Source organism: Papaver somniferum, chromosome 11 (assembly GCF_003573695.1).
Source record: "Papaver somniferum cultivar HN1 chromosome 11, ASM357369v1, whole genome shotgun sequence".
NCBI lineage: Eukaryota > Viridiplantae > Streptophyta > Magnoliopsida > Ranunculales > Papaveraceae > Papaver > Papaver somniferum.
Genome location: NC_039368.1, coordinates 15,430,076 through 15,502,164, shown reverse-complemented (window position 1 = coordinate 15,502,164; position 72,089 = coordinate 15,430,076). Strand labels below are relative to the sequence as shown.

The 72,089-nt window shown below is 38.0% G+C and overlaps 3 protein-coding genes and 1 long non-coding RNA gene across 6 annotated transcripts; 1 reads left to right on the top strand and 3 right to left on the bottom strand.

The window, feature by feature from the left end:
- Positions 1–26,896: 26,896 nt before the first annotated feature.
- LOC113322501 (uroporphyrinogen decarboxylase) lies at positions 26,897–31,786 on the bottom strand. Of its 2 annotated transcripts, none has more exons than XM_026570596.1 (6): positions 31,545–31,786; positions 30,429–30,538; positions 30,141–30,251; positions 29,687–29,875; positions 28,925–29,050; positions 26,897–27,584 (listed from the first exon to the last, which is right to left on the bottom strand). In XM_026570596.1, exons 1-6 carry the CDS (start codon positions 31,651–31,653, stop codon positions 27,069–27,071), a joined length of 1,161 nt encoding a protein of 386 aa, XP_026426381.1. In that variant the 5' UTR covers positions 31,654–31,786; the 3' UTR covers positions 26,897–27,068. The 2 variants fall into 2 exon arrangements, with proteins under 2 accessions (XP_026426381.1, XP_026426380.1); XM_026570595.1 differs by having other exon boundaries at positions 30,429–30,550; positions 31,545–31,785.
- Positions 31,787–45,263: 13,477 nt separating this feature from the next.
- Positions 45,264–48,338, bottom strand: LOC113322882 (proactivator polypeptide-like 1). Of its 2 annotated transcripts, none has more exons than XM_026571064.1 (6): positions 48,193–48,338; positions 47,655–47,756; positions 47,074–47,222; positions 46,148–46,324; positions 45,919–45,978; positions 45,264–45,724 (listed from the first exon to the last, which is right to left on the bottom strand). In XM_026571064.1, the coding sequence occupies exons 2-6, from the start codon at positions 47,749–47,751 to the stop codon at positions 45,536–45,538; spliced, it is 672 nt and encodes a 223-aa protein (XP_026426849.1). In that variant the 5' UTR covers positions 47,752–47,756; positions 48,193–48,338; the 3' UTR covers positions 45,264–45,535. The 2 variants fall into 2 exon arrangements, with proteins under 2 accessions (XP_026426849.1, XP_026426850.1); XM_026571065.1 differs by having other exon boundaries at positions 48,084–48,276.
- Positions 48,339–48,924: 586 nt separating this feature from the next.
- Positions 48,925–52,196, bottom strand: LOC113320905 (WEB family protein At2g38370-like). The gene is made up of 3 exons (XM_026568805.1): positions 51,677–52,196; positions 49,427–50,922; positions 48,925–49,121 (listed from the first exon to the last, which is right to left on the bottom strand). Exons 1-3 carry the CDS (start codon positions 51,971–51,973, stop codon positions 49,094–49,096), a joined length of 1,821 nt encoding a protein of 606 aa, XP_026424590.1. The 5' UTR covers positions 51,974–52,196; the 3' UTR covers positions 48,925–49,093.
- An 11,857-nt stretch (positions 52,197–64,053) lies between these two features.
- LOC113320208 lies at positions 64,054–65,050 on the top strand. The gene is made up of 2 exons (XR_003345957.1): positions 64,054–64,309; positions 64,466–65,050. It is a non-coding gene; the product is annotated as an uncharacterized LOC113320208 (long non-coding RNA).
- The last annotated feature ends 7,039 nt before the right edge of the window (positions 65,051–72,089 follow it).

The window sequence follows — 72,089 nt, the reverse complement described above, 5'->3', positions numbered from 1 at the left end:
GTGTCTTGGAGGTAAGTCTTCGTACATATCTCTTCGTGACAATTGAATCCTTCGGTTTAATAATGTTTGCCGTTTTGATGTGTAGATGATGAGGAGTGAGCATTGTAACCATGTGTTGTATCAATTCTTTAAGGCGAAATCTTTGAAGCTGGAGGCTAAGCTCCGTCAGAGAAAAGGCATTATCTGCGGCTGAGGTGGAAATAGAAGAACTGAAGAAAAGCCTTAAAGAGAAAGAAAGGCTGGGTGAAGCGGAGGCTGGTATTCGTTCAGAGCTTGCCGCCGTTCGCGCTGAGTTAGAGCAAACTCGCGGCCAAGTTTCAGCTTTCACAGGTTTGGTTCTTTTTTTATTTTTTACCCTCGTAATTCCTTGTAATTCTTCTATACTACTTAGTTGTTCCGTCTGAGTCTCCCCACCCTATCTCCAGTGGGTGGCGTCCCTGAGATGATATGGCTTCGAAACGAAAGGGCACGACAAAAATCTCGTATCAAAGAGTTGGTCGAGAAAATTAAGAGCGAAGCCAAAAATTGGGACGCTCGAGCCGAGGGATGGCGTGCAAGGCATGTTCAGATAGTTAATATGCAGAATCTGTATAACTATGACCGTACTTTGTTTAATGGTACGCTGCTGTGGACACGTGAGAATCTGCGGGAATCCCATGAGCGTACCTCGTTGTTGGAGTCTAGAATATGTCTTCTGGAAGAGGAATTACAAAAGGCTCGCTCCCTTCCATTTCCGGGAATTAAGGAGAGTATGTTGTGTCTTACTAGAGAAAGGGACGATGCCAGAGCCGAAGTTGGGGCTCTCAGCAAAGCCCTTGCTGCGTCTCGCGCTGAAATAGCCCGCCAGGCTGAGTCTGAGAGGAATCTCGAAGTATGTATGTACAGACTTAGCAAAGGGGTAACAAAGATAAATAACGAAGTCAACCACCTTCGTCACATGGATTCGATGAAGCAGGTAGAATTAGATGCCAGTCAATTTACTCTCACCAACCTTCAACTAGATTATAATAAACTATCCGAGGAATATGACTATCTTGATGAAGCGCGAGATGCGGTTGTTAATGAGTATGAAGAGGCTTCGGCTTGTGTCGAAGGTATAACCTTATTTCGTCGAGTGTGATTGTGTATTTTCTGTGCTAACTCCCTTGTGTTGTCTTTTTCAGAGCTCGAGGGACAACTCCGCACTACAAATGAAAAATTTGAAAAGTCTCAATCTTCCTTAGCACAGCAGGAAGAACAGACTAATCATTTTAAGCGTTTGGCGGCATCCCGCGAGGAGGACGTTGGTGCTTCTTCTAAATAAGTGAATCGTCTATCGTCGTTGTTATCTAAAGCCCACCAGCGGACGACAGTTATTATGCATAAGGCTCGGTGTCAATTGGCTGAGGAGACAAACAAGATGCTGGAGAAGATTGAGCTTGGCCTCAAGACCGAGCATGGCCTCGTCAAGAGCTATCCGCGTCGTCCTGTACCTGCCTCCTTGCCTGGCTCCTCGGGACCCTCATCTGGTGGGAGCGTCCCTTCAACTCTTAATAACAACCCTGTTGATGGGGCGGCATCATCTAAGTAGATACCGCGGCATTAGCCTTCCGTTAGATTTTGCTAGTATTTTGTAAAAAGAATATTTTTGATGTGTTTTCCTTGAATTGGCCTTGCCGCTTTTTGTAACCAACCTTTATGAAATGGATGATTCTTTTGATATACCTGCAATATCAGTTTGTTGTTTATTTTAAGCATTGTGAGGAAAGACACTAAAAACAAAAGAAGAGTGTTTTAAGTGTTTGGGTGCGATACCGAAGGGAGGTACCTTCGTGATCGTCTTGAGACCTGTCACCCCGCTGGAGAACCCTTGGCCAGAGGATTCTCAGACGGTGGGGGCCGAGGCAAAGTTCTAGGATATGGGTTAAAATATTTACATACACCCATTCCGTCGACCCGTTGCCTTAAGATTGGTTGGGTATCTCTTTCTGCTGGGTGCCTTCCCCCCGGTCTTACACTTATGGACACTGATGGAGGAGCCCTGAGAGATTGTAGATTAACTACTTTCCCCAATATTGTTGATAAGTTCTGTTTACTTGAATTTCAGAAAGCTTGTTTGATTGATAGGTTGAGGCCTGCTACTCCTCGTCCAGAGATAGAAACATGTAGAGCGGTTACGCTGCCTTCTTCTTCTGGTAGTCTTCACGCAGATGCAAAGCTGCGTTGCTCCTATGGGTAGTACGGTTTGAGCCACTTAGCATTCCAAGGATGCCGGAGAACCTCGCCTTTCAGATTGCGAAGATAGTAGGAACCGTTTCCCGCAATGTCGTGTATTATAAAAGATCCTCCCCATGTGGGTGCTAGCTTTCCCCATTTCTTCTCTCGTTTATACTGTGGGATTGTTCTTAGCACATACTACCCCTCTACAAAATTCCGAAGTTTTACCTTTTTTTTGTACTCCCTTGCTAGCCTTCGTTGATAATTTTCCATCTTCTGCAATGCTGCTTCCCTTCTTCCTTCCAGGTCGTCCAATCTCTCTAACATCATGTCCGTTGTGAGATTTTTCTCCCATGCTTCGGTCTTTGTGGTTGGCATGAGGATCTCTGTTGGGATGACTGCTTCGGCTCCATAAGTGAGGAGAAACGGGGATTCCCCAGTGGCAGATCTTCGTGTAGTCTTGTATGCCCATAGCACATTGTGCAACTGTTCACACCATCGCCCCTTATGTTCGTCTAATTGCTTTTTGAGGATAAGGGAGAGGGTCTTGTTAGTGGCTTCCGCTTGTCCGTTGCTTTGAGGGTATATGGGGGCGGATTTGTTCTTCCTTATTTTGAAAGTATCAAAGAGCATGTCTATATTTTTCCCCTGTAACTGCTTACTATTATCGGACACGATTTCTGCTGGTATGCCAAATCTGCAAATGATGTTTTGGAATATGAAGGTAAACACATCCACGTCTCTGATCCTGGCTAAGGCTTTAGCTTCCACCCATTTACTGAAGTAGTCCGTGGCTACTATCAAAAATCGTCTTTTCCCTGATCCTTCGACGAAGGGCCCGACGATATCTATGCCCCATTTTGAAAATGGCCACGGGCTATCTACTGAATTTAACATTGTTGCTGGCGCGTGTATCTTTTTGGCGAAACGCTGACATTCTTCACATCGTCGGGACATTCTTGCGGCATCCTGCATCATTGTGGGCCAGTAATATCCTTGTATTTTTGCTTTGTCGGCTAGTGATATCATGCCACTATGATTCCCTGCGTCACCATAATGGATGTCGTTTAGAATTCGATGCCCCTCTTTTCTGGACAAGCAGCGTAGCAACGGTCCGAGGAAGGATTTCTTGTACAGGATTCCATCCCGAAGGTCATATCTTCCTACTTTGGAGAGTATTTTCCTGGCTTGTTTATGGTCCGCGGGTAAGGTTCCTTCTTTAAGAAACGCATGGATCACCATTCTCCAATCATCTTCGTTGCTGAAATCTTCGTCTTGATTTGCTCTTGACAGGATATCTTCTTCGTCAAAATCGTTATGGATGTCTTCTCCTACCTGATCTTCGATATTTTCTTCCACTGTATCTTGATTGGTAGCGAAGGAGAATTGTGATGCAATCGAAGGATCGTATACCCTTGTTATTTTAATAGCTTCGACGCTTTTGTCCTTCAGCATGGAGGATATATATCCTAGGGCATCCGCGTGCCTAAGATCCCTTCTGCATAAGTGTCGGAACTTGATGTTCGGAATTTGTGATGCCAATGTTTGGACTAAGGCCATGTAAGCTGAGAGTGTGTCGTCGTACACATTGTACTCGAGCCCTATTTGTCGTATGACAATCTGCGAATCACTTGTCAGTCTTACATCGGTTACCCCCATCTCTATTATTAAACGGAGGGCATGTACGACTGCCTCGTATTCGACGATGTTGTTAGTATGCTCTTTGAATTCTAACCTGAGTGCCTGTACGATCCTTTTTCCGGTTGGGGTGGTGATGACGATGCCTATTCCTGCTCCTTCCTTATTCTTGGAACCATCGACGAAGACTTCCCATTGTCTTTGACTCGCGGGTTCGAGGATATCCATTGGATCCTTACTTTCTTCCTCGGCTTCTGGCATTCCCATAATCTCTTCAAAAAATCGTTGTCCAGGGGGAGGTCTGCTAAGAAATCCGCCAAAACTTGGGATTTTCGGGAATGTTGAATTTCATGAATGATGTTGAATTGGTCCAGGTGGGTGTTCCACTTGGCTATTCTGCCCACTTTTCCTGCGCTTTTAAGGACTGCTTCCAGTGGTGCTTTGCATGGGACCCGGATGACGTGAGTTAGGAAGTAGGTTCTCAGCTTTTGAGTAGCCCATACCAATGCTAGGATAAGTTGTTCGATCTTCGTGTAGTTCCTTTCCGCAGAATTTAGGGTCTTACTGACATAATAAATAAGCTGTTCTACCTTCGTATTGGTTTTGACCAACACCGCGCTAACTGCGTCTTCCGTCGTTGCTATGTATAATGCCAAAACCTCAGCAGGATCAGGCTTCTGCAGGATTGGAATTGAAGCCAGGTGTTCTTTGATTTTCTGGAAGGCTTCTTCGTATTCTGCGGTCCATTCAAACTTACTCCCTTTTTTTAGAGTATTGAGAAAATGTTTGCATTTGTCCGAGGATCGGGCAATAAATCTGCCCAAGGCTGCTATGGACCCATTGAGCTTCTGCACCTCTTTTAAATTCTTCGGGGATGCATTTCTACTATGGCTTGGATCTTCGCTGGGTCTACCTCAGTGCCCCTTTTTGTTACCAGATATTCGAGGAATTTCCCTGGGTTTACTTTCATGTGATGCTTCCTCATTGCTTCGAAGATATCTCTCAGATCTTGATGGTGATATTTGCGCAGCTTACTTTTGACGAGCATGTCATCAACGTAGACTTCTAAGGTACTACCGATCCATGGCCTGAAAATAGCATCGACCATTCTTTGGTATGTTTCCCCTGCGTTTCGAAGTCCAAAGGGCATTCTGGTGTAGCAATAAAGGCCATGTGGGGTGTAGAATGCTGTGTGTAGTTGATCTTCTTCTGCCAGGGCTACTTGGTTGTAACCAGAATATCCATCCATGAAAGACATCTCTTCGTATCCTTCTACCGCTTCAACCAGCTGATCTATGCTTGGTAGGGGATAGCTGTCCTTTGGACATGCCTTGTTGAGGTTAGTAAAATCGATGCATATCCTGACCCCTCCATTTTTCTTAGGAACGACGACCATGTTGGAGATCCATGTAGGGAACCTGACTTCTTTGATGAACCCCGCTTCTAGTAGTTTCCGAAGTTCTTGTTCCACTGCCTTGTGGTATTCCGGTGCAACTTTTCTTATTTTCTTCCTGAAAGGTGGCGTGCATGGTTTGATGCGCAGCTCGTGTTGTATTATTTTCGGGTCAATCCCCGGCATATCTCCTAGCTTCCAGGAGAATACATCCGCGTATTCTTTAAGTATTTTGGTTAAGGAATCCTCTCCTTTTTCGTCCATTACGGTCCCTACTTTGATCATCTTAGGGTTTTCTTCCGTTCCTATGTTGATTTCTTTCACGGGCTCTACTGGTGTGAACACCGGCTTCGGATCCCCGAGGACTGGGACGTTCTTTGATTGCTATTTGGTATGGTTCTGTCCTTCGTTGGCTGCTGAAGTACCTGTTTCTGTGTTTAGGACTTTATCACCCTTTGTCAATCCCCTTCCTGTAGTTTCCTTGAGGAACAGGTCTATGGCCTTTTCTTTCGCGGCTTCTTTATTTTTACTTCTTCGGGTTTTTCGCTGCTCTTCTTGTTCGTTGTTGATACGATCCTGAGTGGCTTGGCACTCTCTTGCAGAGACTCGGTCTCCCTTGATTTCCATCACTCCCTCAGGTGTAGGGAATCTGAGATATTGGTAGTAAGTTTCCTCCACTCCTTTGAGTTTATGTAACCACTTTCGTCCAATAATGGCGTTGTAGGGGGATGGGGCGTCAACCACGCTGAATCGTGTTTCTACTTTCATGGGTCCGGCGTTAACCTGTAACACGATGTCTCCCAATGGCTTCGTGGGTGTTCCATTGAATCCGTAGATGGTGTAATAAGAGGTCATTAGTTGTTCTTCATGGAGCTTCATTCGTTTGAATGCGTCGTAGAATAGAACGTTTACCGAGCTTCCCCCGTCTATGAGGATATTTTTGAGGTTACATCCAGCCACTGGTAGTGTTAGGACCAGGGGGTCGTTATGGTCTTCCATATCTTCTTCGATATCTTCAGCATCGAAGATAATAGGCGAGTCCATCCACTCTTCATGCTCATCCACCTCTACAACATCAATCTTATACAATTCACAGCGGTCCTCGAACTGCTTCCGTAGCCTCTTTCCTATCTGCGTTGTAAGTGAGGGCCCTGCGGCTTCAGAACACGAGATGGTTTTGATTGTGCGGTTCCCCTCTGGAAGTTGGACTGGCTTGGTCGTTTGGATCTATCTTCCGCGACATCCTTTCGTATGTAATGGTGGAGTTCGCCAGCATCAATCAGTTTTTGGATCATTATTTTGAGGTTTTTACATTTCTCGGTCTGGTGTCCGTTGAAGCAGTGATATTCACAGTAATCTTTAGACTTCTCGGTTCTTGGGGGCTGTTTTCCCTTAGACCATGGCCACTCCAAATTTCCCTTCCTTTGATCTCTCGCAGGATCCGAGCATAGCTAGCATTGAGTTTCGTGTAAACTTGATCTTCGAATTTTCGATCGTCTTTTCGTCGTTCACCCCTTCGTTCCTTCCTATCTTCGTGAGGCCGTTCCACTGAGCTATTCCTTTTGTCCCCATTGGTTTGTTCTGCGGAATTGGTACGGTGAGACCTCTGCGGATACGCCCTCGGGTTTTCACGCTGGATTTCTTCAAGACGAGCGTGCTTTTCAATAATTATTCGAAGATCTCCCTCTGTCTTAGGCACGCGTCCATGAATCTCAACAAATAGTGGACTCATTCGGTCTAATCTCCACTTGTAGCAGTTGATACTTACCACTGGGTCCACACTTCCTATGGCTTGGCAGATCTTGTGCCATCTGTTAGTGTATTCCCTCGTGGTTTCCTTGTAGCCAATTGCTAGCGAAAAGAGCTTATCCATTCCGGTGTTAACGGCTTTGTTGTACATGTAAGTTCTTAAGAACTTTTCTGCGAGTTGGTCGTAGGAGTGGATGGAGTCCGGCGGCAAATTATCAAACCAAGACAATGCCGATCCCTTCAGGCTTGATGGGAAGTATCTACAGAGTACGGCGTCGTTCTGACTCCATCTGGCTAAAACACGGTTATAATACCGAATATGTGTAGCGGGATCACTGGATCCGTCATAGCATTCGAAGGTCGGGACAGGGCACTTCATCGGAATAAGGGTGTTGGCCAGGCGATGAGTTAGGGGCGTGGAATTAGCCTCTCTCATGACCTCTTCTAATCTTCCCTCGCCTTGTATACTCTTTAACTTCCTGATCTCGGCCATCATTTCATCACGCAGCTCTTCCATCGCGCGGTGGTTCCCTACGCTCTTCTGCTCGTGATAGTCTGACTCTCTGTCATTATAATCCGGGTCAGATGCGCTACTTCCCCTAGTCGCGTCTCCATTAGCTGCTACGATGACTCTTCGGTCTCGATTTGGTTCTGGTGCCTTTGAATTTGCTTCATCAAGTTGCTGGCTGGTCTTCGTGCTTAGGGCAATCCGGTCTTTTAAATCTTGGTTTTCTCTGGACAGCAGAGCTACAGCATCTGCGTAAACCTGCTGGCTCTTCTTCAATTCTTCAATCTCAGCCATCAATCGATGTGATTGGTTTGACCCCTGATTGGGAGTCCCAGCTCGTGCTACTACGGCCATGGTGTCGCCTTCTTCTATGGTTTGCACTAAAGGTGGTGGAGGTTCAGCTTCGATTGTTGGCATTTCCAAATCGGGCGGAGTGCCCATCTGCGGTGTTAGAGCCGCCGGCACAGTTTGATTCTGATCGTTTGTTGATGGCATTCCGAAGGTTTGCGGATGCGCGGGTTGATGTGTTATGGATTCATCCACCCTTTCTTTTGGTTGGTGAAATCGATTCGTAACAAGAGTTTTGCTGGCTTCCGCAGCCTTTGGGGCTGCTGCTGCCGTACTGTACTTTGTCGCCGCTGCTCTGAGAGCCGCGGCTGCAACGGAGTTAGCGTTCATAGGCGAAGTGATTTCCGAAGTATCCTGCCTCTGACTAGTCATTTTGGCTTTGTCTCCTTTCTGCTTGCTCCGAGTGATGACCGGGGTTGTCCTTGGTGCTTCCTTCGACGAGGCTTTGGATTTTCCTGCTTCTTGCATCTTTTCCATCGTGGGTCCTTTTGTCGTTTTCTTTCTGCACAAGGGAATTTCAAACAGCGAGAAACAGAAATGTCCGTGCCGATCGGGTCAGTTTTGCGAAATACCTTACTCCAAGGCAGGGAAAAACTCATTTGATTAAAACGTATGAGTGAAAATACATGGGTTAAAGTCTTATTAAAAGTGCGGGTCCAGTGAAAGTACGTGGAAACGCGAAAATATCCCTTTGAAAATGCACGTGGATCTTTTGAAAATTTTCGAAAACCCACCGGAAAGAAAGGTCCGTACGAGATCTAAAAAAAATACAAATCCATGGACCTAAGCGATAAATCTTTTAACCAGTTTAAATTGCTTCGACAGATACTGCCAGGGATATCGAAGATAACGGGTGCGTTTTTGAATATGGTAAAGTTAACAAGAGGTAAATACTGCTAGATCTAATGAAGCAGAGCAATCATATGCTAATTTAAGATGAAATCACATGATAAGATAAATCTTTTACCGGGACGCAGTCCCTGTTTCTAGCGCCAAATTGTGAAGACGTAAATCACGAAGGCATCTATATGTTCACAAATAATGTTCGCACTCTAGGTACATACTCGCACTGATGATACAATTGCATTGATTCCTTGGCTCAAAACCTTCGGGTTTATCATAGCCTCATCTAATAATATCGCAAGAGGCGTTTACGCAGGGGAAGATAAAGAAAACGAAGTATAAAAGTAAAACTCATGGAGCGTTAGACGAATATAAAGTGCTGAAATGTAAATAAGACTGGGATTTACGTGGTTCAGCACTAAGGCCTACATCCACGGGGTTGTTGTTTCACTATGTACTTGATGATTACAGAGATAGTCGAGTGACTTTGGAGTTTACATAGGTCTGTGTATTTTAAAGGACAAACTTACACTCACAATCCTTCTCTCTATCCTTCTCTCCATGGTTTTTCTGATCCCCTCACTCTTGGTGGAGAGGGGGTATTTACAGGGTTAGAGTGTGGGACCCATTTCTGAGGGTCGTTGGAACCTTATCTTCTTGTGTTTTGTGTCCATCATGCGGAGATCTTCGCTCATTACTTTATCACGCAGAGTCATCCTCGTTCGTTCCACGGGTTGATCGACACGTATACTGCTCAGAGTGTTTAATGGGGGTAGTTGAGACGCATGCTCGTGTCAGACAAGTGTCTTCTGCCCCTGTCACATCCATGTCAGTTAACCTTCTCTTCACCATTGATCTTAGCTTCTTTTGGGGATGAGATAAAGTAACTCTTCGGGAGTTATTTGGTGCTCCGCGGTACATCGTGTTTTCGATACATCTTTTAACTTCTGCCCTTAGATTTGTTCGGGCAAAGATCCGACGTAGACGGGATGGGCTTCTTGGCTGTGGGCGTGTGTCATCATGTTTTGATGACTTTGTCCGCATGCTCTCCACGTGTCTTCCTGTATACACGTGTTTGATGATGAAATATATACACACAAAAACGTTGAAGCAGGAGTTGAAGTTTGGTTTTGTCCCTAACATTTCCACCGTTTGAAGGCAAAGATCAACCGAAACTTTTGAAGAACCTCATCAAAAAAGGTAAGTGAAGACTGGACCACCTATATCTCAAGTTATATTCATTTTTCTATCATTTGAGATGATGTCGCATAACTAATTAGACTATTATGCATAGACAAGAATTTCGAGTGAAGTTTATCTTGATAACTAGTTTTCAAAATATAATGACTAAGCTTAATGAACATTTGTTCATACTTGATGAATTTCGATTAAGGACAATTTATTGTTTGGAATCACAATCGTGATTCAAGTTTTATCATTCAAAAATAGCCTGGAACAATGATATGTGTCATTGATGTTATTCGTGAATGTTTCGAATCGATTTAGAGAAAAATGTAGAACTACTATAGATTCAGATACAAGACAGTGTTATCAGTCTTACAAACTGGGAAAATTTTTATATGTCCGAACCCATATTACATGTACTCGTACCCATAGCGGAGTAGCTATATATCGACTTACATATTTGTGGTACGCATATTCTTATGCACATCATATGAAAATATGCTTAACTCGTGAACCGGATCGGTATGCATACTCGTATGCAAACCATTTTTGAATTGTGGCTTCGGAACCGAGATTAGTTTCCAAACCGGTAGGAAAACTAAAACAGTTCTATATTCCCGAACTCGGCAGTGTATCCAAACCGTTACGCAAACCGACTTAGTTCTGCAAACTCTGGAGGTGACAGTCTTAAGGTTTCCAAACCGGTACGCAAACCTAAAAAGTTCTGTTAAACTCGGAAGTTGGTTTGGTTAAATGTTTACAAACCGGTACACGTATTGTGACTGAACCGACTCACGAACAACAATGTATTTGTACCTTGTACACCTACTAACCATGTCTATTATGTTTTCAAGTGCGATTAAATTATTTCTACGAGATAATTTGCATTTGATTAATTCTGTAAAAAACACTAGACTTATTTTATCACAATTTGTGACTCAGGTTAATGCCTTATGTGTTCATGAAAATGAAGATAAAGCTTTTAAGTTCGAACCAGCTAGTTTCGGCTAACTATGTTAAACATAGTTTGTGTACACGGTTCGGTTATGGTTTCACCTAACCAGAGTGTATATCTTGTTTATGTAAATCAGACTCAAAGATTCATCTAACGATGGATATTGTTTGCTTGGTTTCGAAGATATCTTAGCTTAAACCTAAAGCAACCTATGCTTTGAATGTCTATAAAATGGGAACTTCAAGCAACTGGGATCTTTGATTTCCGACAGTAATTTTTGGTGTGTCCTAGTGTTGATGGTGTTTTTTAGTTCAGGGCTAAAACTATAGTACTCCATATTTGCGTGCCTGCATTTTGTAAGGAAGTAGAGCCACTAAAAGCGGATGAGTTTGTATACCTATCTGCCTACATATGTATCGTGTAATTCAATATCTACATGTATGAAATTTATTAGAATTACATTGGTGCATGTTGCAATAATCCCAGATATTCTATGAATTTTATTTAAGCTCCTAGCTGCATTATTCACTAATGTGTAGCATGCTATACAATAAGCTCCTAGCTGCAATATTCACTAATGCGGAGCCTGCTGCATAATAAGCTCCTACATGCATTATTCACTGATGCGGAGCCTGCTGCATAATAAGCTCCTAGCTGCATTATTCACTAATGCGGAGCCTGCTGCATAATAAGCTCCTAGCTGCATTATTCACTGATGCGGAGCCTACTGCATAATAATCTCCTAGCTGCACTATTCACTGATGCGGAGCCTGCTGCATAATAATCTCCTAGCTGCATTATTCACTGATGCGGAGCCTGTTGAGTATCTATTATGTGTTGTGTTCTTAGTTGAACTCTCAATTCTGACATGACATGACGATTAGTGCTCATTCTTAGCTGAGTAACATTAATCTCCCAAAGTGTCTAAATTGAGATATGCATGAAGGATCCTGATCAAAAGCGCAAGCTGTGCTAATAAGAACAAAGTTGTGCTACTCGTAAGAGTTAAAATTTGTAATTTTGTATTAACATACAAAATTCACCTAAATCGATTAATTTTGTGTCAATTCACAAAATTCAATTTTAACCTAATTTTGTGTCAATTCACAAAATATTAGGTTTGTTGTCCAAAAATGGAGCCTGCACGATATCTTGATCCCTATTGGTCGAGACTAAACCCAGGAAAACTAGGAGATTGTCCTATCATGGATCTAGAAGGAATCAAATCTTAATAGAAGTAGGAAGAATAAACAAAAGGGAAGTCCTGACTGATTAGATCAGTCACGGATGGGACATGACCGCGCCACTTGGCTGGCCGGTTTGCCTAAACAGCGTCTCCCATGTCCGACCGGACTTGCTCCATGTTTTCCCCCACTCACTTTTATTTCCTATCGGCCAATCACATTGCTTCTAAGCTGCAATCTCCGCTTTAAATTATTAGTGGAAGTAGGATGGTCGAAGCGCTTATATTTCTTATGAGATAGATCTTGGCCGCCCACGACTTGGCCGGTCGATTTAACAAGCTTGGCCCTCTCATGTCATGACCAAGCAAGCTCCATAATAGCTACATACTTTCTATTATTTCATCCAGTCAGATCTCTCCTAGTCTACCTGCTCCGTCCCAAATCATTGAAAGGTTACCTAAGGTTGGCCGAACAGCTGGGAGCAACTCGTAAAGAATCTGGACGTCATCTATATATCAAAAGTTTCGTATGAATGTATAGTATAACATACTAAAAACTCACATCAATCGGATTAACGAGCTAAAATATACAACTTAAAAAGCGAGCAAGGTCATGGCTAAAAGCTGACAGAATTCCTGAATTCTTCCTGAGTTTTTATTGTTGGTCCGTTTTCACCACCTAAAAAAGCTCAAAACCTAACTATTACCTCTACGGAAGATAAGAAATTCTTTTCTGATAAGAATGGTGGGGTAAAACATCAAATCTAAGTTCGTATGAAGATTCTACAGCTGTTTTAGTGAAGGGTCTTACATCTGAATTTTCTGACTACAAAATTTCACGAATTCCTTCATGTATTAACATAAATTTCTCATTCACTCTTTTATTCCAGAGGCGGATTAATGTGATTATGAGACCATATGTGATGCTACATATCCGTGACTATTTCCATACTCGTATATCTTTTTCTCCACCCTTTTATGACTACCCATCACCTCTCATTGATGTCATGAAAATATGACCACCTACTGCCTAGCTTGCACGTGATTGGTCGAAATATTTCTCTACTTATAGATTTTAGTACAAGGCTCACGACATATGTTACTTGATGAATAATCATGTACTCATTCTCCCATTATTCATGACCACTTCTCACATGTCGTAGTGGTGGGCCAACTTAACAAATACCACACCTCTTATTATTAGTCGTAAAACGACTTGCTCCATATCATATGGATTAACAGGCCTTAGTCATGCAAATCACGACTAAGAGCCACTTTATACCAAAAATACTCGAGACATCAAACATGTCGTAAACTAGGGGATGTTCACCAGGGTATGGGTCTGGCGGTTTACAACATGCGGCGTGCAACACACCAATTATGAGAAAGTGCCAAGAAAGGCGGACATTTGACAAAAAGTGAAGGAGTAGTTGCAATCAATCCACTACAATTGATATACAGAAACAGCTCTTGGTACTAGGTTAAGAAAGAACAAGATGAGGAAATAAAAAAATTAAAGATGAGAATAGAAAGTTAGGGTTTGAGGAGGGAATAGAGACGAGACAAAGAAAGAGATTGATAATTCATTAACTGGTTGGTTCTCAAACAACAACCACAAGAAAAATATAAGGACGACATTCGCTAGGCTAGGTGTGTGACTCACACTCTAACAACTAAGGCAAAAGACTGAGTTAACTAAGGGCACCAGCTAAGAAGGTTAGCCCATAACAGACATGACCAAAGGGACATGACAAATACCATCTACTCTAAAATATCCTTGTCCTCAAGGATCAGCTTTGGAAACAATGCTTTCATTAGTTGTGTGTCCTCCCAAGTTGCTTCAGTAGCAATCATGCCTTTCCATTTCACCAACACCTGAGCTATTGCTTGCTGGTTCTTCATAATATATCTGGTAGCCATAACCTTTTCAGGAATCATTTGTAGATGTCCTTTGCCATAAGTTGTAGGTAGAACAGTCTGAGCCACTATCTCAGCACCTAATTTTCGCTTCAGTTATGAAACATGGAAGGTAGGATGGATTTTGGAGCCAACTGGTAGATTCATCTGATAAGCCACATCACCTACCTTAGCAGTAACCTGATAAGGGCCAAAACAATTGGCAGCTAGTTTCAAATTTCTTCTCAGCTACACTGTTGACTGTCTATAGGGTTGCAGACTTAAGTAAGACCAATCTCCTACATTGAATCTTGCTGCTTAATTCTGTGTTGATCAGATTTCATGCCTCCTTGAGAACTTGACTTATTTCTTGTCTCTGATGCAAATAGTCTTCAACTGCAGCATGAATTCATGCTTGAGAAGAAAGGATGGCAAACTGTGGAGGAGCATAGCCATATAGGGATTCAAATGGAGTTAACTTCAAGCTTGTGTGATAATTAGTATTAAACCACCATTCAGCTAAAGGTAGCCATGAGACCCATTTGATAGGTGTAGAGCTAGTCATGCACCTCAAATAAGACTCCAAACAAGCATTTATTATCTCTGTCTGTCCATTTGTTTGGGGATGATAAGCAGTACTAAGATGTAGTGAAGTTCCTACCTTAGCAAACAGTACCTGCCAAAAATTGCTGATGAAAATATTATCTCTGTCAAACATTATGGATTTGGGCATGCCTTGTAATTTGAAGATAGTATATATGAATCTTGTATCCACTGAAGCAGCTGCGTAAGGGTGGCTGAGTGCAATGAAATGACTATATTTGGTGAATCTGTCTACCACCACTAGTATGACTTCTCTTCCCTCGGATTTGGGCAGACATGTGATGAAGTCCATACAAATGTGCTCCCGAGCTTGATTTGGAATGGGTAAGGGTTGAAGCAGACTAGCTGGTGAAGTGTTGAAACCTTTATGCTGTTGGAAAACATCACACTCTTTGACATATGTAAGGATATGTTGTTTCATACCTGCCCAATAAAAATAGAGTTTGGCCTTCTGATAAGTTGCTTGCCCCCCATGAATGTCCTCCAATAGATGAAGAATGTAGGGCATCTAATACTATCTTCCTAAAGCCCCCAGTCTGTCCAATATATATGCTCTTTTTATACCTCAATATCCCTTGCTTATAAGTAAAATCACCTGCTTCTTGGTCTTTAGTTGATAATTCAGGTATCCACTTATGAGCAATGATATCATTAGTTTAACTATCTTGGACTTCTTGTATCCATGATGGTTGTACTTGAGTCGGTGCCTGACAAGAACTACCCCCTCCAAACTTAACTCTAGATAATGCGTCAGCTACTAAGTTATCAGCACCCTTCCTGTATTTCAGTTCATAAGTATAATCCAAGAGCTTTGAGAGCCATTTCTGCTGTGACACTGAGTGGATTCTCTGGTCCATAAAGTATTTATTACTTTGGTGGTATGTGTATATGGTGAACTTGTTACCCAGTCAATAAGTTCTCTACTTTGAGATAACTAACACTATGGCCATCATTTCTTTTTCATAAGTAGACATACACAAGAATCTATTTCCCATACCTTTGCTGAAAAAGGCTATTGGTATCCTCTCCTGCATTAATGCAGATCCAACCCCAACATCACAAGCATCTGTTGTCACCTCAAATGGTTTGGTGAAGTCTGGAAAGGCCAACACAGGAGTGGTGGTGACTGCTTCCTTCAATTGTTGAAAGGCTGACTCAGCTGAATCACTCTACTGAAATTTGTTCTTCTTGAGTAACTCAGTCAAAGTCTTATAGATGAGGCTATAATCCTTAACAAATTTCCTGTAAGACCTAAAAATCTTCTGAGATCTCTTAGACTAGTAGGAACTTGACCATGCATGCAATCTTCTCAGGATTAGCTGTAACACCCTCTCCATATATGATGTGTCCTATATAATCAATCTGTGGTTGTCCAAAGGAACATTTGTTGAGATTGACAAAGAGGGAATGCTTCTTAAGTAACTCCAAGGTGATAGTTAAGTGTTTGATGTGGGTTTCCATGTCAGGACTATAGATGAGTATGTCATCAAAGAACACTAAAACGAATTTCCTCAAATAAAGATGGAATATATCATTCATTAAAGTCTGAAAACTTGCTAGAGCATTTGTAAGCCCAAATGGCATTACCAAAAATTCATAATGTCCTTGGTGTGTCTTAAAAGATTTTTTGTGAATGTCAGCAGGAGAAACTCTTATTTGATGATACCCAACTCTTAAATCTATCTTGGAAAATACCTTGGCACCCTTCAGTTCATCAAGTAGCTCATCAATGACAGGTATAATCTAGACAAAACCTCTAGCTTCCATCCTTCTTCTTAACTAATAGTATTGGAGATGAAAACGTACTATGGCTTGGCCTGATAACACCAGAAGCTAACATTTCTTGAACCAATTTCTCCAGTACATATTTTTGAATGTAAAGAATTCTTTAAGGCATTTGGTTTGGTGGGACTGAAAGTGGTTGTAGTGGTATATGGTGGTCATGGCTTCTGGTGGGGGGGAAGGTAAGTTGGCTCTTGAAAAATGGATTTAAAAGAATCTAATAGAGGTTGGAGATAGGGGGAGTTAAGGTTTGCTTTACTTCATCATTAATAGAGAATAAGTGTCCCATTAATCCATGCATGTGTTTCCTCCTGTATCTATCGTACTCCTTGCCTGTCATGAGTGAAATGCTGGCAGACTCAGTAATGCCTTGCAACACTACATTCTTTCCCTTTCTGCTGAAGGAGATAGTTAACTCCTTGAAGTCAAACATCACAGGGATGATTCTCCTCATCCAATCAACACCCAACACCATGTCACATCCTCCTAGAGGTATGATTCTCATGTCAAACCTTATTGCTTTGCATTTCCTACTGGAAACTTGAACATTTGGAAGAGCTCACTAATTTGTTTCCATCTGCCACAACTACTTGGAATTTAGCAGTTGGCTCTACATGACAGCCACTTAACCTTGCAATTTCAGGGTCTAAGAAGCTGTGTGCACTCCCATTATCTATCTACCAAAATAGTAATAGGATGCTTATTTAGAATCATGCCACGAATCTTGATGGTGCTTAGAGATGTGTTACCTGACAGGGCATGAACTGATATTTCCACTTATTCTTATATCGCTTCTTGTATTAAGGGACAATTAGAAGGTGAATATTCTTCAGACATAGATGGCTCCTCTTCATTAGCTACCAGCATAAAAAATTGCTGTCTGAGGCACTTATGACCAAACTTGAATTCTTCATCACAAGTGTAGCATAATCCTTTATCCTTCCGAGCCTTCATCTCAGCATAAGTGAGTCTTCTTATTGGAGGTAATTTTGGACTGGTAGGAATTGTGCCCATAGGTGATGGAGTTGTAGATTTTGGGCTCGTTACCATACTTCTGTGGCTCTGGGGAATGAATAATGGTGGTGGCATGTTAGTCTTAGCCTTCTTGATGGTGTTGTCAATGAGTACTTCCTGCAACCTTGCTAAGTAAATTGCCTTCTCTAAGGTAGCTGGGGAAAACATTTGTACATCAATTCTTAATTCTTCATTTAGCCCACTGATAAAGCTTGGTGTGAAGTAATCTTCAGTAAGGTGCTTGTTCTTAGCCAACATCAATGCTTTTAGTTATTCAAATATTTCTTGATACTCCAAAATAGTACCCACTTGACTTAATTTGTTAAACTCTCCCACTATGTCATCATGACCCAACTCCTGGAAATGAGAAAAAAATATCCTTCATAAACATATCACATCTGATAACCTCCCTCCCAACTTGATAATCCTGAAACCATACATCTGCCTTCCCTTCTAAATACATGTACCTTTTGTTACTCATTCATTTGATGCAACTGAAAATATTTGGTACACTTCCTGACCCATGACCTAGGATTCACTCTATCAAATCTAGGAAAATCAACCTTAAGTTTATGTGTATGAGCAAAACTAGACGTCTCACCAGAGATTATTTCACCACCAGATCGATCATGTGTATTATGGATAATTGGATTGTTAAGTATTCTGCCACTAGGTCTAGATGTTTTTTCTTTAAATTCCTCCAACAACTTCCTGGATCCGTTTTAAACATGTCCATCATAGTTGAGAGCATCAGCGGAGACGGCGAATCTAAGCTTTAATTTCTAATACTTCCTTTGCCAAATTCTCATTAGACCGAAGAACTGATGTTAACTGCTTTGTGAGATCTTCAAACTCATCTTTACTCACCATGGTGAAAGGTCACTCAGAATCGAGTGCTCTGATACCACTTGTAGTGAATACACTACAATTGATATATAAAAACATCTCTTGGTATTAGGTTAAGAAAGAATAAGATGAGGAAATAGAAGAATTAAAGATGAGAAGAGAAAGTTAGGATTTGAGGAGGGAGTATAGACGAGACAGAGAAAGAAATTGATAATTCATTAACTGGTTGGTTCTCAAACAACATCCACAAGAAAAATATAAGGACGACACTCGCCAGGCTAGTGTGTGACTCACACACTAACAGATAAGGAAAAGACTGAGTTTACTAAGGGAACCAACTAAGAAGGTTAGCCCATAACAGACATGACCAAAGGGACATGACATTAGTGTATGTAAAACCGACCAGTCTTCCTTTCACAATAGGGACACGATTCTCACCATTTTTACACGATCTCCTCTTTACTACTCAACTACTTCCACTTCCTATGAGATCAAGATGTTCGATCATGACTTGATAGAAATAGATTTTCAATCTATTCAATCAACTAAGGCAAGTATCCAGAGAATACAAAGAACAAGCATCTTACATTTTACAAGCAAGCTCTACATTCTGATACAATTCATAAACAATCACGCCTTATAGAACCTGTCTCTCTGATCTCAACACCTTCTCTGCTTCCCTCACTAAGATCAACCCCTCTCCTTCATTTTGTGATCGAATAAAGACTGAAACGTCCATTTCTTGGTTTAGACCAGAATTGTACAGATTGATCTCTCGAATCTAAAGTACTCATGTGCAGTACATTTGGTTAGGGTCTAGACTCGTTTCTCATTAACCTACCTCATTTTACCATTTTTGGAAGAATCAGTTTTTACCTACTACACATAATTGTATCTAGGGTCGTCCTCTTCCTAACCCTTTTTAGGGTTTAACGACTACAAAGTCTTCATAGGGATTTGTGAATCCAGGTCCAGTTATCTTTCCTTGATAACTCATGTATCCTGATCTTGATTGATTGTTGAGCTACTCACTTGATCAAGATAGATAGAAATCATCAAAGTTCTCTTCGTCTCAAACTTTGTTGATTCCACAGGTTTTATACTAGTGAGGTGAATAATAATCTAGGCTACACTTTGGGTTGCATAAGTTTGGATTTTGAGGTTAGCTAGACTATGTATATTGCTATCGATTTCTACACCTTTGATCAAACTATTTTATTATAAAAGGAAATCATATATAGGCTTAATATGTGGGAGGAAGATTTGGTTTAAAGTCTTCAATTGAGTTTAAGCAACTCTTAGTTGGTGTGACGTCGGCTAAGGGAATCAACTGCGTGGAGTCCTGCTGGGATTTAAGAGGCGTAAGGAGCGCGGTTGTACCTTAATCAGCGGGATACCTTTTAGGGATCAACTACATTTCAGTCCGAAGTTAATTTGTGGTAGGCTAGTGTCTGTAGAGGCTTAATACAGTTTGGTGTTCAATCTGGACTAGGTCCCGGAGTTTTTCTGCATTTTCGATTTCCTCGTTAACAAAACTTCTGCTATCTGTGTTACTTTTTTTTCCGCATTATATTGTTTATCTTTGTTATGTACCCGAAAATTACACCTAGCTCGCCTGGGCGCGCAGGCCGTAACTTTCCCGATGCACCATGATGATGTTATAATATGGAACTTAAATCTAGGAAAATGCACGTCCATTTTCCCTTGCAAGTATCCTCGTGGAGCATGATGCAGGTAACTTAGCTTCTACACAATTCCAACTTACCCTTGTTCTCCAAAAGGTTTAAAGCCTTGAAGGCTATGGCCGATGCACATTACAGGCATCACTGGCTTCCGAGTATTATCCAGGCATAAGACATGCCTTGAACTTATGCATAGGCCATTACAGACCTAATACCCTCTCTTCACTTAGCTTAGTCATTGTTGAAAGCATGCACTTATCTTGCTCGTGCCAAGGGTGCATAAATCAGGATCATTCCGTACTTTCCTTAGGCTTATGCAGGCTCTGCTAACTTGCATATCAATGTAGCTTACTTTCGAGGCCATGCCCCATGCGCCATTGGCACATGCCTAAGTCGAACGCCTTGATAGGAAGCATGAGTATTCAAGAATGGAATGCAACTTTCCTCATCAAGTTTGGCCACAATCACCTCTTGCGTCTAACTGCCGAGCCAGATAATATGAGATACTAGTATGCCGTAATATATCATCTCTGAATTAGATGATATGAGCGAAAAATGCTGGACCGAAAATGCTGCAACTCATTGCGGATGCCTACGTACCCTTCCCTACTGTAAAGGGATCAAGCACTGACCGTAGTTCATCCTGGAAGGGACAGAAACTTAAGCCAACTCGTTTGCAAGGCCGTGGCCAAGCAATAATGGTAATGGCCTAGTGGTGTGCCAATGGAAAACACACAGAAACTTGCAAGTATACAAGGCCAAGTTTATAGAATAGAAGGAAAGCAGGGGAAAGTCCACAGGGAGTGGGAGCACTATAAGAGAAACCTAAGCTAACAATGGAGACAGTGAGCAAGACAAAGCAATATGGCATACAAAGTGGCAGAAGTAAAGAACCAAAGCAGCAAGGAAAACAGCTAAGAACCAAGGCTTGGAAGCCAAGGGCAGAGGTGAGTTTGTGCACTGACTTCAGTGCACAATAGGCTTCAAAATGCTAGAACTAAGCAAAACAGTAAAGGAATGTAACTAAGCAGTGAATAAAAGCAGAGCAGGAATTGTAAATGACTGAAGAAAGGAATTGTGGCTAAGCTAAGGCTTAGATTCCACCTTGTGTCCTAATCAAATAGCATATTCCTAGGTTGAGTTGAGTCCTATGCATACAATAGAAAGGAAAGAAAAACAGCTTGCTAACAGAAATACCCCTAGTATTGACTGTCTTTTGACAGCACAATCAATCACAAGCAATCATAGCACTGCTTTCTTCCCAATGCACAAGAAAAACAAGCATATGGCATCCTATCCTAGCAATTTACCATTTGACAGTGCACCAAGGCTTCATCAAAGCCTCAGCTTGTTGCTAATTAGCTCATACTACACATGATAATAACAATAACATTCATAATATATGATAAATTAAACACAATAATCAACATTCAAAATAAATCAAAACAAGCACAACTTTCACTGTTAACTTCATAGATGAACTGAAATTTGGAATTGCATGAATTTTGTTTCAATTTTCTACTGGCTAGTCCAGAGATCATCCCCCTCTACCCCTCTACATCACCCCCTATTTATATCACCAAATACCCAATTTTTCCGAAACCCTAGAATTGAAATTAGGGTTTTCAATTTCCGAAATTTACTCACCAAAACTTTGAATTGACGTCGCCCCATGTCTTCTCTGCCTCTCTCGGTTCTTCTCCTGCTCCCAATTGCTACAATTGCTCCCTAATTTGAGGTGTTTTATCAACCCTCACCTAGGTCAGTTGGTGAGAGAGGTTAAAGCGCTTCGAATTAGGGGGATGGGTCGTGTCGGGTAATGATGGAGATGGTGGAGGTGATGGTGGTGACAGGAGCGATGGATGATGGAAGTAGCAGGTGGAGGTGATGGTGGTGGAATGGGTGTTTCTGTTGCAGAGAGGGGGAGAGGAAAAAGAAGGTGGAGCTCGATATGGGTTAGGGTAGGGAGCTGTTTTGCTAGGTCATAGGGTTCGAGTATTAGTGTGTTAGGCGGGTGTATCAAGATGTGTGTACCACGAGCTGAAGCCGCTGGATATGGAGATGGTAGGTGGATCGGACGGCTAAGAAAGAAGCATCTTGTAGCGATCGTAGGATGTAAAATACAACGAAGTCTACGGTGCGAGATTAGGTTAGGTGTTGTAGTGTTTAGCGGAATCATCGGGATTTGATGCACAGGCATAGGAGCGACCGTAGGATGCTGAAATGCTTCGATCTGACGGCTGAAATCCGAGACGGGCCTGGATATAGAAAATGGGTTTGGGTGAGGGTTTTGGGCCTTGGGTATGCCAAGCCCATATCTTCTTTAAGGACAATTCTTCTTCTTCAAGACCATTCCTAGCCTCTTGGTTTTGTGCACAACGTTCTTCGCGGCTTCTTTGCGTAACTCCTCCCGGCTTTTCACTACTTTTCTGCTCTATTCCGCTCCGCAATTCATCCAAACTTTATTTATTACCTAAAAATATAAAATTAAGTAAGAAAAATATTTATTCTTGAAAACAATGAAAATACAGAATATGGGATAAAATGTAGAATTGATGCACAAAGGATGAGTTAAATGCCAAGAAAAATATATATAAATATGCACTTTTTAGCACTCATCACCTAGTCTGTATAGGTCGTTCTCAAAATGCTTACAAGTTATGCATATTTGGTCCGCGACATGGCATAGTGATTCACATGCTTAATATGCTCCATTGGCAAGGATACACAACTATAAATGAGGTCTAGGCATCATTTATACTCTTTCGGCTAAGCTATGAATCTTAGTTGGTGCATGTTCCGCATATGCACCTTCAACCAACTACCCCTCCCTTTATATGTTTTAAAGACATTTGTACAACTTGGATTAGGGAAGGAAAATTACTTCACCAAGTCCCAAGGCCGTGATGGCTGCACATTACTACCCTGGACAACTGCAATGTACGACCATGATGGTTGTACATCCAGTTCTGGCTCACAGGCTAGCTCCAACGTCCGGTCATGATGGTTGATGATTTCATGAGCCAGGTCTAGTAAAGGGCTGTGATGGATGTATTTACGGATTTGGCACGTAGGCCACTCCAATGTCCAGCCGTGATGGATGTACATTGTCAAGGACAACGTGCTCTGGCTTGTTGAGGCTAATGACCTGTGTAATTCTCCATTGTGGCGCTACTTTTTTCTAGTTTAGCCACCCAACTGGCCTGAAGCACCTTTGGTGCGAGATTGGCTCTTGGACAATACAACTTACAACTTGTATCCTCTTAGTGTGATATTGTCCCTTGGCCAATGTATCTTCACAATGCGCCATTACTTGGCGCCATATTGGCTCTAGGCCAATGTTCCTCTTAACATGCAACGAAGCTTGAGATTAAGCTTCATCTCATGCCATGACACATCTTTGAGCATGCCATGCTAAAAACACGAAGTGTTACAATCTTTATAATTGAAATATCACAGGTTGTGCGTTGATCAATCATAATAGATACATCTGACCTAGTTTGTTGGATACGACTTGATTGATTATTGGACATTGGTCTTTGGTACCTTCCAAGTTATCTCTTTGTGATTAGGTTCACTGATTTATTTCTGTAAACGTTCTAATCACGAGAGAGAGAGAGAGATAACTCTAGATACTATTCCTTGATTTAGTTTAACTCTCGGAGTTGTATTAAGTTTGTCCATACAGATTTCCTAAGAAAAAAATGGTGGTGTATTTTGGTACCCCCGCGTTTTCAATTGGTATCAGATCAGGAAAACATCCTAAGACCTAATAAGTTCGTGTTTGAAGCAGTCTGATTATATGTTAGGAGTGTAATCTCGATAAACGTACCGCCAGCATTTGATGACTGAAATTACTTATGGTGGAAAATTGCTATGCATTCCTTTTTATAAGCCCGTGGCTTTGAGACATGGAAACTTGTAGTTATTTGATATGAGGCGCCAACAGTTATTAGAGACGGAAATAATGTTGCCAAGACGTTAATAGCTTATAGTGAATCCTAGATAAGTGCTGAAAAGCATAATCCGAACGGGTTAAACGCTATTATCCACGCCATAAGCCCAGATCTTCAACACCATGTGACATCATGCACTAAGTCTAAAGATGCTTGGGATATCTTAGAAACCATATTTGAAAGAGATACCTCATAGAAAGAAGCTAGGCTTCAAAGCCTAAATTCCGACTGGAAAAATATTCATATGTCTAATGTAGATTCATTTGATGAATTTAATCAAAAGGTGTCTGGAATTATTAATGCATGTTATGCGTTAGGGAAGACCATTCCCCAAAAGGACATTGTGTTGAAAATTCTACGATCTTTACCAGCGAGATACGAGTCTAAGAAACATGTCATCATGGAAGGGAATAACTTTGAAACTCTTTCCAGAAACAGTTTCGTTGGAAAGTTAAAGATCTTCGATCACGAGCATAGTGTGGCTAAAGATAGATCTTCTGCACTTAAAGCCACAATCAATACAAGTATGACTTCTTCGAAAGAAAACTTGTCTTGGGCTTATGAGTGTTGTGTTGATCACGATGAAGAAAACATATCTATGATCACACAACAAGTCAATGATGTCCTGGGGAAGTACAGACAATCTGGAAAGCGACACTCGCGGACCAAGTTTCAAGATGATTCAATCATTCAAGACGGAAGTTCTCTTCAAAGAAATAATGCTCTCATTATTTCACTTGATAACTCTAATGAGCTTATTTCTGAACATCTGACAGAAAATTCCGCCCCATGTGCAAAAATATCTGTTGATTGTGATTCAACTTCTGATACTGAGTCATAAAAGGAGATTTTGGAGTTCTTGAATAAAAGTGAAGAAATTCATCGAGAAAACCTATGTTTGAAGAAAAATGTGGAAAAACTCAAATCATCTCTCAAGGTGAAAAATTTTCATACGTAATGTACCGTGAGTAATCCTCTTAACATATAACATAAGCTTAGGATGAAGTTTCACCTCAAGCCAATGACGAATTTTAAACATGCGCCATACAAAAAGTGCAGGTTACAAGATACCCATTTACTTGAAATGTACCAAACTCATATGAGACAAAGTCCTACATCTTTGGAATGACACACCTCCAATCAAACTAATACCCCTAGAAAGGTTATTGATAAATCTTTTATACCTTTTTTAGGAAACTACGGTACTATTGATTTTTTGTAGCTTGCAAATAAATGTTAGCCAACTCTCGACGATGAATTTTATTCCCTATAGCCTCGTTGGTCATGTCTAGTATAGCAGACAAAGTCTGCGTCCATTTGGTACCGTTGTCTAGTATTCAGACGAAGTTTGCTTCCATTTGGTACCGTTCTCGCGGCCTGCAAAGGTCTGCACCGAAACAGTTAATGACTCGTTAGTAGTAATTAATTATTATGCTTCCAAGAAAAAAAGTGAACCATTAGCAACTAGACAGTCTTTTAAGAGACCCCAAGGTGTCTGTCTGCATCTATTGTGAAGGGTGAGCCACTTAAACGGAAAAGAACAAAGCAAGAATAATATTCAAACCATGATGATTACCCCTGAATAGAAAATACTTTCTCAGGAGAAAAAGAGAACCGTTCAAAATTTAAAAATATCGAGTGTCTGGAAGTTGAGATTAAATAGCATGTGTTATCTTAGCTAAATATGTGGAATTAACATGCACCATGCACATCAGTTTAGTAGTGCGGCTGTCTTGTCAGTCGACTAGTATACTTAACTACTAATGAGATCAAAATCTCAACAGGATATCAGATGATTCAGATCCACTCTAAATGAGATTAGGATGAGCATTAGGATTAATTTGACATTTTGTTGCTGGATCCATCGAATGTAAGGGTAGTTAACTTTGTGAAAATCACATGTTTCAAACATGATAAAAGTTGCTAATTACGTTAGATATCTGCTTAGTAAGATTACAAGATAAGTAGTTTCGTGGTTATCTCTTTGTGTGGCTTTCACACCTTTAAAGTCTTTTTCATGAACTTTTTTTTCTTCCATGCAACTTTGGTAGCAATTGGTTTTGTTTACTTAGGATGACAATCTTATCGTATAAATTATCAAGAATGAGATATTTCAATTATTATATACTCCCAACGGTTTTTCTTAATAGGCCAGTTTTGTTTTTAGCGAAATTTAAGGAAATTAAGAAAACATTGAAAATGGTTCTCATGACACTTGTCAATAAAAGAAGTGAAGTGAAATGGTTCGCATGACACTTGTTAGTAAAAGAAGTAAAGTGAAGTGGTCCACACGACACTTGTCATCAAAAGAAGTTAAGAGAAAAGTGGTCCCAAAAAATTAAAATAACATTTGACTTTCCCAATTAAGAAATTGACCTATTTTTTTGAAATTTTTATTTATACAAACTGGCCTATTAAAAAAAAACGGAGGGAATAGCACGTACAACCTATATTTCAATTGGTGTTCATCCGTTCTGATATGATGTCAACCGGAAAGACATGCGAGTGCACTTGTTTTTGTCCGAAATTAGTAGAGGAACCAAGTGCAATGTTGCACATGTTTTATATGTATAGTGTTAGTTTATATGTAATTCTCTGAGCTTAGTTAGTCTCCATAGTTAACTTGACTTGAATGAACTACTATCAAACAAAACGAAACCAGTGGGTGTGGGTGTGGGTGTGGGTGAATATAATTAGGACCCATAGTTAGCTCCTTGACAGACCAAAGGTCAAAATACAGAACTACTGATTTATCTTCTTTCTTGTATCTTCTCACTCAACAACCACCACCACCACTGAACATACACGAGCCAAGGATTCACAGCAAAGTTCCAATAATATCTCTGGTACCTTTTTCTAAACAAAATTATTTAAATGAGGACATCTTCCTAATTGGGCAACTAGTACAGATACGTGTGAGGTGGTGTGGGATCCAACCGTGTACTTACTCACTGTATTGTTTTGTTGAATAATTGTTTATGGTTCAATATGTGTCTCAGTGTGGGGTGGGATAAGGCAACTAGGCAACCCATTTACTTTTTCTAGAAAGTGAAAGGCAACCATTTCCATCACAGAAGAATTTAGAATCACAAATAGATTTTATGAGGGACTACTTTGTGTAAAGTAAATGGAAACCTTTCCTATTCCAAGAAATCATACATTGATAAACTGATCAAGTCAAAATTACAATACAAAAAATCTACAAGAAGAGAGGGCAAACATTTTCTTCCCCAAAGAACTAATACAACCGGAACTGAACAAAATCATACATGTACTCAGACTGTGCATCTTCTAGTATCTGAGACTTTTAGCCACCTCGAAAAAATGAGCCACATTCTCTTCTGGTGTACCAACAACAATCCCATGGCCAAGATTCAATATATGTTTACCCCTACCTGCTTTCTTCACTGTATCGTGAATTCGGCTTGTGATAAACTCTTTCGATCCAAACAAAACTCCGGGGTCTATATTTCCTTGGACAGCTACGTTAGGTCCTAACCTTCTCCTACCCTCAGCCATATCCACTGTCCAGTCCAAGCTAACAACATCGACACCTGTTAAAGGCAATCTTTCAAGCAATCCACCTGATCCGCTTGCGTAAAGAATTAGTGGTAGATGTGGATGGGTCTCTTTCACTGAATCGACTATCTGTTTTAGATAAGGAAGACTGAATTCTTCAAAATCTACAGGACTTAATTCCGTGGCCCATGAATCAAATATCTGTACGGCTTGTGCTCCATTGTCAGCTTGGTATTTAATGTATTTGGCCATAGAATCCGTAAATTTCTGGAGGAGTGCGTGTAGGATCTGCCAATAAAAGAAATATAATTATCGGTTCTGTATGTTACCACCTGAATGCAAAATAATTCATATAGAACAAACATCTCCGTGTGGTCCAATTTGCTCAACAGCTTTTTGTACCACAGAACATGAAAACATAATCTAAAATTGATCAAACAAAAAATCCAGCTTTTGTCGTTAACCATATGTTTGCTTGAAGAGAGATGGCACCGTTGGTGTTTGTGGAAATGTGGTAAGCCATATACGGTGGGGCCTTAAGAAACTGGAAAGGTCTATATTTTCTTCAAATATCACGAGCCATATAATTAGAGATGGAACTTATCATACGCATACTGAGGCTGACATGAAATTTTCAGTTGCAACTAAATCAGATTTGCAAGGAGCCTTATCATCTTTGGGTACAAATCAAAGTTATGAAAAGAAATGAAAACGACTTGAAACAAAAAATAGGGCACAAGTCCACATTACATGGTGCGTATTAGGTACAATGAATGAAGGCATTTGCATGGACAAACTTAAGAAATTACATCACTTTCTTGCTTCTATTAAGTCAAATTTTATGAGTAGCTAAACAATCCATGTCAAATTTTAGTAAATATTATAAGCAGGGGAGGAACCAGATAATTTTTTTTGGGTGGGGGTGGGGGGGTGGGGGTGGAATTAAATATCTATTAAACAAATTTAAACTGAGCTTATTAACTTGAATCTCTTGTGCTTACTATACATGACTAGGTAGGCCACATGATTTAAACTGAACTATAGTTTAGTAGGTGATAGGGTGGGGACATAATTTTCCTACTTACAGATGATATTGCAGGCTTAACCTAAACACAGCCTTGAGCCTCCTCCTTATTATATACAAGCATTTATCTAGATTTTTGGCAAGGTCTCCAAGCCATCATGGTGATAGTCATTCAATTTAAATGTATAATCTTGGGAACCTAAATATCCTGTATTGCGCTCAACTTTAGTGCTTCAATAATATTCCATTCTCGTCTACGAGATAGGTGTACAACCGATTTCCAGAAACATAGTCTAGAAATCATTTGGAGGTGGTGTGCACCATCTTAGTAGCAATGACCTTTATTTATATGCATATATATATATATTCATGAATTACGGAATTGAATGTTTTCTTCACTTAAAATAGAGATATCAGAACTAAATTGGTTTTTGAGTCTCAGAGTGCCACATATCAATGTTATCGTTAGCTCTAATTACTGGATGTTGAATCTAAAATCCTGATTATATACGCAAACCTAACAGTTTCTGTTCCAATATGATGCCTGGCAACCCTAAGTTTCATATCTTTAGGTGTGTTGCTGTCAAATAAGCACATGACGTACCTTTGGTTCAGAGAAAGCTAGTTTCTTAATTTTTGAGAAGTGCTTTGACGAACCACCTTCAACACAGTACGACGCCAAGGTGAAAGGAGCCCCAACAAAGCCAAGAACAGCTGCTTCATTGTTTACCTGAAAAGGTAAAAGATACGAAAGCATATGAAAACAAGTACAATTGATAACTCATGCATGGGTAAGATGATATGTAATTTCTATAATGGGCGTCATGTCTATATTTCCTAGTTATTTCTCTGGCAGTGTCGAAGAACCTGTATCACTACTCGTACCAGCATCAGTGTTCCACAGATTTCTAGGAGGAACTTCAATAACTAATTTTGCATGATGTAACACGTTTGAGATTCAGGATGCTCTCATCCGAGTGAAGGGTGGCCAACATTAGCGCAGCTAATCCTGACTTCAGATCAAGAAGTACTTTTACCTCCTGATCTATATGGACCATTAAATTATTACTGGAAATCACTAACTAATTTTAAAAAGCAGCGTAACATTAAACAACTTCTCATTTCATGACTCTTCCTGCACTGAAGTTAAAAAGGCCATAATATTTAGTCATAGATCCTAATCCATGACTGTGAAATAAACCGAATATTTTTCAATTGAAAAATTTAAATGCATTTCACACATAAAGGTGAAGTGAACTGAAACAAATTCAAGCACAAAATTTGATACTGAACCAAACTCAACTCAGGATTTCTGGATAATTGGAATGTAAAAGGTTGGCATTCCTATAGCTACGCGATATTATACCTCTTTCCGCAAGATATTCAGTGCTTCCCCAACATATGGAACTGACATTTCAGGAACAAACTCCCTCACTTGAGCAACATCTGCAGCTTCTCTCAGAGGACTAAATATAATGGGACCCTTTCCCTTTACAATGTCAAAAGGTATATTCATACCAGACAGAGGGGTAAGAATGTCTGAAAACAGAATAACCTGTCACAAGATGTTGTAAAAGCATTAGAAAATCGATATGTTGCATAACTTTACATAAGAAGCTCAAATGACAAGATGTTTATACAACTACTCCACCTTCAAAGGCATGATTCACTCAGCGCTAGCCAAATGAAGGAGAAGGCCAACTGTAATACATTATCCTAGTAAAACCAAAGAGATACAAGCGAAGAAGCTTGCCAACTAAAATATGAAGCTTCTGAGTGAAGTTTCTTGAAAGCAGATTTCAACAATAAGGTTATCTTACCCCATCAGGCTTGAACACTTTCCATGGTTGCAGAGAGATTTCAACTACAAGATCAACGTTCTCTGATCTTTCACGGAAGGAAGGATGCTTCTCGCAGAGCGTCATGTAACTCTGTCAAACGCAATTGTTCGCACATTAGTTGCAGCTCTAGCAAAAAGGTTCCCATAATATAAATAGAAGTAATATCTTCAACAATTTTGCATAAAGTCACAAAACATGTCCACTATATGAAATATGAATATCAAATAAAACGAATATCAAAATTTTCTCAGATTCAGTCAAACATGCCTTCATGTACCTCCCTGCTTGCCTCATAAGCCAAACTGGGGGTCGTTCAACATTTTCCCCTCGAACAGCAGTTAGTAAAAGAGGTTCAGCAGCACCAACAGCTTGTGGTTCTGCAACAGTTCCTTTAAAGAAATGCAGGGAAAGAAGTTAGAGTCAAAAAATTAAGCTCTTCACAAATGTGGCATCCTGGTAAAGATTCATTTCAAAGATATGGTTGCTAACTTATAGAAGCTCAGGTTATTTATATCCTTCAAGAAGAAGCAGAACGGGAACTTGCTTCCATAAAAGCAAAACAGGATCCTATCTAGCAAAAGAGTCCTGAAGAACCTAAGTCGAAAACAAATCTTGTTCTAATATGGGTCCGTCTTGCAATGCAGAAATGAAAGCTTTCTGCACAAGTGGGCAAACTTTCCAGTATATGTACTCCTTATGAATCTTGGAGATTCACTCCGTAACATGATTTTATTATTATTAGAAATAAAACTAGGTTTCTGGGCTGGATGAATGAGAAAAATAAGTGCAAAATCTTTAACAGCACAAGCAACAAGAACCCATTCCGTTAAGCCTTCATCCTACTAAGTCTCTTCTTGTCCAAGTTAAGTCTGATATTGGGACGTCAAGACTTTGTTTCCTGAAAATGGTACTGGAGTGTTCTAGATATATAAAAATAAAGGCAATAAAACTACATGCCAAAAGAAACCTAAGGGTGTAACGATAATTCAAAGAATTCTACTTGAGCTGACATTCTCAAATTTGATTACAAGGTTATGACCAAACTGGCAAGGCAGTGCAAACTCAATCACCTTTTTCTTGTCATTTGGTCTAACATTGTGAAGGCAACTTTCACTAAATCTCGTGAAGGTGTTTAAATAATCCATCCTAGAATGGGAAATATCTGCATTTTCCCCTCCCATTCGCTTCAATTCTTCTAAATGACAAAACAACTTTTAATACTAGACTTTAAAGGTTCATTTTCAGATGAAATAAGTATCAATTCTGACAAATGTACAAATTCATATGTTATAATGTTTCAATCCCCAGTCTACTTTCTCCATGATGAAAAACTAAGGAAATCATTCTTAAGGCGCAATTAAGAACAGAATTGCAAAAAATTACCTCCAGCAGAACAATTGATGCTGAGCTTCGATCTAGAGAGAGAAGTGAATGTAGATTTGGGGGAAATCGAAAGAGCGCCAAAAGCAAGAGATCCAGTAACACAAGACATTACGAATTACTATTTTAAGAAACCTTAAACCCTACAAAACCATTCAAAGACTTCAAATTACTGAGATTTCTTTGAATCTCAGAGCTCGAGTTTTTTTTTTTTTTTCTCTTCTTCTCTCTGAATTGAAACGTTGAAAAGCCGAGTACAAAAGTAAGGATGAGTAGATAATTCTTGCAGTGCGGATTTTACAATAATGCCCTCATATTAACTAAAATTAGCTGTATCTATCCATGGTTTGGCTACCTGAAATGTTGTTCATTTAAGCCTCGTTGAAAATTTAGAAAACAACACAGACCCGAACAAGGGAAGTAGACGAGGTGAAAGGAGTTAAGGGTAATAACGTCAGTCTAGGGGTAATAATGTCAGTTAATACAGTTGGTTAGATGAGAATAATGGTTGACTTAGAGCGACTGCAATGGTACGACTAAACTCAAAGATCAAATACCAAAAAAAAAAGATTAAATATGAGTTTAATCTGTACTGTGACGTTATGGGGAGAAGACCAAATTTGGTCGCGCGTAAAATTAATCACCGCACGAAAACGGGCGTAAATTTGGTGTACGCTTGAATGGGGCGTAAAATTGGTTTACGCCCGAAATTTGAATGGGGCGGATGGTTTGGTGTCCGCCTGACGAAATGTGAACGGACGGATGATTGGGTGTCCGCCTGATGAATTTCATTTTGAATGGGGCGGATGGTTTGGTGCCCGCCTGATGAGTAAGTGAACGGGCGGATGGTTGGGTGTCCGCCCAGCAACAAGCGTAATTTAAATTTACGCCCGACTATATTAGGATTTGGTATTTGGTCGCGACCAAATATGATCTGGGATTTGATCTTTGATCCAAATTTGATCTTTACTCCGTCCCACTGCGTTACGATCTCATCCCAAATTTTTGGTTATACTCGCCCACTGTGGATGCTCTTAGTGTTTACAAGGTGAGGGTAGTGTGGTCATAGAGGTAACAATCTCTTATCTCGTTATCCTTTGGGATGTTTGGATTGGATATCTAGTCCGTCCATAAAGGAGGACAAAATTCGCATTATTGCGGGGCCGCAAAAGTAACAAGAGCTAAAAATCCTGGTGTTGCTTTACACCCGAAGTAAATATTCACCAGGTAACATATTATCACAGTGTACTCCGGGCAAGACGATATCAGCTGCTCAGCAAATGGCCATAATAATTTAACGACTAGGGAAAGGTGGTGTATATGTATCTAGGTCAAAGAGTGGTTGAGATTGTTCGTGATATTGGATGGCTGAGATTATACCTTGGCCCCTTAACTAACACTTAACCCTGATTCCATCCGAGTCTTCGACTCCAGCCAGCTAACTACGTAGCCTAAATATTCCTAACTTAAGTAGATTACACGATTAAGGAGTAGATTATACTTTTAAGGATTCTAAGATCACTGCTCGAGGATAGGTTATCACCGCGAAATATTACCTTCTCCTTTCTTACATCTTCTTCTTCTTTGAAACTACTGAAAATGTAGGGTTATTCAAGCTGATGAAAAATCAAGCATAAGAAATTCTAATACTGATTTAGTTAGATCGAGTTCTGTTAATTGAATGATATTTATCGGAGTTTGATAGATTGAACGTAGCACGTCTGCAAGGAGAGCAGTTTGGTCTTGATCATACTGCGCTACTAATAACTAATAACAATGACCTGCAAATTTCCCGGATGCAATCTTCGAAAGCAGATTTGCTTACATGCCAAATGGGAGAGATGATGGATATATTCTTTAATAAATTTACAAGAAAGTAGAATCGTAGAGTTATGACAAAGTCTCATCCATTTGCGACAAATACTAATGTGCTAGACAAACTAATGTGCAGTTCGGATCAGGGACGGATCCAGAAAAGATAAATTTCCTTTTAAGGTCCGGGCTATAAGCCTTGGTCGAACAAAAAAAGAAAAAAATTGGCTTGTGGACTGGGAAGCCTACCCGGACTAAAGCCCCAGTTATAGGTCCGTCATTGGTTCGGATAACCATCACCCGCCTCTTTTATATTGATTAGCCTTTTGGTCCTGAAAGGCTAAAGCTGACTCAAACATGAAGATAGGATTAATGTGTAGTGCAGACTCACACTTTTCTCCGAACCATTTGAATATTTGATGATTCTACTTAGTATAAACTTATGTTTGTAAGTTTGTTGTTGCTGGGCTGTTTAGCTCATGCTCTCACTTATTGCGTGATTAGTTTCATAGTCTAAACTTAGTCGTCTTATGATTCCCAAGTAAAAAATTAGAATCGATATACTATGATGAAAAGCATCTAAATCACGGTTTTTAAAGGAACATCCAAGAGGAATTACAGCACAATTATGTATTAAATTAAATGACTGGCCATGTCCTTTGTTTTGTGTCCAAATGTTGGAGAGTCTGGAACCATAAATTGAACTGCCAGCCTGCCGCACACCATCTATAAGTTGTTGGAAAACGATTAATAAAAAATAATTTTTTAAAGTTTTAATAAATAATTAAAATTTATTGTTTTTTTTTGTGAATGAAATTTATTAGTCCCACATTGTGGAGTTTCCAAACTTTAGTAGTTTTAAAAAACTATATAAACCTTTTAGTCCCACATTGGGGAGTTTTTCTTCTTAAATTGTATTTGTCAATTATATAAATAAATTCACTACTTTTGTAAAATCTATGGGAAATGGGTTGCACTATACTTAGAGGGACCCCTAAGAGAAAAAACATTTTATATTGTTTTCTCAAGTGTTCGAGATTTTCCTTTATGGTTTTTTCGGAATTGCCAAGCTCAAGTTGAGCATCTATTACATATGCTAGTAGTAGGTGTAGTAGAGTGTTTTATCCTGGAGATATCCGTCCTAAGAGGGCTATAGCATCACTCTTGAGTGTAGCCGGGTGCTAATGTCTTAAGGGCAACGTGTTGAACACGTGACTCACTCTGTTTTTCCAAAGTTTTGCCTTGTTGCTGTTGCGGAGATATGGGAGCTCGTCCGTTTCATCAAATCGATCACTTCCATTATAAAGGAGCTAAGTATCAATAACTTTTGCTTATTTGATTTTTTTCCTTGTTTTTGATTATTGCACCCCAACAATCTTAAGACATTGTAATTTGTAATAATCGAAAATGGTTGGTTGGTTTGTGAACCATAGATGTTAATTGTGGAGTGAAAAACAAAAACAAAATTTTGGTCAGCTGTAGAGTTTCGAGTTTATCTCTTAACCTAGAAGGAATTTCAATGAACCCTTTTGACAAAACGTAGTAGACATCCTGATAGTTACCCATGTAAAATTTCAGAATTTTTGGAGTTGTAAAAGTATTTTATTGATATTTTACAAAACAGAGAAACGTTCCTGAAAAATTCTGACGGGCAGAGTTTTGTTGTTAACTAAAGTAGTTTTTATGGGGTAACCATGAGTTTTTTGATATGGTGGTTCAAACAAAGTTTATATGAACTAAGGTTTGTGAGATGTGGTGTATTAGGTGATTGGGAAATTACCTTGTGCGTGGTTAGAGTATAAACGAAGTTTGTGACATGAAATTGAAAAGGAACATGGCTACCAGGCGCATGTGGATGAAATTGAAAAGGAACAAGTCTTCCAAAGATGACAAAGGCGAGAACATCAAACACAACTCTAAGCATAGTCTTCATAAAAAAGGTATGTTTCGTAAAACTGAATCCGGCATTACTTTAATTAAGGGTGATTGTTATGTTTGTAAGATTCCTGGCCATACGGAAGTAAAGTGTAGACAACATAAAACCTTAATAAGTAGAAAGTTAATGCTAATTTAGTTGAAACAAATTAGAACGAGTTTATTGACATGATGTCGGAATTTATTTTAATAACCAATGTGAGAGACTGGTGGGTGGACTATGGAGCCACTAAGTATGTTTGTTGAAACAGAGACCTGTTCACCTCTTATAAGAGGATAAGGGATGTCGAGAAACTCTATATGAGTAACTCATCTCGACAGAGGTTGCATAAAAGGGAAAGGTCGAGCATAAGCTCATATCTGTAATATTCTCACACTGAATGAAGTTTTCATGTTCCGAGCATATGAAAGAATCTTGTATCTTTTTCTCTTGAAGATGGTAAAATATTGAAGATCTTAATTAAATGTGGAAAACTTGTTATAACTAAAGGCATTGATTTTTTAGACAACAGTTATAGGACTTAGGGTCTATATAAGTTTAAAGGAAAATCTGATGAAGTGAACATAGCTGATTCTTGTGCTTTCTTTTGTGTGTCTTTGAATGTTTTGCATGGTAGACTTGGAACCGTAAAGTTATAAGTCAATGCATAAACTTCCTAGCATAGGCTACGTACCAAATTTAGTTTGGATCTTGAACACAAAAGTGAAATGAATATGCTATAAAATCTTTTAGTACATATGTTCATAGTAATTCTAAGCCCTTAGAATTAATTCAGTTAGGCCTAGTTGACATGAGTTCAACCCAAAACCACTATGGTAAAAGATGGTTTATAACTTTCGTGGATGATTGTACAAGGTACTATCTTGTATACTTTCTTAGGGATAAGGATGATGCCTTAGAAGCCTTAAGATGTATAAACTTGAAGTTCAAAACCAATTAGAAGCCTTGAACATAAAAACTGCATCCTTAAGAAGATGATAATTGACATTTTGATTAGTTCAGGATTACCTGCGGCCTTGTGGGGGGATGCAGTCCTCTTAACTAGTGTATCCTGAATATAGTACTCTTAAGGATCAGATGAAACTCCATATGATTTATGGAAAGGTAGATGACCTTCTTATGAATGCGTCAAAGCGTGGGGGTGTTTGACTAAGATTGTCATTCCTCTTCCTAAAAGAATTATATAGAAACCAAAAATGTTGATTGTGTCATCATATAGGGTATGCTGAGTATACTTCTACATATAGATTTTTGGTTGTGTGTTCTGATTTTTCATACTTTGGTGTGATTTTTCTGACTTTGTTGTGAATACTATTACATAATCTAGGGATGTTGAGTTCTTTGTACATGTTTATTCTTAAACTTATACCTCATTAGAGATGTGTTGTTAATCCCTTAGATTTATTTTCAAATAGTCAGAACTTATCTTAAAGGAAGATGAAATTAAGGTTGAGCCTAAGAGAAGTAAAACAATTAGACGTGAGACTTTTTATGAATCCGACTTCATAACATGCCTAGCTTAGTCTAAGCCCTGGACTTGTAAAAAAGCCTTGATATCTAATGAAACCCCATTATGGCAAGAAGCTTCATTTAGTGAAATAGACTCAGTCCGTTGGATCCTGACTTGGGAGGTTTATAGTTTACCTCCAGAGAGTAAGACCATGAGATGTAAATGAGTCTTTAAGAGGAAACATTAGGTATATGGAACTGTGGAAAAGTATTAGGATAAGTTGGTAGATAAAGGCTATAAACTAAAAGAAGGTGTATATTTCCTTGATTCTTATTCACATGTGACGAGATTTACTTCCGTTGAGATGCTAATTGTTATTGTTGTCATAAACAAATTAGAGATACATCAGATGGATGTTAAAACAACTTTTCTAAAATCGTGAATTAGATAAAGAAATTTAAATAGACCAACCTGAGTACTTTGTAGTGAAAGGTTATGATGACAAAGTTTGTAAGTTGAACAAAATTTTGTATGGTTTATAAAATAAGCACGTAAACAGTGACATGAAAATTTGATCATGTGATAATGTGTAGTGGATTTAAGTTAATGAATCTGAAAAGTATATTTACAAGTAACTTGTTAAGGATGCCTGTGTGATTGTATGCTTTTATGTTGATGATATACTTATACTCGATACAAACATAGATGTGATTAATTCCACTAAAAACATGCGTTGAATGAGAACGTTGACTTGAAAGACTTAGGCCCTGTTGAAGTAATCTTAGGTATGAGGATTAGAAAATAATCTAACATATGTAGTCTTAGTCATTCTCATTATGTTGAATTTGTATTTAAGAGATACAATCAGTGTGATTGTAAGCCTGCTTGTACTCCGTACGATTATTATTGTAGACTCAAGAAAAAAGGGTAATGGAGTATCTTAACTTGAATACTCAAGAGTTATAGGATGTCTGATAAATTTAATGAACTGTAAAAGTCCAGACAATGCCTATATTGTGAGTAAGTTAAGTAGATATAATTGTAGTCCAGAGCAATAGCATTCAGATGCACTGAGTAGAGTATTATGGTACCTAAAATACTCTATTACCTTTTATTTGATTTAAGAAAGGTATCTTGCTGTCCTTGAGGGACTTTGTGATGTAAACTGGATAGTTGACTCAGAGGAGTCTAAGTCTACGAGTGGATATGTTTTACTCTAGCATGAGGGTTTGTTTATGGAATATTTACAAACAAACATATATTGCTCAATTCATTATGGAATCTGAGAGTATTGAGTTAGATAAAGCACGAGAGGGGGCCGAGTGCCTAAGATGATTTTTAGAAGACATTCCTCTCTGGCATAGGCCTGTGCCAGCTATATTTATACATTGTGTTAGCCAAGCTATAATAGCTAAAGCTGAAAATAACTAATCTCAATCGGTGTTATTTCCATTGATTGGATAAAGTCCAAGGAGAATATTGCGCAACCTTTGACGAAAGGTTTATCCCAAGAGATAGTTAGAAATGCATCGAGGGGGGAGGGGCTTAAGCTCATGAATTAAACTTGCCATGAAGGATACTCAACCTTGCTGACTAGAGATCCCAAGATCAAGGTTTCGAATGAGACAACTAATTTGTGGTGGGTAAAGTTAAACACTATCAGAGAATTTTATTCTCTGTCCCTTCCCTATGGTGTAGACATGATAGTGTGACTGCATGTGAAGGATGACTTGTAAAAAGTCTTAATGAGTTCTATAGTTTCAATTTAAGATTGAAATGGGGTGTAACAGTAACATTATTTATGTAAACTCACCTATCTGAATGAGGAAGTGGGCCGCTTCCTATGAGAATATGAGCTTTGATTCTCTATAGCATTCTGAGAAACAGGATATGTCCAGGGCCAAATTGGACAAAACAGCACGAGCTTGGCAGCAACCTTGGAGATATCACCCGTGGTTGTTATCGCGAACTACATCAAATGCTAGAAGTTCAAGACATAGTTCACTGTCTCTAGCAAGTAATTCCGGTAATATCTCACTAAGCAAAGGTTCAAGACCTCATGGACACCTCTGCCTAAAATGGTATTTCCTGCGTTTTTTATGTGATTTTCCTTTTGATGGTTTTGGTACTGGAACTTATGACCTAAAGGTCACTAAGGGTTCACTAGTTCATGCTTTTTCACTTTGGTGAAAGATACCTATAGTCTCACCATGTGAGAACTAAAGATGAAAGCTCTCAATACTATTATGATTTGTGCAATCCATAGTATGACCCTGGGGTCAACACACTTTTGTGTGAGGGAGAGGACGTAGAAATGACTAGTATGATTTCAACACTTGCACGATCAGTCTGTTTGGATCGTGAGATTGGGATGTTGATTTACCAAAATTTATCTGTGTTTTCATGTTTTATTGAGTTTTCATTCATGTAGGGGATTGTTGGAAAACGTAAAAAATAATTTTTTAAAGTTTTAATAAACAATTATAATTTATTGTTTTCTTTTGTGAATGAAACTTATTAGTCCCACATTGTGGAGTTTCCAATTTTTAGTAGTTTTAAGAAACTATATAAACCTTTTAGTCCCACATCGGGGAGTTTTTCTTCTTAAGTTGTATTTGTCAATTATATAACAAATTCACTACTTTTGTAAAATCTATGGGAAAGTGGTTGCACTATATTTAGAGGGACCCCTAAGGAAAAAAATATTTTATATTATTTTCTCAAGTATTCGAGATTTTCCTTTATGGTTTTTTCGGAATTGCCAAGCTCAAGTTGAGCATATACTACATATGCTAGTAGTAGGTGTAGTATAGTGTTTTATCCTGGAGATATCCGTCCTGTGAGGGTTATAGCATCACTCTTGAGTGTAGCCGGGCGCTATGGGAGCTCGTCCGTTTCATCAAATCGATCACTTCCATTATAAAGGAGCTAAGTATCAATAACTTTTGCTTATTTGATTTTTTTTCCTTGTTTTTGATTATTGCACCCAACATAAGTTAGCCACCGTTTAACTTGGAAGTATATGTAGGATCTCCAATAAGATGCTACGCAATATCAACATCAGTGATGAACTCTGCACCGAAACCAGCTTGAGATTGGAGTTGTGCAGAAACCATATAATTGAAGATACAGTCTTGACTGGTGATCACAATATGGGTCAATTGGTTTTCATCCATCAACGCCTTCATCATCTGATGTCACTGTTAATGAAGCAGTTTCTTACACGGCTCACCTACGCAATGAGTACAAACAAGTCGCAGGGTCAATAGCTAAAATTCATGGAAATATTAGCTTTGAGAAATCCAGTTTTGAGCCATGGACAATCATATGTGGCACTTTCAAGGTGCACAGCAGCCAGAAGAATCAAGCTACTAATGCCAAAGAAATAATTCATCTGGAAACAATTTTGTTTTACGCATGCGTAGACCATTAGTAGTAGATGTGTATGTCTTAAGAGCCGTTGAAGTTTAGCCAATTTTACATTTAGATTTTGTAAATCCTAAGAAAGACACGAAACGAGAAAGTTATTCATTTGCGATTTCTTATTTTAAAGAGTAAAGGTTGGTAGTCATGGCTTTAATACTAAGGTATATATTGTTTCTTTACTATTAACCGTCTATCACTTTTCACTTTCATTTACAGATTGCTTTTGGATAAAGCTGAAGGTTTTATGCACTGCATGTTCAAGATTTTCAGATACAATGGATTCATCGAGCAGATTTTTAGTGGAGTTTGTGCATGCTACTACTAATGGCATCATGGATTCCTCTTAAATTAACAAATGTCTTATCTTCTCCGATTGCCGTTGAATTTTCTCTTTTTTTTATTCTTATCTTTTTCTAAATAAGATAATCGCCTATTGTATTTTTATGCAGAATAAGGAACACATTGTTATCTCCCAAAATTATATTTGTAACTCATGGCTCCGGATCCTCTTTGATTTCTTTGGGTGTCTCTTCCTGTCCCATCATTAAAAGTAGCCATGTGTCAATGATAATTTATCCTAAATAAAAAAATATGTGAACAGTTGGAGATTGAGTAAATAAAGGAAAAAAATTTAAAACCATTTAAGACTTACCATGCCGGTTGGTATCTCCCCCCAAACCTATTTACAAACCAGAAAAAGCATTTCGTTCTACACTTTGGTCCTCATGTATCACAAAAAAAAAGAAAAAAAAAAGAAAAGAAAAAAACAACATAAAGACCAAAGGATTAACCAGTCCAACCATTGGTTAATACAATTGTTTAACTGCTAAAAAATTTGGTGAATCACAAAACTAGAGATGATCCCATTGATATTTATAATTGCAGGATTAATAAGTTGTATTAGGCCGATTCCTATGAACATGTTCTAAAGAATTGTCCAGTGCAACCATTGTATTAACCGATGTACTATACAACCAAAAAGAATGAGCTTATTGTTTCAGCTGAAATGTGTATGGACTATGGAAGATCTTTGTCACAAAGATTTAAAAAAAATAGAAATGGAACGGCTCTTATGGTTTGGTAAAGGTTCCGTAGAAAAAGGCATTAGCAATATGATAAATATTTGACTATTTTTATTTTTTTCCTTAATTGTCTCAATTTCCAACTACAATATACAATTATATTTAGGGTAAAATTCCAAGACACATGGTGACGTTTTAGTGATGGAACAGGAAGAGACACCGAAAAAGGTCACAGCGATCCAAAGCCCTCATAAGGTACTGGACATTAATTCAAAAATTAAAGCACAAGTCTTCTGTTGTCTTCCATACAAAGCTCCCCAAAATCAGCTCATACAATTATGTTTCAATCAATTGAATCTTCTAAATGAAAGTAGTTAAATGCTGGACATTAGGTAAAGTGCAACTAAAATTCAAAGGTGAGGTAAAACGTACATTTATATTGACACCAGTGTTATACCTTATAACCAAATTCCTTCCTAAATTATGCGGGCATAAGTTATTTATCTGTGTATAAGTATAAATATCCTGGCTAAACTGGGGCATATGTCACTTAATTAGGACCTATAGCTCGATGACAAAAAATGTCACTAGAAATCACTTCACACCACTCCTTATCAAAATAATTACTAAACTACCTATTTTATCCTTGATTAGTTAGCACTAATTAATCATATTAGGGGTTAATTTTGTTTTGGATGTGAGATTAACTAATGTTAGAGAGTTCATCAAAACTCAACATTTTGATTTTTTTTCGTAAAAGTTACACATAATCGGTTTACATTTATTCACTTGTAAACCGATTCTAGATTGGCGTTTAGAATTATCACAGGACATCCAGAATCGGTTTACTTTGACATGTTCTATAATCCGATTTTGATAATCGGATTTTACTTATGACATATATAAACCGATTGTTTCCTTTCATTACCAATTTTGATTCATCGCATTATTATTGTATGATGCATTTAGCACATGCATCAAGCCTTTAAACCCCTAGGCGACCCTAGTGGACGAGTTATAGTCTCATGAGGGTTTACATAGAGGTCTACCCACAAAACCTTTACAAAAACTTCTAAAGCCATCAATCTTCCTTCGACGAAGACGATACCGCATCCAAGTAGTCCGGGTTATCCTCCGGGATTCTATCTGCCAAGAAGTGATAGCTTGCATCGAATGTGAATGCTTCCCCCTTTACTTCCAAGTAGCGCGCTTTCACGACTTCGTGCTACAAAAACGCATAAACAAGCTTACATTTGTTAGTGGTGTTTCATTGGAAGATAACACAATGTGGGGTACGTAAAAAAACCACAAAATTACTTACAAGTTGTGCAATGGACAAGGTGAAGGGGCGAGCGTTAAAAATCAGAGGTTGGAGAGCTAAAAAAAGCAAGTATCGCATTTTCAATGACAAGGTGTCTTTCATGGATGGATTGAACACTTCTTGCGTTAGGATTTCCAAATTCTTGGATAAATTTGTTGTGTACTTTAACTTAAAAGGTTGTTGAATTCTCTCTTTCGGAGGATTGACGTCTAAGCCGATTTTCCACATACCATGCTTTCGTGATTGCCAAATCTTCCGCGGAGTCGAATGATGCCATTTCTTGTATGTATATGTATTAAATGAGTAATTGTGGAGTATATGGAGTGAAGGGGAATAAAATGATCAATTTTGGGGCAAATGGGGTCCAAGGGTGAGGTCTCTATTTATAGAGAAAGTTCCAAACGACTATTTTTTTTTAAAAACGTGTAATAATTTGAAATAATAGGTCTTTTAGAAGGACTATAAAATCCGAATGCGTTTATATGCCACAAGGAATTGGTCTTTATTGCGACCAAAGTAAACCGATTAGAGTCATTTTAAATTTTGAATATTCACCGGCATTTTTATATATTTCCATTTGTGATTCGATTCTATAACATCCGGAACGATTGGCCTATATAATCGGTTTATAATGACATATCGAGTAAACCGATTCTTGACATGTCAGGTTAGAATTATAGAGCAACACATAAATATAATTAAATACAGATATCATCCAAAATAAACCGATTCAAGTTCATCAAGTTCAACACAGATATCATCCAAAATAAAAACCTTAAAATAACCAGAAGTCTTGTAAACTTAAAGTTTTAATATCTATAACTTAAACATAAAAACTTAAACAGCAGGAGCACCGGCACCAGCATCACCACCATCAGTAGGAGCACCAACACCAGCAACACCACCATCAGCAGGAGCACCAGCATCACCACCATCAGAAGCAGCTTGTACTTCCGCCATTAGTTCCCACATTTCTTGCATTTCTGCATGGACCTCCCTCCCATATGATATCATGTTTCTCCTCATCCTGGCGAAGGTGATGACCTCAATAAGATCTTCAAGTGAAAGCTTATCAATCAATTCCAGGGCTTGTTCAAGACGGGTTTCAGCTCCGAATGCAAACTTGTATGGGTTCCTCACCGGCACTCTTTGTGGTTGCCTCAAGATATCCTCCTCGGTTAAATCGCGATTGTAGAATAGTAGGTGTCCGAAGTCCATTCTACACAAAAAATAAACAAAAATCAAGTTAACAATCGGTACATATAGAAATATATATGTAACCCGATTCTGAAGAGACCACTAAAATCAGTTTATATGGTACATGTATAAAATCCGATTTTGAAAGAAAAATGAAAAGACTATATTAATCGGATTATAAATATTACTTATATAAACCGATTCTGGCGATGTATTTTCATATTTCATTTCTAAGCCAGAATCGGATAATGTTAATCCTAATGTAAACCGATTACTGTGCATGCTCTTCATGGTAAAAAAAAAATACATAATCGGTTTATTCGATAGGTCAATAAGAACCGATTATGGGTGTAATCAGAGTTTTGATTTGTCAAAAACGATGATTTAAAGATGTAAATCAACAAGATAAGAAGATGGGTTGATGGAGATTTACCTTCTTCTTGGTTGGATCGAAGATCGTCGGAGTAGAGGATGAAAAAAAATTGATTAGGGTTTTGAGAATTTGGAAAGTTTATGATAGAAATGGAAAGATTTTTTAGGTTTAGGTTTTTTTGATTTTGGATTTACTAAAAATAGAAAGATTACAATTTATATGAGTGAGTTTTAGAAATTAATGTGGGGGTAAATTAGTATTTTTTTTATAAGGTTTGGATGCCTAGAGTAATTTGGGGTGTGAGAAAGAAAAACCTATAGACCCCAATTAAGTGATATAGACCCCAATTTAGCCAGGATAAATATACCTATGTTACATGACGTGTTGAAAATCTTTTGTTAACCGGATGAATTCACAAAAGACACATTAAATAAAATGTGAAAGTAATTCAAACATTATGAAAATAAAAAAATAAAAAATAGCGTATCAAAGTAAAAGGTTGAACCGGGGCCATAGTCCCCGGTGATACCTAGTAATGATTTAGCGAATCAAGCTAATTTTGGTCTGTCAAATCATGATGGTCCTAGAAAAGTTAGAGCCTCTCCAGTGGAATGTGTGTGAAGGAAAAAGTCATAATCCACATAGGATCCACAACAATATTTATAAAAAATCATCTCCAACCCATTGATGTGAAAATGATGTGGCAAAAAAAAAGTTAGACATCCTCTTGGTGAACCTCTAGTTTTAGACATTCATTTAGAGTATGTCTTCCCATCCTAGACACACTTTTGTTAATAAAAGTTAATGAAAAATAAAAATAACAAGGATTTTAACCAATTACATGCCTACAAATAAGTAAATAAATAATAGAAAATTTTATGGGTTGGAGATAAAACCTTTTTTTTTCCTAATATTTAGGATTTTATACTCAAATGATATCTTAGAAGTGATGCCACATATGAAATATTCACATTCACCGTTGGAGAAACTTAATTTATGATTTCATCTCTGTAACCAATAAAAAGCTAACTTTGCCAGCTGTGCTCTATTAATTAAGTTTTAATCCAACGGCTGGTGCAAAAATCCTACGGCTGATAAGCTGCTTGCTTATTAAGGCGTCCCGCGCAGCTGCGCGGGACAGCACTGCTCATAGCTATATATACATGCCATACCACGAAAGATGAATGAAAGAAAGAGAAGTTAAATTTGAAGTGTTAAACTGAATAAACAACCTCCAACCAGTTCTCCCAATAGCGGAATAAGTGTACAATAACAATAAAACCAGACAGAAATATTTCCGTTAAATTGATAATTACACACGTATATACATAGAACATCATGTCTTAGGTTTAATTATGTAGTTGCACACACCTAATAAGCACATATGTACTAACTTCTTGCAATGAGCTTCATTCCGTCTCTACTGAACTGTTATCCCAGCTATTTCTCTGACAGATTTAAATATCGGCGAGCAATGATGTTTTGGCTGAGGTTGAGAATGAAGATGATGCATCTTCTGATTCATTCACATCAACAGCAGAGGGGGTCTTACAGACACCAACGATAGTGCAGATGTCTTTCGATGCCAGAAACTGCTGTGCGTTTGCCATGATCAGGGGTCCATACTCGAAAACTAGCTTTTTACACTGCAGTTAAACAGCAGAAGGAAAAGTTTGATGTACTGGTAATTAAGGTGCATCCAAGTTTAAGAAAATGCAAACAATCTATGAATTCATTTCAATTCCTCTACTGGACCTTAAAAAGAACTAAGATCATTACGGCGACATGAAAATATAATGTTGGAATTTTTGAGACAAAGAGGAACTTCAAATGCTCTTACCCGTTGGGCGTATTTCTTCTCCGCATTGCATGCCTTCAGAAGAATCTCTATAACCTCTAACTGAGTTAATAAAATAATTAATTAGTTAGTATAGGCTGTATAGCTAACATAATGGAATAACTGAGATCTTGAAGCCAAGACAGATACGAAAATATGATGTGTATAAAAAATGAAAAATATTTGTATGTTAAGAAAATATGGAAAACAATTGATCAAGCAAGAAAGATACCTGTGTATCAGGATTTTCCAATTTTTCCAAGACTTCATCTACGGCTTGATGACACATCTTGCAACTGTCTGGAAGTTGTGCATCACAAAGATCCATCTTGTGACAGAAGTTCTCAGGTTTTAATGTGTTTACCTCTAAGAAGAATAGAGGAGTGTAATAGTCCACCATTGTCAAGCACTACAGTATTTAAAAAAAAAAGATCAGAAAGAAGATAAGATAATATTGCAGATATCACAAGGTACATAGTATTATAACATTTTATCACATTGAAGCTCATATTAGGGTACTCAGTATGAAAGCATGTCTAATGGCAAGTGTGGCTAAAAAATCACTTGATCAAAAGGTTCTATGCAATATTTGATGACCCTCTAAGAAAAGTGTATGGGCTGTTACCGTATTGAGCTTAAGGGAGTAGGCACACATAAACTTTTTCCAATGTTAGAATACAAACAAGCGCCTCTTAGGTAAACAAGAGCCAGGTTTCCACCATCAGAACAGTGTATGGCCCGTTAGCGTATTGAGCTCAAGGGAGTAGGCACACAGAAACTTTTTCCAATGTTAGAATACAAACAAGCGCCAAATCCTACATGTCTATGTTAGATAAGTCGAAAAAAATGATTAACCAGCCTGAGATCATCTAAGCATATTCTTTAGGGACTAGAGATCAGCAGTGTTGGACCAAACTTTTCAATGTCCACACAAATCAACTGACTGCCTCAACTCGTTATGTTGATTATTTACCAAGTATGAAGTATTAATTCCTATTACATGAAACTTTCCAGCATTGGTTGAAGCAGAACAAACTAATCAAATTACTTCAGGTGAAATTAGCATCATAACACAAATAGTATAATTTCATTGGTAATGACGCCAAATACTCCCAATAGACATAAATAATAGCCATTCAGTTCTTTATAAATAATTACCTCTTTCTTGAAAGAACGCATCTTGGAACAAGCCTGATGAAGCTTGCCAAGGATCTCAGTTTGGGTAGCGTTCTGACCAAGGTAAGTTAGTGCTTGAGTAGCAAATTTCTCGCACATATTGCATACTTTATCTTTGTCTTTCCCTGTATCTGCAAAGAAGAAGCACGGGTTCAGTATAATGCTCCACAGTTTATCAGCACAATTGAAGTTACAACTTTATCTTCAGTTTGACTTTTTGCCAGGAGACTTTTTCATCCTTCCCATGGTCTACTGTGTTTTGCTGGGAAAATGTCAATTCAATGGATGGATCACGTCATCAGTTTCTTTATTTTATTTCATTTTCCTCATAATTATTTTCTGAACTAAAGAGCTAGGAAGAAAACCAGCAAAGCAATCAACCGGGTATGTGTTCAGAGTATATGTAGAACTACAATCGTCAAAAACTGGCTAAGGAGATTTTCAGGGTTGGTTGCAGGAGGCTGGTCGCGCCAAGATACACCACAAGAAATAATATTTGAAAATAAAAAGAAAAGAAAGACATTAAAATACAAAGTCATCATAAAATAAAAATAAAGGCTCACTTGAAACATCTGAGACAACGGCGAAGTTCCTCGCATCGGCAAAGATCCAGCTAATTCCCAACACAAGCAGAAACAAGAGTCCTCCTCTCACACCCATTGTACCTGAAGTCAACCAACACAACAATTCTGTCAAAGGCAGACTATGGAAACACGAATAGACCTTCAAATTCTAGCCAAAATTTCACTAACAATAAGCAAAACTATAAAATTGTATTAACCTATCCTGTTTCTGAATTATAAACGGAATAAACCACATAATAATGAAAATCAGATACTATCAACAAATAATCAAAACCAAACAATGAAAAAACAAATTCAGTTTCAAAAAGAAACCCTCAATCTTCCAATTTTACAAAACCCCAGATTTAGCACACACATAAACATAACAATACACCTAATTTCAGTTGGTAAAACAGAAAAAGATTATACCTAATTATCGGAACAAAGTTGTTGCTTCTGAAATTAAGATTGAATTTCTTTGAAAACTAAATTAAGGTTATGAACTATGAAACAGAGAAGATAAAAGATATATTTATACCTGCAAATTCGGTGTTTTAAAAATAATTTGATGTTTGGATTCAGAAACACTGAAGATCGAAAGCTCTTTCCTTCTCTGAGTTTTAGTGAGACAGGGATACCGCAAATAATTTTATTTATTGGTTAAGTTAAGAACCAGCAGGGCCCAGCCCACTATCATTGAGAGCCTACTTTTTCATACTTTTCCCACTACCCTTTTTATTTTACAAGTTTTCCTTATCCACCAGATACCATCGACGTACATACAATGTTAACCGCCGATGCAGTCTCAGCCATAGGATCTAGTCCCATACTTAATAATAAGGACTGCTAGAAACACGTGGTCTATACTGGATAGTGGTGGATTGGAGTTCTGCATACCCCGAGAGACATATTACAATTCCTCTACCTAACCAAAAAAACTATTGTGCTTACGTGGTAAACAAGTCCGCTCCGGGAATCTTTGAGTGTAGAAATAGACAAACAAACGCAAGTGGGTGGAGTACTGGACTAAAAATATTGTAGAATATAGACAGTAACCCTTATCCTACAATAATTCAACGAATCGGTTCCGTCCTACCTAGCTTTGATTCACTTGTCGAGTTAATTTATGTGCTAGTGTGTTGCTCGTGGTCGTCTGTCTTCCGGTGCACATGTCAAAACTCAAAAGGGTATTGTTGGATTTAGCAGAGGTTTGTTGTAAGCAACATCGGCCAGTTTAACGAGCAAATGGTCCCATAGATGGTGCAAGTTGTAAACAAGAGCAGAAGTGAATACTTGGAATAGATACATAAAGAATGCTACACAGGAATTGACACCATCATGTGACCTCTGAATCCATGGTGATACATACAGAGATGCAAATGATTAATGATAAATAATTTTTAATATTAATGGACCGTTGTTTCGACAAGAAATCCTCCCTACATTTCCCCTCTGCAAGCTCTCCACCTGCATCAGTATGAGTTTCAGTTGTCAAACTTAAAAAAGAATTCAAAAAGCTCTGCAATGACTCTATTTCAAAGATTAATTCTTCCTTAAGCTTGTTTGAGGGGAACAAACAACCATAAAAGACCAGTGTTTTTACAAGAAAAAAATAGAGCAACAAGATATCGTGCCATGGATGTATATAGCTAGCAATTGATAAAACAATAATGAATTTAGCAAGCTTAATCCTAACCCGAAGGTGACAAAGTAAAAAATAAATAAATCACAGTGCAATTGAATTCGATTTATTTATGATGTGCACTAGTTACCTTGGAGCTTGTTTCTTCTTCTTCTTCTTGCTTTCCTTAGTCAGCAGAAGCGAAAAACGGACCAGACCGAACTTCTTTCGCTTTCCAGAAATCTGCTTGTCAGCAGTTCCTTCCTGCTCAGTTGGACGGGGAGGCGATAAAGGTGGAGACAGTGGCCCAGTTTGTTTACCAAGCATCTGTGCCAATGAAACCTTTTGTTTATTCTCTTTTTCTGTTCCCATTTCAAAATCTTCTGGTAGGTTAAGCTTCTTGTTCAGTATTTGTCCAATGGATAATGTTGGTTTACACCCCTCATTAGCGAGATTGAACTTGTTCAGATCAAACGTACGAGAATCTTTTCTATGATGAGATGGGTACGAATTCTTGAATTTGGTGGAGTTACGTCTTTTCTGACCATTATCTGATCGCCACTTTCTAAGCGCTTCTTCAACAGCCAGTTTCCCTTGATTTGCAGCTTCCACTCTGGTTAGAGCCTCTTCCAAAACCTTTTTACTAGTTTGAACTTCTTCCACTGCTTTTTCCACCTTCTTTAGGATTTCCATTTTAGACACATTTGCTTCATCAATATGAAGCATTGCATCTTGAACTTTTCTCTTTGAAGCCTCTTCAGCTTCTTGAGCTTTGCGAGTTAGGGAAGAATATTCTTCATAAGAAAGAGTTACTGTGTCCGTCTGTTCGAGCAAATCTTTTGTTGGAGTCTGGCTACTCGTCAGAGCCTTGATTTCCACAAGAGCAGCAGCTTCTGCTGCCCTAGCTGCCTCCACCGTTTTCATGGCTGCAATCCATCTGATCTCCGTGGTTCTCATACTTGTTTTTGTCTGTTCAATTTCCGACATTGCTTTCACCACCTCAGATTTTGCCGCTTCTGCCATCTGCTTAAATTGATCTGCCTCGGCACTTAACTTTTGGATCTCCTTTGAAAGATCGAGGGGATTCTCACATAGATTCTTATTTTGTACATCTTTCGCCTGCTGTAGCTTCATCCTTGTCTGTTTCAGCTCCTCTTCCAGAGAAGAAATCTTAGCAGAGTTGAGACTCAGCCTCTCTTGGGTTTTCTTGAATAAGATTCTCTCCTTCTCCAGTTTCTTATGAAGTGATTCAATAGCACCTCGAATTCCAGCAAGATCACTTGTTGTTCGGGTAAGGTTTACCTTCGCTTGCTCCAATTCCATTAAAATCAAACCTGGAGAAGAACTTGGGCAGGGGCTATAATCTACTACGAAGTCCCCGTCAGTAATGAAAGGGTTTCCTGTATATCCAACTTCTATTTCTCTAACAACTTGACTTGTCTCTGTGTAATCAACTGGTGCGTCTGGAATTTCAATATTTTCCAATTTTTCTTTCTCCAGGGTCAACTTCAATTCATCAACGACCCTTTTGGTACTCTCTAGTTCTTTTAATACCTCAAGTGTTTCCCTCTCTTTCAGGCTCAGCTCCTTCTCTAATTTTGCAGCTTCCTCCTCGACCTTAGATGGCTCAAGCTCCTCAACGACATGCTATTTACAATTAAAACCACAATGAAACATATCGAACATTAATCTTACTTTACAAATTAAGCTCCTCAAATCACCTCACACTGAGAAGACGGATATCTAAAGGATAAGTATCACGACAAGAGTGTAAAGTGAGCTAAAATAGTTTAATTTAGATGGTTAAAAACAACAAGAGTCGAGAGTCATTCACTAAAGTGGATTTTGCTTCATTTAATGCTGCACTCTAAGTTTAAAGGAAACTAAAAACTCTTTACACTTCAATAAAATCTACTGCTTATCAGTAAACAAAACTTCCTAAAGTTTTCTAAACCATATAAAGTAAACACATCAATGAGTTGTGGAAGTCCAATAAAAGAAAACAAAAATGAGAACAATCTTATGAACAAGCATATCCTGGATATAAGCATACATCTCCAGAACAAAATCATGACATAGATAGATCACAAAAGCAACAATACAAGCAAAGAGTGCACAAAAATTGAACAATACTCTCTAGCTTTTTTGTTTACATCATACATCTCCAGAACAAAATCATGACATAGATAGATCATAAAAGCAACAATAAAAGCAAAGAGTGCACAAAAATTGAACAATAAATCTCAGTCGATGCTTATCAGTGAAACTCATAAATCAGAACCTAAGCTACTCCTACCCTGAAAAATAGCAAAAACACAAAAATAAAAACCGAAATTCAACAACTAAATACTATCTCTTAGAACAAAATCAACCTAATGTAGAATGTATTTGCAGAAATTACCAACGATTCTGAGATTTTGTGTTGTTGAGGTCCCCAAATAGCACTACCCTCAAAAAGAGATACAGCCTCTTTCACTGATTCATAAGGTAAAGACGTATCAATCTCAGCTCTGGAATGGTTCATCTCCTTCTTTTTCTCCTCTTCAGCGTTCTCCGAAAGTAGGGTTTTCTGATCCATCTCAAACCCAGTTTTCTCTAAACCATCGAAAACTTCAGATTCAATAGTACCATTTTCTCTCGTTTCAGAGGTTAGGGTTTCTGAAACATCAAAACCCTGGGATTTAAGGGTTTCAGTCATTACCGGAAAATAAATAAATAAATAAAATCTTCTAAGTGATTTGTTTGTTGTGAAATAGATTAGAACTAGAACCTAGGAACTTGAAGAACTAAGCGTGAATGAGATGGGGATGATTATGTTTTAGAGACAAAAATTTAGAGTGATAGAACATAAAGTACGATGATAAAAGTGTTTTAAAGTCGCGACAGAAAACAAACGTTCGACTTCGGGGGTTGGGAATTCGAGGTATCTTTTCCTTCCTTAAATGCCCTTGAAGTTGAAACTGTTTATAAGATTTTGAACAGAGAAAGAGGGAAAACTTGGTGTATAAAACCGGGGTCTACAGAGCATTTTCGGAAAACATCTGTTTTGTTTCTGAACTGTAGGAAGTGAACAGAATCCTCAAATTGATTGCCTGCTTACACAAAGTGATATAACTAAACAATGCAGAGTTCAAGATTGCAAGTCACTCTAATCACCCGATACTTAGAAAGTTTAATACTATGCAGAGGTTCAAGTCGAAAGGCATCTTTATAGATGCATAATTATACAACACTTGCTCAATATTTTTAAAATATAAATAGAAGATTATTGGGATATATATATATATTTAAAAATATAGTTTTTTAATTTATATCAAACTTAGAGAAATAGTATGGTGGTATTATGTTGGGCTCCCTTGGGGGTCTTGGGAGGTCTGGTGATTCAGAAACTGATTTTTTGCATATTTAACTCTTGATTTCAAAAAACGGTTTTTTCAACTTAATATTTTCCAATTAATTCTATTAATTTTTGGTAATTATATTGTTACCGTTTTTAACTGTTATGGAGGATTTTCAGTGAGCACTAATTGCAAAATTGATTTTCATTAAAACCGTATTAATTTCTTTTGAGTTATAAAAGAACAATTTCTGGAGAAGATGGAATACAATTGTTTTTCATCTAGAGCAAGTGTAAAAAGAGTTGTTGTTGGTTCGATTTCTCAAAGTGCAGAGAAATCGAACAAGAGAGTTATCAACTATTTTATCCCATAGAATTTTCGACAAGAATCGACTGCTAGCACACAATCAAGAAACAGAGTCACGAAACACCTTAAAGATAACGACCTAGTCTGCGACTCAGCTGTTTGAGATCCCTTTGATTTTGTAAATTGTTTCCAACATCCTTTCCACTGTGGAGGTAAGAATTCTTCTAATAATTGTCTGGTACTGAAAACGGTAGAGAATTGTGCTTCTCTTAAGAAACGCAAAAGCTCCACCAACTTTGCCCGACGTAAGTTGTGGGCCGGAGAAAAATAATATTTCCCATAAAATGAGTGCCAAGTGCCAACGGTCTAAACATCCCACTCCGACCGACCCGCAGTTGTCTTCTGTACTTTTTCTTTTCTTTTATGTTCGCCATTTCTCTTTTTGCGGGCGAACGGACACACAAATACCGTAGTGATTAGACATGACCGTTAAAAATAATTTTTTTTAATAGCTTCTGTATCCGAACATAGACACGTGGAATCCAAATGCTAGTGTTTCATCTCTTACGTTACGCTGCCTAGAGCAAAGCAAAGTACGGTTGACTTATATCCGTTAGGTTCACAGAGTAAAACAATTAAATATATTTGGTACAGGATTAAAGTTTGATTCCTTTGCTGATTGCTATATCAAGAAAGGATCCAATGATTGTGGAGATTTAAAACAGGTGAATGGCGGCAAATTGTTGGAAAGCTAACTGGCCATAGTGTTTTTTTCTCCAAGGAACCTAATCAATTTTGGATTTTAAAGCCCAACAGATTACATATTGACCCATGATAATAAATTTACAGAGGAAGGAATGTTCAAAGGTTTACGAAGAGCAGAAATGTGGATGTTTAAATTTGAGCCATCAAAATTATTGACCGCCTAAATTCCATTTCCATGGTATGTGCTTTTCTCTTTGCCACTTATATTTTTAGCAAGATAATTAGTTTTGACGGTTAATTTGGTTGAAGCTTAAACAACCATTCAATTCAAGTTTTCCTGAACATCATCAGATTGCTCTTTAAATATCCATCTTTCCCCTCCATGAATTATAGTTTCATGTTCAATAGTTGTTTCGACAAAATCATAGTGTAAGAAAATGATTCTTAAGTTTACCAAGTTATGGAGGCACCAAAAACTAATCCAAAACCAAACTAGTGCGTCTTTCGCGAGACAAATTCATCGTTAAAGTTAAATGGGAAAGGCCTGATATTGGATGGAGTAAACTGAATTTCGATGGATCTGTGAAACATAAATCGGGATTGGGAAGCATTGGGGGTGTTGTTAGGAACCATAAAGGCGATTTCCTACTCGGCTACTCAGAACCATTAGGGAAAACAACAAGTACCATCGCTGAAATAACTGCACTTCGACGTGGTCTGGATTTGGTTCGAGGGAGATGAGAAAAGATTGCTGGAAATTATTGCAAACCAGATACCAGTTGGACCTCTCGAAATACAAAGGCGAGTTAGGAATATCAATTCAATTTTACCTGAATTCGACAATTATAAAATTACTCATATTTATAAGCAAGGTAACACAACTGCTGATGCAATTGCGAAAATGGGTCACCAATTGAATAAACCTTGCATTTGGCGAGTTCATCCTCCTAAGGAGGTTTTGCGTCTTGTTCAGAACGATGCTGACGGCAAGATTTACAGACGTACTATTAGAACAAGATCTAACCAAGTTTAATTATGTACATACCGCTTACATGTCTATGATTGTACATATATACATTTCGGTAACCTTTTCGGAACGACGCTGATGGCAACATCAATCAAGCATCTTAGAAAAATAATACGCATGTATCTGTCTATAATGTACAGGTATATCTTGATCACCTTTCTTTAATAAGAAATAACGGTAATTCTTAAAACTATGTGGTGCACGTATATATAGACAACTTAATCACTGATATGCAAAATCTTCCAATGATTAGGCATCTGCAGCTAAGAAATTAGTTAAGAACATTGCACGTTACCCCTTTAGGTAGCATCTTTTCTATCATTTTTATTTTTCTCATTTCAGAATCGAGAAAGTTAGCTTGATCCTATTTTTATATAAAGAAAGAATTCTATTATTGGGATTGTAAAACGGCTTGGATTTTGAGGGCTTATGAGGTCATGAAATAACAAAGCATAGAGCCCCTTATCTTGGTATTTTATGTAATACCTAATCTATCCTTAATATGATTAGTATTAATTAAATTGATTAATCAGTATTAGTGAATGGATTAGACAAATCAAATGATTAAACTTTTGGAAATCAAAACTTGATTTTCCTTGATTTTAAAGAAGGAAAAATGGTGATTTTGCTGAAATTTTTTTGAAAAAAATTGAAGAAAAATGATGAAATCCTTCGTCAAAAAACTCGGGATAACCTTATAATCAACTCCCAACATCAATTTTATCGATTCAAATCCGATAAAATCAGAGAAAAATTTGAAAATTTTACTTGTTATGGCTGGGATATTGTGTCGAACCAGCCGCAAATAAGCTATTACGGTTGGGATATCAGGAATTCTCAGTCGTGAACAAGAAAAACGGATGGGAAATGAAGAACTTCTAGCCGTTATACTTCCCAAAATCTCATGAGTCTGTATTACGGTTGGGATAACATATATTTTCCGTCCGTAAATTAATATGTAAGTTGAGAGATTTTAATTTTCAACATGAATACATACTACGATTGAAAATTAGTAATACTTTCATTAATTAGACCACAATAAAACCCATTACATACTTAATAGATCCCCATTACAAAGTTGGTTTTAATAACATCCCTTTCGATAAATCAAGAAGTCTTTGATGATGGCGAATTGAGCTTCGAAGTTGAAATTATAACCTTTCCATTATCTCCATTCCTTCTTAGATTGAGCTACGACTTCTCCATCAGTCTCACCTTTAAGTCGAAGTTGTTTGCACATACGAAGTAAATCAATATATTCTTCCACTTTTTTTTGCGTATGTATGAAAATCGAAGATACAATTCAACCCCATCGCGGTTGTTAGTGTTACCTGTGTCACTACAAAATTTTCAAAAATATTACTCCAATACGATTTGACTTGGTAAACCACCTTTCCTTCATTCTTCTCCCCTCTTTGGATATCATAGAACAAAATTTTTCCAAAGAGATAAGTCTTCTTCCAAAGTAAAGTTGAGTTTATCCTTTGAGGACATTGCATTGAGTTTGTAGGAGTTTTGGAGGAAATTATTGATGTAAAAGGTGTGATTTTGATTTGGAATGGGTGGTTATATGGAGGTGGAGTTATTTAAAGTTTAAATAAGTGGTTGAACAACTAGAACCTTCTATAGATCAGTCTTCAAACAGATCTATTATTCAAAATTCAAAAAACTAGTTGATATGATGTGGTACAAAAGGAATGTATAGGTGTTTAGAGCTAGAAATTCGAATGGAAGATCTAGCCGTAATTCTGTATAAACCTGCAGGGTTGTGGCGTGTCAGATTTGCGACTAGGTATTTCTGGACGTAAATAAGAGTTGTTAATTTATGTCAGAACTACGACCTGGATATGTAGCCGTAACAAGGAACCATTTTTTTTTTTTGGGTTATCATAGTGATATACGGCTAGGTAATTCCCAACCGTAAAAAAGATTACGAATGTGTTTCCTAACCGTTTTTGTGTTACGGTCGGAAACTTGAAATGTCGACCAAGCCATAAACTAGAGTTGCAAATTTATGTCAAAATTATGGTTTGGTGTCCTAACCGTAGAGTTATACACCACCTGGATATGTATCCGTAACAAGGAGCCATTTTCTTTTTGGGTTATCAGAGTAATATACGTCTAGGTACTTCTTAACCGTAAACTATTTGCGGATGCTTTTCCTAACCGTTTTCTTTTTTATGGCCGGGAATTTCTAACCGGAAAGCTGTGCAACTTTATTTGACAAGAACTATATGTATTTTTGGCTAAATTATGTGAAGCATCGACCTAGCCGAAAGTGCACAAAAAAATTCAATAATGCTGATTTTCTTAAATTAGACAAACGGAAAGACTAACATCCATTAACTAACATGCAAAGTTATAAAAATTCATCCATCCAAATCCATAACCAAACAACGAAAATAGTAAATAGAAAAAGTCTTAGATAATAAAACATCCATGAAGTAAAATAATAAAAACCGATGAAATAGTCATTCACTTGATTCCTCCTCCGAAGACGAGCGCATAAACGTATCCAAATCGTCCTCTTTCTCCTGTTCCACAACTTGTTCTACAACTCTAGATTTTTTACCTCGTCCACTGCCACCTTGAATTGGAGTTTTTTTACCTCCACCACGAGCACTTGTTCCAGCACGTCCTCCTCGAGCACTTGTTCCAGCACGGCCACTTTTTTCACCTCGACCATGGCCACCTTTTTTACCTCCACCTCGACTGCCTCGACCACCTTTTCCTTGATTGGATTGAACTTGCTTACCGGAGGGAGTGTCCGAGTCGCCGCTAGAAGAAGGATACCTAGCCCTTTTAACTCTCCTTGGTCGGTCCTCTTCATAAGCATATAAACCTCATTTCTCAGGGATTATTATGCCTTTAACTCGATTCCGGAGTAATCTTTGTTCAGGTACCGTTAAGTGCTCACCCGAATTAATCATACATGTGATGTCCTTGACCAACCAATTAACTCTTTCAACCTATTTTTTCATATCAAATACACATACTGTAATTATTCATAGATAATTAAAAAAAACAACATATACAAACATAATTAGTAGTATACGTACCACCATCTTATCCCAATCATCTTCTTCATTCATTGATGTCTTTGATTTTGAACTCTCTTTCTCTGCCTTCTTGAAATGTCTCTGCGCCGCCGGATCTAAATTTTCCACATAAGGATGAGCCCACTCTCGATACCATTCTATGTAATTCGCATACGCTTCGGAAGTCCCATGAGAAGCTTCAAGCGTTCTTCTACTCATTTGGTTTTCTACTTGGGAACGAGCATTCCAGTGCTCGATCAACGGTTCTGGTTCATAGTTCAATCTGACATCTTTGTCCTTAAATTGGGATTTGGCTACGCTCAGTGTAAAACGAGAGTCTTCAGGTACAATTTTCTGGACAATACCAATTCTCTGAGGATCCAAAATGACGAACCCAGTTGAATGAAACAAAGGTCCCATATAGGTCGCCACATTATAAAATACTCTATCACCAACTTCATCGTCTCCATCCTCATAAAATTTAAAATATAGATCAAAATCCACATCATCAATTGTCAAAGAATCCAACTTTTTTCTCGTATCGACCATTCCATCTCTTTAGCCTTGTGTTGGGTCCCTCCAAAGGGGTATCTTCCTCCTGTAGGTTTCTCTAGAGGCCAATTTGTATCCCGAGAAGGCCTCAGGAATTTAAAATGGTCGTAAGCCCATGACTACGGGAAAAAAAATAGAATTATAAATAAGATATTATACACAGCACAAAAAGATACCTGGATAAGAGCAACACATCCCGTAATTTGTCTTTCGTTCCACCTAGAAGCTTTGCAAAGACTGTCCATCACACTAGCAAGGAGGGCGGTGCCCCACGAGTACCTGGGTACCTCATTTTTTTCCGGATCGAGACTGAGAGTCTTCAACCACTGCAAATAACAAGCATACCTTATTTCCTGAGAAATCGGGAAAAAAGACGGTACCAAAAGCGTGCAACAAGTAAGCTATAGCCGTATGTCTAGCTCTTTCTACGTCAATCACCACCTCTCCTTTAGCAGTCTTGCGGCCAAAATCTTCAAACTTCTCCCTTAGACGAACCAAATTAATCTTCCTTGCCATATTAACTGTTTCAATAACTTCACCCGGTAGACTAAATGGCCTTTTAGCTCTAGGTTGGGCTACATACCCTATCTCAAACTATTTTTTCGCTTCATCTTTGCCCTATCTAAGACAGTCTTTCGCCAAGATAAAAAGCTGATCAAAAGGCATAGAATTGTTGAAACCCTCAAACACAACCTTTTCTTCCAAAGCAAGACTAGTGATTTGTTTTGCATCATCCCGATTCATAGTCATCTCGCCGAACGGGAGAAGAAAAGTCATAGTTTCGGGCCAAAATCTTTCTCTAAAACCACAAACTGTCACAACATCATAGGTGTTAGAGCATTGCTCGGTCGAACTCGCATGCGTGGCTATCTCAAGTATGTTTGTCAATGTTAGTGATCAAAACTATAAGTCTTGATTTCTAGTCTACTATAGATGAGGTCCCGGACTAGGATAGAAAGTGTAGTTGAGCTCAAGAACTCCATGACAATCATCACAAGACGAAGGACTACTCAAGGAACTGGTGGATCTTCATCGACTAAAAGGTATGTGGAGACTTGAACTTATCTACGACTCAAAAGTCTATTTATCTCCTATCTTGAGACAAAATTCGTTTTGCTATATAGACTTAGATTATACATATTTGGTATTTCGAGCCGAGTTTATCTCGCCTATCTATTTCTCGAAATATGTATTGGTAAGATTTTGCTTTAGCCAAGTTCATCTTTACCTAGTGACGAAAGTCATGTTATGTTTCAATCACTTTGAAAATTGCTCTGACGAAAAATGGTTTGTGAATAACAACTATATAACGTCCTATGAGAATGTCTCAATGATTGAAATGAGAGTTTAGATTATATAACCATTGGAGGAAATAAGCATTGTTGTGGAAACACATATATGTATAAGTCCTTATTCCTTGAACCGAAGTTTGTGAACTTTGTTGATCAAGTGAACCGGAGTAGTGTGTGAGCTAAGTCCACGAACTCAATCTGCAAACCCAGTCCGCGAACTGGCGAAGTTCTCAAACCCGAGAATTTCTGCTGGAGTTTGTGAACTCCATACGGGAACTTAAGTCCGCGAACTTGAGTAGGTTATATCTAAAAACGATGTTTGTGAACTTATTCATATTAACTAAGGAATGCCATTGCAAACCATGGCTATATAGTTTATGAACCGATTCAAATAAATCAAATCATTTTTGCTTCAATTGTGTCTTGTGTAGTACATAAGATTTCCTTGCAATTGAACAACTCTCTAACTAGTTCATTTGAGTCATTTGAACTAGTTATGGTAAAGAAGAATATGGTTGATATGAAAGTGATCATATGGCTAACCATTTGGTTAACTATTGTTGAACCAACTAATGTACAAGTTTGGGTACAGTTACACAAGCTTAGAAACGTGCATTTCATTTGTGTATAACAAGCTATGTTTTCGATCTAACGGTTGATATATATTAGCTTGAATCTAATCAGTTTTTCATCTAACAGTGAATATTGAATGCTTTGTTACCAAGCTAACATTGATTGCAAACCCTGATTTGAAAGACTATATAAGGGAGAACTCTAGCAACTGGGAAACCTAATCCCCACACATTCTGTGTGATACTAGTTGTGCTAAGCTAGAGTCGATTCTCCTTTAACCTTTGGTTTCTTCTTCTAAACCAGGTTAACGACTTAAAGACTTCATTAGGATTGTGAATCCAGACCGATACTACTTTATCGTAGTTGTGTTATTTGATTTTGTTGTTTTTATCGTACGAGTACAATTGTAATAATTGGCTTGAGATTTCTATCTCCGATAGGCAAGATAAAAAGTAATCACAAACATCTTAGTCTCATCGTTTGTGATTCCACAATATCTTTTTTCGCTGCGTCGATTAAGACTATTGTGAGGTGATTGATATTACTAGGCTGTTCTTCGGTAATATAAGTCCGGATTATCAATTCGTTCATGTTCACCTTGATTTATCAAAAGACGGAACAAAACTCGTAGGTATATTCGTGGGAGACGGATTTATCTATTATCATAGACTTTTCTGTGTGATACAGATTTATTTATTAAAGTCTTCGACTTTGGGTCGTAGCTACTCTTAGTTGTGGATGAGATCAGCTAAGGGAATCAAGTACGTAGTATCCTGCTGGGATCAGAGACGTATGAGCATAACTGTACCTTGGATCAGTGTGAGATTGGTTGGGGTTCAACTACATTCCAGACCGAAGTTAGTTTGGAGTAGGCTAGTGTCTGTAGCGTCTTAATACAGTTTGTGTTCAATCTGGACTAGGTCCCTGGGTTTTTCTGCATTTGCGGTTTCCTCGTTAACAAAATTCTGGTGTCTATGTTATTTCTTTTTTCTGCATTATATTTTGTTATATAAATGAAATATCACAGGTTGTGCGTTATTCAATCAATTAGAATATACGACCTTTTGGTTGTTGATTTAAATTGATTGACACTTGGATATTGGTCTTTGGTACCATCCAAGTTATCTCTCTAGTATTTGATAAAGACTCGCAGATTTATATTTTGCTTGAGTATATATCAAATCGAGAGATTGAGATATAAACTCTTTGATATACTTTTTATCTATATTAAGTCTGACTGTCTAGTTGATTCTCTAGAAAGTATATTGGAGTTTGTCCATACAGATTGCTAAGCGAAATATTGGGTGTGGTTATTATACCCCCGTTTTTTCAATAGGTCTTCTGCAAAGCCTCGATTCCATACCATAACCCAGCTTTTACCAAAGCTACCACATCTGGATGCTCTTCTCCAACGACCAAAACCTTCCTTGTCGGTGCTTTAGTTTGGGGACAACTTTATCAGGAGACTACTAAGAATATAAAGTTGTTAAATTAAATATCCATAATAAAATGAAAATAACATATATTAAGTTTGATTTATTACCTTTGCAACACAGACCCTAACAGCCCGTGATTACTGGTAACCAAACAAGACAGATCTATCTTTTGGCTCACCCCAAGGTCACCCATTCTTCTTGGGAGGTAAAAACTCCATAGTATTAATGATTTGTCTTGCACTTTCTTTTGGTGGATAATTATTATTTCCCTCCTTCTTGTCCTCCTCAACTACGGATTTACCTTTATCAATAGCAGCACCACTAGGAGTGCCAACTTCAGTTCCTCCAGTAGCAAAAAGTACACCTTCATTTCCTCCAGCAACTCCAACTTCAGTTCCTCCAGTAACAGCAACTCCAACTTCACTTCCTCCAGTAACAGCAACTCCAACTTCACTTCCTCCACCAACTCCAACTTCACTTCCTCAAGTAATAACATCTCCAACCTCACTTCCTCCACCAACTCCAACTTCACTTCCTCCACCTGTGGAAACTACAACTTGACTACCTAAAGCAGTTCCAGCTCCAACTCCATCTCCTCCACTTTCACTTTCTCCAGCAGTCACAACTCCACTTGCATTCCTTGCGTTTGCACCCAATGGTTTTGTGTGACGAGGTTGCGGAGTCGGGTCACTACGAGGTGTTACTTCTTGTGATCTTTTATTCTTATTTTCTTTTGCTCTGTTCAAAGAAAAACAAGGACAAAAACCAAAAGTAGGTAAGTAATAATGGCTGTGAAATTTTGACATAACCAAGCTGTTACACTGGAAACGGCTAGGAAAAATGGATAGTCCCAGGCGCAAACACAATTACGGATGGAAAATTTAATAATCGGCCGAAACGTAAAACAAATAACATTTAGGAAACATAATTTGCGGCTTGGTTACTCCTATTACGGATAGGAAAACATATACGTGAAAATACAGCTGGTTTAATATTCAGCACATTAACACATACGGCTAGGAAAAACCAAGTCGTTATATCAAATCGGCTAGGAAACTAAATATTACGGTTAGGAAACAAAATTACGGATAGAAAGACCTAGACGTAAACACTACCACTGAAAAAAATTCGAATACAGGAGAATATACGGCTAGGAATAACCTAGCCGTATACAACTTGTTGCGGATAGGATTTCTCAATCTCGTACGCATCGACTATTTTATGGCTGTGAGTTTTTATAAATCCCAACCGTAAAAATTACAAACGGCTGGGAGTTCTTACATAACCCAACCGTAAGACATACTCGGCGGGGAAAAGTATATATCCCAACCGTAAGGCCTCATTACGGCTGAGAATACAAGAACTCCCAGCCGTAAGCATTTCCAGACCTAAAATTTTCGAAACCAACTGAATAATCAACAAAACGCTTAAATAAAGAGTGGGTTTTTCAATTCATACCTTATTGTTGTCATATCAGGAGTCTCGACGGCTGGTGCATCTACTTCATTCACTTCTTCTTGATCTTCAGTCTCATCTTCATTTGATGAAGTTGGTTTGTCTGCTTCAGAAGGAGGTGGATTCGACGAAGATTGACCTAGGTTTTCCATAGGTTTCATGGTTTTATACAATGAATTTAGTCGACGACGATTTTTTTTTGAATAGACGATTAACCATCTCAAACGAAGAAGAAGAAGAAGAAGAAGAAGAAGTGAGGAAAAGAGGAGAAGAAGAGAAGGAATGATGATTTCTGTTTTTTTTTTCTTTTTATGATTTTTGGTTTTCTTTTAATTAGTTAATGATTTTAGGGTTTCTTTTTTTTTTGATTAGATTAGTTAGTTAATGGGAGTATAGAAGGGAAATGAATTAAAATGATCGAGGATACTTTTGAACTTTAACGTAAATTTGATCAACCCTTATAACATTTAGGTTCTAATTAGTAATTTAAGCCCCCAAAGTCCTAGCCCCCAAAGTCCCAGCCCCTACAGCCCCAATAATAAGATACTAAAAAAGGGAAACTCATTCCATCATGATTTATAAAGGCTGATACCAATATTGCTGGGAGCTGATGCCATTTAGCCGATCCAACAGTCAGGATCCTTTAAGATCTTGAAATGGTATCAGCCCTTAGTAATTTGGTATCAGCCTTTATAAATCGTACATTCCATGGACAGACCATGTTAACACGATATGATAGTAAGAAGACAACTTTTTGATATATAAAATTGTGCAATAATGAATGTGGAACGTGAAATGAATACAAAGCTCAAAGTTGAGTCTTCAGTAGTACAAGAAGGACTTCGAAAAATAACGAGGGCTTAAAATTTAGTACTACAAGAACCATATGCGTACTACAAAGCAGGCAAGTCAGTACTGCGATAGTGCAATTGAATTCCAAACCTTACACTCGGTATGAAGGTTATATACTTTGTTCATGTAGTACTATATTAGTAGTAGGAAACATCGTAAAGTACAATACATCGGATTGTACTTGTTTTAGTGAAATTGGCCTTTGCCAATATAAAGAGAGATCCAACAAGAGATGAAGTATAGGAAATAAAACCAAATCAAAGAGGAAATCCAAAAAGGAAAAGATTATAAAATAACTTCATTGAGTGCAGCGTTGATGAAAATTTTAGCTCTTGGGGTTCTTTCCCAGTGACTTGGGGTGATTTCACCAGCGCTTCATTCAATTATGTCATTTGGATAATTCTTGGATCAACATGTACAGCTGAAGAACCATCATATTCCATGCAGACCCACCTAACAGGTTTTTTCTTTACAATTTACTTACACAGACTATTTCCTTGAAATTTGAATGCAAATGCACAGACAACAAGCAAAATGTTAACAAGTGTGCTAAATTTTTTTTCTTAATTGATTTCCTTTGCTGCTTCCTTCCTTGTTTATTTTTTGCCATAAGCAGTTGCGCGGGTCCAAAAACCGGCTTGGGAGAGGGAAATAAATAAAACCAGGAAATAATGTGGATGTTAATTCTGTGCAACGACAACTTCACGATCCTCTAATGATGTTATTTTCATTTCGCTAATGCCTCACAAGGCCATGAATCCTTTTATTGTAAAGAAGGGAGACTCTGCATGACAGGTCTGTCCAGAGCAATAATCTTTTAGGTGTGTCTAGAACATTGTAATCTGAATCAAGCTTTCCTGCCAATCCTACATAAAAGAAGGGAAATTATTGGAATATATGGCGTGTGCAAGTGAGAAGCCCAAGTCAGAAAGCCCAAGTCAATGATTGACAGGATCTAAAGACCAAGTCAGTAACAAGATTTGTATAAGCTTAACCTAGCTAGTCAACATAATTAGTTTTTCAATCCTCTAGGATTTATGATTATCCTAAATAGGAATCATAAAGTACAAGTGTACAATTATCTCAGTGTGTATATTAATCATTTTCATCGCCCACGTGGAATGAGTTAAGAGCTTCTCCATCGGTGGTTATGTGTGTTTTCTATGTGGCAAAACAAATAAAATATCCTCATTCCAATTTTTTCTTAAGTTTAGAAAGGAAAAATAGTTCATCTCCAATGGTGTTGTTTGTGATTTTTTATGGATTTAATGTAAATTTTATTTTTTGTAATTTTTTATATTTTATTAGAGCTAAAAATGGTTATTTCATATATTTAAATTAATTTATGAATTAAAAATGGTTATCTAATATATTTTATTAGACATTTATAGCTCAAAACAAAGGAAACATCAAATCTATTCTTTGCCAAAGTAGATTTCATAAAATATTACTCGTAGGTCATAAGCATGGCGCATAAAAATTACCTAGAACTAAGCATGCTCCATCAAACAAAGTCACGAGTAGGTAGTAGAAATCATAATTCATTAAAAATCAATGCAAATAGTAAATAAACAATTAATTAAGTTACCCAAATGGTGAAATACAGCTTCCTCCGTGTCCCACTGTTGGGGTTTAGCTCATCATATTGGAAACAAGCTCAAAGTATGATTTCATTGCTCAAAAGGGTGCTTACAAGGATGATAAATAATAACACAGAGATTTGTAACGGTGAAAGGGCGTTACAGAACCTCTTATTACAAATACAATGTTGTTACAAGGAAAACGATAAGTCACATCTGTTGCAGAACAACAGTCGCAGAAAGATGAATAGATGACAATTAAAACAACGACAGACTAAAAGTGTAGTCTGTGCGTCTTCTTCCTCTCTTCTCTGCTGATGAAGAACAAGCTCACTGCACTTGGTTTCTCGCTCTATTTTTATCCCCTAACTCTCCATCCCCTTATCTGACTCCAAACTCAGCTATAAATACATCACATGACCATCAATCTCTCGAGTAAATACCAGAAAATATCGTATTAAAGTTTAGGAGATTTTATTCTCCTTTCCTCTATTATACACGTCTGAGTTGTCCGAAACTTTTCAAACTCTCTTTGGATTGGATAGAAACAAATTTTCAGAGAATATATCCTCTTAAATCCCACGTAATATGCTCTTATAACTCAAGCGTAATCCGAGAATATTTTTTACCCTGTTTAACGCAACAACCATTCATGGGCAAATTTTATTCCTTGTTTTCCTTCCAAAAACACGTCCTGCGACCTATTGATTAAGCGACAACATAATCGCAGCATAATATCCATGAAAATCTCACAGAAATCTTTCCCAAAATCTCGTGCAGTGGTGATGAAATATTTCCCGCCGAAAATGATTTTCAAATGAAGAAGAAGGGGGTGCCCCTATCCAGAGTAGGGGCGCCTTTAACATCAGAGGTGCCCTGGGGTGACCCTTATCCAAAATGAGGGTGCCTTTAGTACTTTTCCGGGAGGTGCCCCGAGCAACTTTTCGAGCCGAATTTTCCAAAAATGTTTATTTCCCAAAAATATCTACAAACAAATAAAATACCATAATAAGTACGAAATCGAGTACCAACAATACAGAACATTGAGGACAAATTAGACACAAAAATGTGTCTATCAATACCACCAAACTTATTATTTGTTAGTCCTCGAGCAAAGCTAATCTAGAAAAATAAAATCCTAACTCGCTAGGTGTCCCTAGCGACCGATTTAATCTCGGGAGGGTTTACCAGAGGTGTACCCACAAAACCTTTACTCGAGACCCTCGCTATCTATGCAAAACCTTGGAAGGCACTAAAGAATCTCCTTGGTTGGCATACTCTCACTGACTATAGAAGGAAGTACCCTGATGCGAAATTCCAATTGTTGTACACTAGTTTGCATTCAGCATACTAAAATTCATATATAAGTGACAGAGCTCTACTCAGATAGTTTCTGGACATCATAACCGGAGTCAACCAATCACATGGAAAGATTAAGAAGATGGATAAAGAGAAAAGTAGATGATTTAAAGTGAACGGTGTTTCCCATATCTGTCTGAAGGCCTCTGCCAAGATGAACCTATCCTAATGGACTGAGATACCGGTCTGACTAATATCAACACAACTGGCATATACAAGGGGACCAGTGGTCGATAAACCTAACTCTAGGTCAACACAACTGCATATACAAGGGCACCAGTGGTCAATTTTATTGAATTTATTCCGGTTGGTCTGATGGTCTGGTCTCAATTATTTTATTTTTGGTATCTCAATCACCCTAATTCACCCCAGTAAAGGTAACAACTTGAATCGTGTGCCCCACCAAGTCACTTAGAAAAATAAAAACAGAAGGATTAGGATTCAATAAGATATGGCGAAACTACCATGTTTTTTTTTTTTAAAAAAAAATTCTAACACCTGAGCTCTGTGCTTTTATGAATAGACTCTTTAGATGTTTCCATCTAATCAGATTGGTTCCTCAACTCCTACAACCAAGATGTTCCCATCCACTTAGATTGGTTAGTGCCAAACTTAATAAGCATAAATTTCTAGGCTTTGGAGTTTATTTATTGCAACTAAAAAGTTTCTCCCATACCCCCAAACTTAAATCTTACATTGTCCTCAATGTTCTAAAGATAAAATTAAAAGCATGAACAAGGAGAAACTGTTACCACTCGAAGCAAAAGAGTTAAGGAAAGATATTACCGTGTTGCACGAGATTGGGTTACCTCCCAAGAAGTGCTAAGTTTAAAGTCTTCAGCCAGACATCGGAAGGAATTAATCACCTTATAGAATCATAAAGTAATAGCCGGAATAACTGCGGATCACCAAAACCAAATAGATCTATCACAAGTAAAAGGAATCTGCAACATGCCAAGAAAATTAACAAATAAAGCACAACCTTGTCTAGTTTCCTGTTTAAGACAACTACATCTAGATGTGGTTCAGGTTCAGTTTCTATAACAGGATCTAGATAAAATATTTCCATGGGTTGCATTTTCTCATAAGTTAGATCTGAATGTTCAGGTTCTAGAGTCTGGAAAAACTCAAATACAAACTTAGAAGCACATAATAATAACCTGAATAACTGGGGATCCTCTAAGTCAATCAGATTTGATTCACACATCTGACCATAATGAGAGTGGTGGTGTTCCTTAAACAAATGTGTCGACCCTAATCTCCTAAAGTAATTAGGTTTAGTCTCAAAACTCAATAACTGACACATTTTAAATTCAAACGTTCCCACAATTGGAATAAAAGTTTTTGGTGGGAAAAAAAAATCAATCTGGGTATCATAGCCTGGGTAAACCACATCAACTAGAGGATGGGTTTCTAACAACTGAACTTCTTCCTTGACATTATTAGGTTCGGGAAAACGTGTATGAAGATAATCTTGTAAAATGGTTGAGGCACATATGTCAAGTCCCAAGTGAGGGACCTTTCTAAGAGTTAAAGCACATGGAGAATGATGATCACCCCCAAACTTAGAGTTTTCAGTGTCTCTAGAAAGACTAGTCACAACTTCCCTAATTTCTAGGTCATCAGATTCCTGGAAATGGTCAATTGATTCTTTTAAGTCAGGTTCATCCTCACTCATCTCTACGAGTTTATTTTCTTCTAAGAATAGAGTTTCTAAATTTCTAGACTCGAAAACAATATTCTCAGGATAAACTAGTTCCTCTAAACTATCATTGGCTTTGTAATCAAAAGGAAGTACAACTTCGTCTAAAACGGTATTATCTCTAGTCAAATCCCCGTCCTTTTGAATAGGTGGATAATAATTAAAATTATCGGGATTTGAACCAGAAATATCATTATCATTATCAAGCTCAACAGGAGTAACAAATTCCTGATCACCATGCCTAAATACTTCAGATTCTTCATCAACATTGTCCACATCATATTCATCATTATCATAACATGGAAATGGTTGAACCTCATCTACACAAGGAGTGTCACCAATTCTAACCTCGATATCTTGATTATGCAAATAACTATCCTCATTTTCAAGAGTATTATTGGATACACTATATTGGAAATTCAAGTCATTTTGAGCAATACTTTCGTTCGTCTCTAACTCAAGTCTACGTGTCGACTCAACTATCCTCTCAAGGGTCTCTTCTAAAGAAAGCTCCCTAAGTGCTGGATCTAAGTTTTCACTTAACCTATTGAGGATATCTTCCAAAGAAGATTAAGTCGTTGCTGCAGTTCTTTCGTCCATAACTACGTTGTTCACCTAATCTAACTTGTTTGTCGATTCAGCTAACTTACGTGATGACTCAGCTAAATTCTTGAGACTCTTATAGAGAAGGAATAGGAACTGAAGGATCATAAAAAATGACTACTTTTTAATAGTTTGATTGTATCCTCTAAAGACGAAGAACTAGTATTATAATCTTCTTTCCCGTATGACCGATGCGTGTGTGGATAGTAATTGGGCTCACCATGGTATGACCCAAAACCTTGAAAAGGTTGGCGTGCCCAACCACTATTCACACTATGATCATAAAAAGAGTAATGTACATGTTTTTCAGTTGGATAATCATTGTATTGGCTATACCAGTTCGACATCCTAACTACAAGGGAATTCTAAACAAGCACAAACAAGGCTGACTCGACCACAACAAGCCTATTTTATCTAGCAAACAAAAATCATGATGGCTCCACTTAGATTGTTTCTATACTAGATTCTATTCTTTCGAAAAAGAATTCGTTACAATCTGAGCAAACCTCTCTGGAATCAATCTGAGTTAAAGTAAGTTGAATAGAGACGAGGGAAGCTCAGTGGAGCTTTGATACCCAAGGCCACATCGGCGTTACAAGGCGGCGTCTTCAACTCACAGAAACCATCATGAACTTCAGAGTATGCTCAAAAGAGTAACCAATACTTTCAAACGACTTTCCTAATATGCTCGTTACCCTATCGGTCTCGTTCTAGTCCAAATTTTAAGGCTTAGGTTCGCGTAAGTTACGTGTTCCTAAGGCGGGCAAGAAGGAAACGGTTATGAAATCCGAGTTCTTATATTGATTTGGCTAGGCCTTTCCTTTACTAGAAAATTAAATCCGATTTCAGGTCCTCAACATATATGCATACAAAATCATCCAGTAAACCCGCTAACAGGGGATTCGCGGGTGTTTAGAATTCTTACATCCCGTTCCAGACGAGGGGTGAACCGTTGAAGTCGACTCGGGCCACCGACTCCAATGTCAGTGTACGAACCCGAGGGGCGAAGCGATATCGTAATTGCCGTCCTTCCCTGTGCAGTTTATATTTAAACTAACCCTTCCTTAGGGTTTTAAAAATAAAGTCCAATGTTCAATGTCCAAATAAAAAGAAAAAAAATGTCCAAAAATAAAATATTACAAAAATAAAAACCTTAATTACAGTTTCTAAAAAAAATAAAAATAAAATTATTTACAAAATCTTCTTCTTCACTCCTTTTGGATTTCTCTTTTCTTTCCTTTTTGGGCTTTTCCTTTCTTTTAAGCACTTTTTCTTTTCCATTAGCTTAGCTCCAAATCTGAAAGCAAACAAAAATACCAAAACACGTAAAAATGAACAAATAATATAAAACCTAAAAACAAATCTATAAACAAATCCGCGTCGACGGCCCCAAAAATTGATCGAATTTTATATAGTGGTAAATAGAGTTTTCGTTCACTCGGACTTGATGAGAATGATTTTAAGAATTAATAAACTAAAATAAAAGAAAAATATATACAAAATATTTTCACAACATGAAGAGAGGATGAGACTCAGGATTCCACTGTTTTTCATGTTCATGGGGTTAATAAATTAATTGTAGACATTTATAGCTCAAAACAAAGGAAACATCAACTCTATTCTTTGCCAAAGTAGATTTCATAAAATATTACCCGTAGGTCATAAGCATGGCGCATAAAAATTACCTAGAACTAGGCATGCTCCATCAAACAAAGTCACGAGTAGGTAACATAAATCATAATTCATTAAAAATCAATGCAAATAGTAAATAAACAATTAATTAAGTTGCTCAAATGGTGAAATCCATCTTCCTCCGTTGTCCCATTGTCGGGGTTTAGCTCATCATATTGGAAACACGCTCAAAGTATGATTTCATTGCTCAAAAGGGTGCTTACAAGGATGATAAATAATAACACAAAGATTTGTAACGGTGAAAGGGCGTTATAGAACCTCTTATTACAAATACAATGCTGCTACAAGGAAAACGATAAGTCACATCTGTTGCAGAACAACAGTCGCAGAAAGATGAATAGATGACAATTAGAACAACGACAGACTAAAAGTGTAGTATGTGCGTCTTCTTCCTCTCTTCTATGCTGATGAAGAACAAGCTCACTGCACTTGGTTTCTCGCTCTATTTTTATCCCCTAACTCTCCATCCCCTTATCTGATTCCAAACTCAGCTATAAATACACCACAGGACCATCAATCTCTCGATTAAATACCAGAAAATATCGTATTAAAGTTTAGGAGATTTTATTCTCCTTTCCTCTATTATACACGTCTGAGTTGTCCGAAACTTTTCAAACTCTCTTTGGATTGGATAGAAACAAATTTTCAGAGAATATATCCTCTTAAATCCCACGTAATATGCTCTTATAACTCAAGCGTAATCCGAGAATATTTGTTACCATGTTTAACGCAACAACCATTCATGGGGAAGATTTTATTCCTTGTTTTCCTTCCAAAAACACATCCTGCGACCTATTGATTAAGTGACAACATAATCGCAGCATAATATCCATGAAAATCTCCCAGAAATCTTTCCCAAAAATCTCGTGCAGTGGTGATGAAATATTTCCCGCCGAAAATGATTTTCAAATGAAGAAGAAGGGGGTGCCCCTATTCAGAGTAGGGTCACCTTTAATAGCAAGGGTGCCCTGGGGTGGTCCTTATCCAAAATGAGTGTGCCTTTAGTATTTTTCCGGGGGTGCCCCGAGCAACTTTTCGAGTCGAATTTTCCAAAAATGTTTATTTCCCAAAAATACCTACAAACACATAAAATACCATAATAAGTACGAAATCGAGTACCAACAATACAGAACATTGTAGACAAATTAGACACAAAAATGTGTCTATCATTGATGAAATTCCACAAGCTCTCCTTAGCAGTTCTTCGTCTTCATTTGATGAACGCCGTGAAGTCTAATGCTCAACTACACAATCTATCCTAGTCTGAGACATCACTATAAGTAGACTAGAAATCAAGACTTATA

Bases quoted from the DNA above. Each gene is read 5' to 3' on its own strand.
- LOC113320905 (XM_026568805.1), bottom strand. From the start codon at position 51,973: ATGACTGAAACCCTTAAATCCCAGGGTTTTGATGTTTCAGAAACCCTA. The intron at 50,923-51,676 runs GTAATTTCTGCA...AATTGTAAATAG, and splicing joins ACAAAATCTCAGAATCGTTG to CATGTCGTTGAGGAGCTTGA. The intron at 49,122-49,426 runs GTAACTAGTGCA...ATACTGATGCAG, and splicing joins AAGAAGAAACAAGCTCCAAG to GTGGAGAGCTTGCAGAGGGG.
- LOC113322882 (XM_026571064.1), bottom strand. From the start codon at position 47,751: ATGGGTGTGAGAGGAGGACTCTTGTTTCTGCTTGTGTTGGGAATTAGC. The intron at 46,325-47,073 runs GTAATTATTTAT...TAAATACTGTAG, and splicing joins TGCGTTCTTTCAAGAAAGAG to TGCTTGACAATGGTGGACTA. The intron at 45,725-45,918 runs GTAAGAGCATTT...GTTTAACTGCAG, and splicing joins AGAAGAAATACGCCCAACGG to TGTAAAAAGCTAGTTTTCGA.
- LOC113322501 (XM_026570595.1), bottom strand. From the start codon at position 31,653: ATGTCTTGTGTTACTGGATCTCTTGCTTTTGGCGCTCTTTCGATTTCC. The intron at 30,551-31,544 runs GTAATTTTTTGC...ATTTCTTTAAAG, and splicing joins CATCAATTGTTCTGCTGGAG to GAACTGTTGCAGAACCACAA. The intron at 27,585-28,924 runs GTACGTCATGTG...TTTTATTGGCAG, and splicing joins TAGCTTTCTCTGAACCAAAG to ATCCTACACGCACTCCTCCA.